This window comes from Heptranchias perlo, unplaced genomic scaffold (genome assembly GCF_035084215.1).
Source record: "Heptranchias perlo isolate sHepPer1 unplaced genomic scaffold, sHepPer1.hap1 HAP1_SCAFFOLD_731, whole genome shotgun sequence".
NCBI classification, from domain to species: Eukaryota; Metazoa; Chordata; class Chondrichthyes; order Hexanchiformes; family Hexanchidae; genus Heptranchias; species Heptranchias perlo.
In genome coordinates this window covers 1-55,720 of record NW_027139763.1, presented here as the reverse complement: position 1 = coordinate 55,720, position 55,720 = coordinate 1, and the positions used below count along the sequence as shown (strand labels likewise).

Genomic DNA, 55,720 nt, shown 5'->3' with positions numbered 1-55,720 from the left:
TTATATATATTTTAATAGATGTAAAGAAGTGCAGTGTGACAGTATAACAGTGCCACTGAGTGATAAGATATGGGCGTGTCCAAATGATTCCTCACACAATGAGGACAAGAGCTTCCTCAAAGTGGAGGAGGAAAGGAAGATGAGAGCTTTGGTCAGCTTTTCTCACTCTTGTGTAGCTCCCAGCAACGGGTTACCAAGCTGCATTGTGTAATCCTGGAACTAGGCCTGCACTCTGGAGGGAGAAATGGTCTTGGTGGGGGGGGGGGGGGAGGGGAGGAGGAGTTGTTTTAGGGGGGAAAGTAAATGAAAGAAATAAAAATTGGTGCTGTTCATCGGAGGAAATATATATCTTATTTAAATTGTAGAATATGAAAGGTGAAAGGAGCCCGTGGGCCAAAATAATGTCCATCCATGTGTAATGGGTGAACAATCTTGTAAAAGTTCCATGATTTCAGTCTAAAACAAAATTCTAAACCATTTTATTCTCTTCTTTTTAAATGTATTTGCTAAGCAGACGAAGAGAGGGGTCTCCTACTACGGCCAGCACTGCGCCTCCTTCCGCGCCGTGCCCGACCACTCGATCGCGGCCTTCCTCCGCAGGCCTGCGGCCTACTACCAGCCGGCCGACCGCCACGCCATGTACGCCCGCAACTCGCTGGTCTACGACCTGGGCGGCGACCCCAACCGGGACCCGGCGGACGAGGCCTACCTGCAGGCCTTCATCCTGGGCCTCGAGTCGGTCTTCTCCCTGGTTATGGTGGCCGAGCACTTTGACGAGTCTCTGGTCCTCCTCCGCCGGCTGCTGGCCTGGGACCTGGACGACGTGACCTACGTGCGGCTCAACGCGAGGAGCGAGGCCTCGCGGTCCCGGCTGGCCGGCGACCTCCCCGATCGGGCCCGGGGCTGGAACTGGCTGGACACCCGGCTCTACCGGCACTTTAATGCCACCCTGTGGAGGAAACTCCGGGGACTGGGCCTAGAGTGCGTGGAGCGGGAGCTGGGCCTCCTGCGACAGGCTAATCGCCGGCTGGCCCGTGCCTGCTTTGGCGGGGGAGCCGAGCCCCCGGCCCGACAGGCCTCGCAGATCGAGGACGCGGACCTGCGGCCCTGGCAGCCCAGCCGCCGGGTCAGTATCCTGGGTTACCAGCTGCCCCGCAACCTCTCGCTGCCCCCGCTGCTCGCCGCCTCCTGCCTGCGGCTCATCACCCCCGAGATCTCCTACTCCCGCCAGCTGCTCAGGAAAGCGGCGATGAGGGTCCGTGTCCGCGGCGGGACCAGGCCCACGACGTGGGGCCCGCGGCGGGCGGGTTACGGGGAGAGGAGCGAGGCCCCGCGCCCCCACAATAAGCAATCAATTAATCAATCAACTGTGACAATTAATTAACTGGCAATTAATCAACCAATTGACAATTAATTAACTGATAATTAACCAATTGACAATTAATTAACAGATCAATAATTAATTAACTGGCAATTAATCATTAATTGATAATGGATAATTAACTGACATTTAATTAACTGATCAATAATTAATTAACTGGCAATTAATTAACTGACAATTAATTAACCAGTTAACAATCAATTAATGGTTTGATAATTAATCAATTAATTAACTGAATTGATTAACCAATTGATAATTAACTGTTTGAAAATTGATCAATCCAAAAACCAATTGAACAATTAATTAACCAATTGTTAATTAATTGTTAATTAACCAATTGTTAATTAATCAACTGATCGATAATGAATCAATAAGCACAAACCAGGGGCGGGGCATTTCGAGGGGGTGTGCGTGGGATTTGCCCCCGACCCTGACACTCCCCACCCCCCTACTCTGGCAGTCTCCCCACCCCCGACCCCCTTGCCCCCTCCCCGTCCGTCTTTCCCCCCTCCCCGTCTGTCTCCCTCCCCCGTCCGTCTCCTCCCCCTTTCCCCGTCCGTCTCCCCCCCTCCCCCGTCCGTCTCCTCCCCCCTCCCCGTCCGTCTCCCCCCTTCCCCCGTCCGTCTCCCCCCCTTCCCCCGTCCGTCTCCTCCCCCTTCCCCCGTCCGTCTCCTCCCCCTCCCCCGGTCCGTCTCCCCCCCTTCCCCCGTCCGTCTCCTCCCCCTCCCCCGGTCCGTCTCCCCCCCTCCCCCGGTCCGTCTCCCCCCCCCTCCCCCGGTCCGTCTCCCCCCCCCCTCCCCCGGTCCGTCTCCCCCCCCCCTCCCCCGGTCCGTCTCCACCCCCTTCCCCCGTCCGACTCCCCCCCTCCCCCGTCCGTCTCCCCCCCTCCCCCGTCCGTCTCCCCCCTCCCCCGGTCCGTCTCCCCCCCTCCCCCGTCCGTCTCCCCCCTCCCCCGTCCGTCTCCCCCCCTCCCCCGGTCCGTCTCCCCCCCTTCCCCCGTCCGTCTCCTCCCCCTTCCCCCGTCCGTCTCCCCCCCTTCCCCCGTCCGTCTCCTCCCCCTTCCCCCGTCCGTCTCCTCCCCCTTTCCCCGTCCGTCCCCTCCCCCTTCCACCGTCCGTCTCCCCCTTCCCCCGTCCGTCTCCCCCTTCCCCCGTCCGTCTCCCCCCCTTCCCCCGTCCGTCTCCTCCCCCTTCCCCCGTCCGTCTCCTCCCCCTTTCCCCGTCCGTCTCCTCCCCCTTTCCCCGTCCGTCCCCTCCCCCTTCCCCCGTCCGTCTCCCCCCCTTCCCCCGTCCGTCTCCCCCCTTCCCCCGTCCGTCTCCCCCCCTTCCCCCGTCCGTCTCCCCCCCTTCCCCCGTCCGTCTCCCCCCTTCCCCCGTCCGTCTCCCCCCCTTCCCCGTCCGTCTCCCCCCCCTTCCCCCGTCCGTCTCCCCCCCTTCCCCCGTCCGTCTCCCCCCCTTCCCCCGTCCGTCTCCCCCCCTTCCCCGTCCGTCTCCCCCCCCTTCCCCCGTCCGTCTCCCCCCCTTCCCCTGTCCGTCTCCCCCCTCCCCCGGTCCGTCTCCCCCCTTCCCCCGTCCATCTCCCCCCCACATACCCCATTCCTGACTTTGCAGTTTTCCGCCGTGCGCCCCCACTTCAGGGGGGCATCGCTCGGCTTCTGTCGGCCATTGGGTGCCCCCCACCCCGGAGCGGAAGGGAATTGTTGGGGGGGAGAAGGGGGCGTCGGGGTGGTGGGGGGGGGGGGGGGAGAGAAGCGGGGGAGGGGAAATCGAGGTCAGAGATAACTTCAAATAAACTGAACTTGAAAAGTGGAATCAGTGCTGCACTTTAACCCCTCGCACAGCGACCCCTGCACAACCCCTCCCGGCCCACCGCACCCGGTCAGCTTTGGCACTGCCCGTTGGCAAAGGTGGCTGGAGAGCCCGCTGCCCCTTCTGGCTTCGCGCGCCCAGCCCCCAGGGGTCCGTGTTATTGGAGACTCGGGGGGTACGGTTAACCCGCTCGTGTCTGGAGACAGGGGACACGCAGAAAAGAAATGTCAGCGTGCATCGTAATGGCCCCCTTCCCCCCCCCCCCCCGCGAATGGTGGGATTGGGGGGGGGGGCTGCGGTGGGGGCGCAGGGGGAGAGGCCACGATAAAAAAAGAATTTGGAAGTATTTTGTACGGAGAAGTCAAACCGAGTGTGAGACTTTGTACCGAGGGCGACCGAGATAGGTCTGTTCGGCACTGGGGGCCCCCTCCCTCGCTCACTCCAGGTCTCCGGTACGCGGAAGTGAGGGGGGAGGGGAAATGTGATGCCCCCCCTAGCCGAATTGCCCCCCCCCCCCCCCCCTCTCTCGAAGGCACCGTCTCTTGCTGTGAGGGATTGTGCTCCAAGGGAGCCCTCCGCTCCCTCACCCACTCAGGGCGGAGGACTCGATTGTCGGTGCCTCCTCTTCTCTCCCCCACGCCCTCCCACCCCCCCCAAATCACCAGGGCTCCAAGGGTTAGATTATGAGGAGAGGTGACAGAAACCAGGCCTGGACTCCCTGGAATATAGAAGGTTAAGGGGGTGATTTGATTGAGGTTTTTAAGGATTGTGAGAGGATTTGATCGGGTCGATAGAGAGAAACTATTTCCCCTGGTGGGGGGAGTCCAGAACAAGGGGGCAGAACCTTAAAATTAGAGCCAGGCCGTTTGGGGGAGAGGTTTGGAATCATTTCTTCATGTAAAGGGTGGTAGAAGTGGGGAACTCCCTCCCACTGAAAGCAGTAGGTGCGAGCTCAATTAATAATTTTCAATCTGAGATCGATAGGTGTTTGTTAGCCGAGGGTATTAAGGGATATGGAGTCAAGGGGGGGGGGGTGGATGGAGTTCGGATACAGATTAGCCATGAACGGGGCTCGAGGGGCTGAATGGCCTCCTCCCGTTCCTAAGTCCAGGGGCTCTGAGCCTCCCCAAGCACCCTGCCGCCGTCCGACTGGCATCGGCCTAACTCAGCAGTGCCTGGGGGACGCGTTCGCGCCCAGCCGTGGCGCCGCCCCCCATGGTCAAATATCTGGCCCACCCTCAACGCTCGGTGGAGGCGGGGGAAAGGGTGGAGGCTAGAGGAGAGGGTGAGGTGATTAATTAAATGGGAAGACCGCACAATGTATTGTGGAGTGAGTCTGTGTATCGTATCACTGGAACTTAATAAAACAATCTCGTTCAGAACTTCTCTGGATCTTATTTCAGTCCTCAGCTATTGAGTTGTACCGGCCGTGATAAACTGCGGGTTACGGGTGGGGATTCAGGACTTGAGGTACCTACCAGGGTTCGGGTTCAAATCCAACCCCCCCTCCGCCCCGAGTATCAGCCCAACTCTGCTCTCTGAGTCAGAAGGTCGTGGGTTCGAGCCCCCACTCCAGAGACTCGAGCCCTATAATCCAGGCCGATACTCCCAGTGCCGGTACCGAGGGAGCGCTGCACTGTCGGAGGGTCGGTACCGAGGGAGCGCCGCACTGTCGGAGGGTCGGTACTGAGGGAGCGCCGCACTGTCGGAGGGTCGGTACCGAGGGAGCGCCGCACTGTCGGAGGGTCGGTACCGAGGGAGCGCCGCACTGTCGGAGGGTCGGTACCGAGGGAGCGCCGCACTGTCGGAGGGTCGGTACCGAGGGAGCGCCGCACTGTCGGAGGGTCGGTACCGAGGGAGCGCCGCACTGTCGGAGGGTCGGTACCGAGGGAGCGCCGCACTGTCGGAGGGTCGGTACCGAGGGAGCGCCGCACTGTCGGAGGGTCGGTACCGAGGGAGCGCCGCACTGTCGGAGGGTCGGTACCGAGGGAGCGCCGCACTGTCGGAGGGTCGGTACCGAGGGAGCGCCGCACTGTCGGAGGGTCGGTACCGAGGGAGCGCCGCACTGTCGGAGGGTCGGTACCGAGGGAGCGCCGCACTGTCGGAGGGTCGGTACCGAGGGAGCGCCGCACTGTCGGAGGGTCGGTACCGAGGGAGCGCCGCACTGTCGGAGGGTCGGTACCGAGGGAGCGCCGCACTGTCGGAGGTGCCGTCTTTCGGATGAGACGTTAAACCGAGGCCCCGTCTGCCCCTCTCAGGTGGATGTAAAAGATCCCACGGCCACTATTGGAAGAAGAGCAGGGGGAGTTCTCCCCGGTGTCCTGGGGCCAATATTTATCCCTCAACCAACATCACTAAAAAACAGATGATCTGATCATTATCACATTGCTGGTCACCTGGCCCTATTAGCTCGCTCTTTTGCTCAGAGTCTGATAATCACTCCTGGGAAACGCTTTGGGACATTTCACTACGTTAAAGGCGCTATATGAATGCAAGCTGTTGCTAGTAAGGCTGCAATAGAAAGAACAAACTCCCATTTCCATCAGGCCTTTCGTGGCCTCAGGTCGTCTCAAAGCCCTTTACAGCCAATCAAGCAGGGCCTGTAGATTTGATCGAGGCCCTTTGACATCACCGCCATTGGAGCTGGCTTCATTCTCAGGGACGGTTGCCCCGAGGAGCAGATCGAAGGGGTAAGGCAGAGCAGAGAGTCAGAGAGGGGTTAAATCGGCTCACTCTACAGGTCATGGATAACCTTTACTTCCAAGCGCAGATGGGTTAGCATCGATTTCTACCAGTGAGACACCTCCCCTCCACCGACTGAAAAGCTTTCATGATCTCTCTAGCAGTCGAAGCTGGAAGTGTTTCACACCGAGTTCTAAGCACAGAAAAGGCGGTCGATAACAGGTCAGTTGTCTGGCTGTCTGAGTCAGGCTGTGTCAACAACAACAACCTGCATTTATATAGCGCCTTTAATGTAAAACGTCCCAGGGAGCTTCACAAGAGCGTAAATCAGACAGAAATTTGACACCGAGCCACGTCAGGAGATATTAGGACAGGTGACCAAAAGCTTGGTCAAAGAGGTCGGTTTTAAGGAGCGTCTTAAAAGGAGGAGAGAGAGGCGGAGAGGTTTAGGGAGGGAATTCCAGAGCTTAGGGCCCAGGCAGCTGAAGGCACGGCCGCCAATGGTGGAGCGATGGAAATCAGGGATGGGCAAGAGGCCAGAATCGGAGGAGCGCAGAGATCTCGGAGGGTAGTAGGGGCTGGAGGAGGTTACAGAGATAGGGAGGGGGGCGAGGGGCCATGGAGGGATTTGAACACGAGGATGAGAATTTAAAAATCGAGGCGTTGCCAGAGCTGTAATAGCTTCTTGAGAGATGAAATAGGAACGTGCTCGCCCGATGGGAATCTTCACACTGAGTAAAACGGAGCATCTTAATTCTGTTTGTTAATGGCATCCATAATAAACCCAGCCGCCTTCTTCATCTTCCTATGTTTCGCTGGACTTTTCTTTGAAGTGTGGACACGGGAGGTAGGGCAGGAAACACGCTCTTGATGTGACAACCGTGCAATATGTTGGTGGACCTCCCGTGGCCTTGCTCTCGGTGAGGCGGAGGATTTGATGCTTTCCGCCAAATGGCCGCGAACGCTAAATACCAGAAGCAGATATTGTCTGCAGCCTTCTAATTGACCCGGGGGTGGGGGGAGGAGTCCAGAACAAGGTGGGGGGGGGCATAACCTTAAAATTAGAGCCAGGCCGTTCAGGGGTGATGTCAGGAAGCACTTCTTCACACAAAGGGGAGTGGGAATCTGGAGCTGTTGAGGTCAATTGGAAATTTCAAAACTGAGATTGATGGATTTTTGTTGGGTGAGGGGGATTAAGGGTCACGGAACCAAGGCGGGTAAATGGAGTTAAGATACAGATCAGCCATGATCTGATTGAATGGCGGAACAGGCTCGAGTGGCCCCCCCTCCTGTTCCTACGACCACTGTTTGAACTCACCCAGTGTTTACTTAACAGCAATTAGACTCTGCGGCCTTAGCAGAATGCACAGCTGCACTGGGTGTGGTATAGTGTTCCTAATCCTGTAAAATAGCCCATCCTCAGACTTATATCAACACAGTGTGACGGGGAAAGGAATTAATTGTGACACTTACAGAACCATAGGATGGTTACGGCACAGAAGGAGACCATTCGGCCCATCGAGCCCGTGCCGGCTCTTTGTAAGAGCGATCCAGTTAGTCCACTTAGAAGGGGCCGTGCCCTGTACACATGACTTTTAAGGTGGGAGAGAGAGAGGGACATCAAGGGATTCTGGTGAGCTTCTCGTGACATCAGTAAGAGATGTACCGATATTGCAAGCAGGCAGCTGGTTCGGAGCTCGTCTGACGTCAAACAGGCTGCGAGACGGGGTTTGCAGAGGCTGTTCTCTTAAACCTTAATAAAGCTATGCCTCTATCACTCAGTCTTGGATTATAAATTAACTTGACGTTAAGTTGGACGATGGTTGATTTATTTAACCGCTGAACAGAATTGCCTCCGATAGTTGGCAGTGAATAAATCAACCCTGGACTCTTGACACCATCTGTGACATAACCAGATGTAACAGTCAGGGGGGGAGGGATTATCGTTCGTATTCCCCTTTTCGAATTTTGACTGTGCAACTTAAATTCCCGACTCGGGCTGGGAAAAATAAAGCAGGAAAGGAAATCTCGGGAAACCGACCGAACACGGAGGCAGGGCAAAGGGAGACGCCTTTTCTCGGAGGCCGGTCCTTCCTATTATGGGTTGGCAGCTGCCAAGGAGGGGAGTCGGTGTGCCTTTAAGGGGAAAACTGGTCTCTGCCGAGACTAGACCCTCCCCTCTTTGCGAATCAAAGGGCTTGTTTAAAGTCGAGCTGCTCTGCGATGTATCGAACACATACACACACACACAGACACAGACACAGACAGACACAGGCAGACGAGCCAGCTCCCGCAGACTAGAAGCCGATCGCTCCGTGAGTGGGGGGAAACAGCGCTGACCATTCGCCCCCCTCCTCTCCCCCTGCCATCTCCCTCACCCCCCCAACCAAAAATAAATCGTTCAGGGGACGAGATTACCACAAACTAATGAACCACCTCGAAGAAACAGGAGGTTCTGCAGCGGTTGCTTTGATAAGATGTTCCTGAGACCACAGGGTCACATCGCAAGGATGGGTCGCAAGAGGCTGGAAGCGGACAAGCGTAGGCGAGCTGGGTTCGAGGGGCAGCTCTGCTGCGTGTCGGGAGCAATGCTGACTGCCGTGTGGGTCCTCAAACTGGCGACCAGAGACGGTAAGCCTAACCTTCAAATTATCTCCGAGTTTCGGACAGCGGCTCGCGTTTATACAGCGCGCGTAACGTCCCCAGGGCGCCTCGCAGGAGCGTAAATCAGACAAAAGTCCGAGACCGAGCCACGTAAGGAGATATTAGGACAGGTGACCAAAAGCTCGGTCAAAGAGGTGCGTTTTAAGGAGCGTCTTAAAGGAGGAGAGAGAGAGGCGGAGAGGTTTAGGGAGGGAATTCCAGAGCTGAAGGCACGGCCGCCAATGGTGGAGCGATGGAAATCGGGGACGGGCAAGAGGCCGGAATTGGAGGAGCGCAGAGATCTCGGGGGGTTGGAGGGGCTGGAGGAGGTTACAGAGATAGGGAGGTGTGGGGGGGTGGTGCGAGGGGCCACCGGGGGATTTGAACACGAGGATGAGAATTTTAAAGTTGAGGCGTTCCTAGACTGGGAGCCGATGTAGGTTCAGTGTAGACAACGGAAGGGGCTGATCAGCTACAGATCAATACAAAAAAGAAATATTTTCACTGACCCGTATTTCTCTTCAGAATATATCCCTCCTCCTGACACCCACTGCCCTCCGATACCTCACCGTGTGCTCCCAGAGAGGCAGCGTTGGCAGGGCATTCAACCAGGGGCAGCATCGCCGTCGAGCCTGAACCGGCCCTCACCCGACGTCCACATGCACTTTGCAGCAGGGGGTCACTGGACAGTGTTCAGGACCCCGTAACCCAGGGGCACACGGGCTGAGATCAGCAAACCCTACACTGTCCCGTTAAACACTCCCAGGGCAGGTACAGGGTTAGATACAGAGTAAAGCTCCCTCTACACTGTCCCGTTAAACACTCCCAGGGCAGGTACAGGGTTAGATACAGAGTAAAGCTCCCTCTACACTGTCCCGTTAAACACTCCCAGGGCAGGTACAGGGTTAGATACAGAGTAAAGCTCCCTCTACACTGTCCCGTTAAACACTCCCAGGGCAGGTACAGGGTTAGATACAGAGTAAAGCTCCCTCTACACTGTCCCGTTAAACACTCCCAGGGCAGGTACAGGGTTAGATACAGAGTAAAGCTCCCTCTACACCGTCCCATCAAACACTCCCAGGGGCAGGTACAGGGTTAGATACAGAGTAAAGCTCCCTCTACACTGTCCCGTCCAACACTCCCAGGGCAGGTACAGGGTTAGATACGGAGTAAAGCTCCCTCTACACTGTCCCGTCAAACACTCCCAGGGCAGGTACAGGGTTAGATACAGAGTAAAGCTCCCTCTACACTGTCCCATCAAACACTCCCAGGGCAGGTACAGGGTTAGATACAGAGTAAAGCTCCCTCCACACTGTCCCGTCCAACACTCCCAGGGCAGGTACAGGGTTAGATACGGAGTAAAGCTCCCTCTACACTGTCCCGTCAAACACTCCCAGGGCAGGTACAGGGTTAGATACAGAGTAAAGCTCCCTCTACACTGTCCCATCAAACACTCCCAGGGCAGGTACAGGGTTAGATACAGAGTAAAGCTCCCTCTACACTGTCCCATCAAACACTCCCAGGGCAGGTACAGGGTTAGATACAGAGTAAAGCTCCCTCTACACTGTCCCATCAAACACTCCCAGGGCAGGTACAGGGTTAGATACAGAGTAAAGCTCCCTCTACACTGTCCCATCAAACACTCCCAGGGCAGGTACAGGGTTAGATACAGAGTAAAGCTCCCTCTACACTGTCCCATCAAACACTCCCAGGGCAGGTACAGGGTTAGATACAGAGTAAAGCTCCCTCTACACTGTTCCATCAAACACTCCCAGGGCAGGTACAGGGTTAGATACAGAGTAAAGCTCCCTCTACACTGTCCCATCAAACACTCCCGGGGCAGGTACAGCATGTTGAGTAGGTGGTGTAGACGCCTCCTCTCCCATTCCTGCACCTGGCAGATGGTTACCGAGTGGATTTGCTTGTGTCCAGCCAGCCGCTGAGGGGGTGACAGATCCATATTAAAGGGGAAAGCAGCAACAGGAGGAAGACATGCCGGGGATTGGAGTGGAGAGCAGATGGTGGTGTTTGAAAATATTGATTGCGGGCGGAGAGAGTTGGGAATCTTTTCACAACAAAACTTCACACGACAGAACTTAATGAGAGGAGCAAGCTGCTCGGGGGAGAGTGGAAATTCCCATCTTTAGTCCCTCGGGGACCCCCTTGGGGAATGGAACCGGGAGCTATAAAACGCTGGCTCTCTCCGTCATCCCACATTGTCCCAAAACACTCTCTCCCGAAGAGTGGGGACGTTAGCTTTCACCTTCGACTGGTTCTGGCGTTAGCCGCACTGAGTCGTCCAGACCAGGAAGGCGTTAGTTTCCCAGATTCTGGCCCACATCCCAGAATCGTCAGTCCTTGTTACACCCCGCCTGATTTTCTTACCTATGGACGTCTCAGGACGCTAAATAAATGCAGGTTGTTGTTGTATATCACTGTGCTGCCCCTGTAAACTTTCAAATGAATTTGAACTCTGTGTGCTTCCTTAAACCCCTGCGTGTTACTCCTGGGAGTGTTGAGGGGGAGGTTGCTGTGTGTGTGTGTGTGTGTGTGTCCTGGTCCTGCCCCCCCTCTAACTCAGTCTGTGGTCTATTGTGCTCCTTTTACAGGGTGTGGGGTATCCTGCCCTCACACGCAGGGAGAGGGAGGGGCCGAGGCCTGGGCTGGCCGTCGGTTGATGTCTCAGGAGAGCGGCAACTTCACAAGTTCAGGGAGGAACTGTACTTCACCAGGTGAGTGAGAGTTAAAGGGGGAAATAGGGGATTCTCCAGGCAGAAGGTGCTCGCTGCTCACAGGATCACCAGGGGGGCATGAGGGGGCAGGTTCGAATTCTAACTAGTTGTTTAAGGGCATGTCTCTAACCTTAACCCCTAACCTTAACCAAAAACACTAACCCTAACCACTAATGCTAACCCCTAACCTTAACCCCAACCTTAATCCATAACCTTAACCATACCCACTAACCATAACCACTAACCCTAACCACTAACCCTAACCTTAACCCCAACCTTAATCCATAACCTTAACCATATCTGCTAACCATAACCACTTACCCTAACCCCTAACCTTAACTCCTAAATGTAACCACTAACCTTAACCCCTAACCTAAACCAAAAACACTAACCCTAACCACTAACGCTAACCCCTAACCTTAATCCCTAACCTTAATCCCTAACCTTAACCACTAACCTTAACCATAACCACTAACCCTAACCGTAACCCCTAACCTTAACCACTAACCCTAACCACCAACCTTAACTCCTAATCTTAACCCCAACCTTAAGCCCTAACCTTAACCCAATCTTAACCCCTAGCCTTAAACTCTAACCTTAACCCTAATCTTAACCCCTAGCCTTAAACTCTAACCTTAACCCTAATCTTAACCCCTAACCTTAAACCCTAACCTTAACCACTAACCTTAACCACTAACCCTAACCACCAACGTTAACTCCTAATCTTAACCCCAACCTTAAGCCCTAACCGTAACCCAATCTTAACCCCTAGCCTTAAACTCTAACCTTAACCCTAATCTTAACCCCTAACCTTAAACCCTAACCTTAACCACTAACCCTAACACCCTAACCCTGACCCTGGTCCTGACCAATAGCTGCAGCCAGTGTTCTGCCCGGCTGAGACAACAATGGCGGCAGAGGTCTCCCAGCATCCTTAGAGAAACCCCGCCATAGTTTTAATGGAGGCCTTTCATGCCCCCGGTGGATTCTGGGACAGTTCCACCTCCATAATTACCTCTTGCATTTTGTCTCCCTCACCTTTGGCGAAAGGTTGGGATTTATTGGCACGTTGGAGAACAGGCAGTTGATCTTGAGATGGGGGTCTGGGGGTCTGGGTGGGAGATGGGAGTCTCCAGCCCATTGTGGGATTGTTAGTGGTGAATCAAGAGGCTAGTCCCTGGCATCGGAGAGACTGAGTTCTGAGTGACGGCTTTGGGCCTTTGACCACTGAATGGGGGCGACCGAGAGGAGCCCTGATAGAGGGCTGGAGATGGAGGATGGTGTGTGGGGGGGGAAGGGGCGTGAACTCCAAACTGAACCACGCGTAAAGGTCAAGGGAGGGTCGGGGGTCAGACTGGGGAAAGGCAGGGGGTTAAGGATGATGGTGGGTCATTGAGAGAGTGGTCGACACACGGAACGAGAGGGAGAGAGAAACCTGGAAACGTTTAAGGAACGGATGGTGTAACGGGCAGGGGAGGGGGTGGTAGGGACTGTCTGGGTGAATGAGCTGAGATTCATCAGCAGCAGCAACCACCTGCATTTATATAGCGCCTTGAACGTAGTAAAACGTCCCCAGGGCGCTTCACAGGAGCCTAAATCAGACTAAATTTGACACCGAGCCACATGAGGAGATATTAGGACAGGTGACCAAAAGCTTGGTCAAAGAGGGAGGTTTTTAAGGAGCGTCTTAAAGGAGGAGAGAGAGAGGCGGAGAGGTTTAGGGAGGGAATTCCAGAGCTTTGGGCCCAGGCAGCTGAAGGCACGGCCGTCAATGGTGGAGCGATGGAAATCGGGGATGGACAAGAGGCCAGAATTGGAGGAGCGCAGAGATCTCGGAGGGTTGTAGGGGCTGGAGGAGGTTACAGAGATAGGGAGAGGGGCGAGGGGCCACGGAGGGATTTGAAAACAAGGATGGAGAATTTTAAATTCGAGGCGTTCCCGGACCGGGAGCCGATGTAGGTCAGCGAGCGCAGGGGGCGATGGGTGAACGGGACTCGGGGGGAGTTAGGATACTGGGGTGGGGGTGGTGGGTAGCAGAGTTTTGGACGAGCCGGAGTTCACGCAGGGTGGGAGATGGGAGGCCGGGCAGGAGAGGATTGGAATAGTCGGAGTCTGGAGTTGACAAAAGAATGGGTGAGGGTTCCAGCAGCAGATGAGCTGAGGCGGGGCGGAGACGGATAGATCTTGTGGACGTCTGTCAGAGAGATCAGCAACAGACCACATCAAATTCTTCACAATATTCTTTCAGGACCAAACCAGTGCTCAACATTGTAGGTTAGGGATTAGGCCAGACTCTTGGGCAGCTGGAGGTCTCGCAAGAGTTAATATAATCAAAGGAGATTTTATTTTTGAATTCCTATTTCCAGTTAATCTTGTTATTTTTCTCTCTCAAAGTTATTTGAAAAGAGTTTCACAGTAATCTGTTTACAGACGGAGAGTGCCAGGAATCACAGCTTGGCCGGGCTTCGTCTGGATGTTAAATTGAGTAGGCCCGATGGACTGGCTTTAGCCTAACCGTTGCCGTGGCAACTCGAAAGCTGCGCATCACCTGACAGGCTCAACAAAGAAAAGAAAGAACCTGCATTTATATAGGGCCTTTCCCCACCTCAGAACGTCCCAAAGCGCCTTTTGAAGTTAGTCACTGTTGTAATGTAGGAAACGCAGCAGCCAATTTGCGCACAGCAAGATCCCACAAACAGCAATGTGATAAATGACCAGATCGTCTGTTTTGATCAATTTATCTTGTTTTAGAAAATGAAAACACATGATGGTTTCTCCCCCTCGGGTTAATCCTCCCAAATCATTTAATTTTCTGCACAAATTACAGAAAGTCGTGTTTTTAGCGTGAATCTATTCTCCTCCTCAGTATCGCCCTCCCCCTGCGAAGACACTGACTCTTGCTGGTGTACTGGTCTGATCAGAAAGAGAGAGAGACGGAGAGCGAGAGAGAGATGGAGAGAAGGAGAGAGAGAGAGAGAGACAGAGAGAGATGGAGAGAAGGAGAGAGAGAGAGAGAGACAGAGAGAGATGGAGAGAAGGAGAGAGAGAGAGACAGAGAGAGAGAGAGATGGAGAGAAGGAGAGAGAGAGACAGAGAGAGATGGAGAGAAGGAGAGAGAGAGAGACAGAGAGAGATGGAGATGGAGAGAAGGAGAGAGAGAGACAGAGAGAGATGGAGAGATGGAGAGAGAGAGAGACAGAGAGAGAGAGAGAGACAGAGAGAGATGGAGATGGAGAGAAAGAGAGACGGAGAGAGAGAGACAGAAAGAGATGGAGATGGAGAGAAAGAGAGACGGAGAGAGATGGAGAGAGAGAGAGACGGAGACAGAGAGCGAGAGAGAGATGGAGAGCGAGAGAGAGATGGAGAGACGGGGAGAGAGAGAGAGAGAGATAGAGAGAGAGAGCGGGATAAAGACAGATAGAGAGAGAGAGGGATAAAGAGAGAGAGCAAGAGAGACGGAGAGAGAGATAGAGAGAGAGAGAGAGATGGAGAGAGGGAGAGACGGAGACAGAGAGACGGAGAGAGAGAGAGAGAGAGACGGAGAGAGAGAGAGAGAGAGATGGAGAGAGAGAGAGAGAGAGACGGAGAGAGAGAGAGTTTTCCACAGCATCAGATTGGGTTGGAGTCGAAGCCAAGTGTAGGTGCAGTGTTGAAATGTTCTGTTTTTCCTGCCAGCCCCTTATGTTAATTCCCTCATTAAAACGCTCGACACCGAATCTGCTTAATTTACCCGCAGCTGTTGTAAAGTGAGATTGGCACGGTGGCGGTTCCCATGGAGACTGTTTCCGTGCAGATGGTGAGTGCGGAGGTTGAAAAGCCCACGCTCCATGTAGACGCTATGTGAAGCTGTGAGTGCTAACGCTCCCAGCTTGGAGCAGGGGAATCACCCGATTTACTTCGAAACACGGAGGAAGGGCCCGAAAGTTTGGTTCAAGCCAACACCGTTCACTGTCATCCTCCACAAGTTTATATCGCGAAACATTCTTCTGATCATCAATCTGCTCGGCACCCCCTCCAAGGCCAATCTACCCTTCCTGGGGTGCGGGGCCCAGGACTGAACCCAGTCTCTCCACATGGGGTCTGAGCAGAGCTTTATATAAACCGTAACATAACTTCCCCCCTCATTATATTCCAGCCCCCGGGATAAAGGCCAACGTCCCATTGGCCTGTTTGATTGCTCTTTGTATCTGTCCATTAGTTTTTAGGGGTTTCTGTACCTGGATCCCTAAATCTCTGCTGTTCCTAGTTTCTCATTGAGACAATACTCTGATCTGTCTTTCTCCAGTCCTCACACGTCCCCACGCTGAACTCCACCTGCCACAGTTTTGCCCACTCTCTGAATCTGTCCACGTCCCTTTGTAAATTCCTGCTCTCATCTACTGTGCCTCCTAACTTAGCGTCATCTGCAAACCTGGATGTGGAGCTCTCTACTCCTTCATCTGAGTCATTGATATACTTGGTGAAAAGCCGAGGCCTCAGTACTGAACTCTGGGGGACACCTCTTGCCATATTCCACCAATCAGAGTACATTCCAATTATCCCTACTCTCTGTCTCCTCCCTCCCAACCAACGGCCAACTCATATCACAAGGTTATCTCCAATTCCATGCGCTCTCATTTATGCTAATATCTTGCGTGGAACCTTATCAAATGCCTTCTGGACGTCCATATGGTCAATATCCGTAGGCACGCCCCCTATCCACCATGCTGATGACCTCCTCAAAAAATTCAACTAGATTGGTCAGACATGGCCCAGCCTTCCCAGATCCATGGTGACTCCCTTTGATCAGCTTATTCTTGTCCAAATGCTCAGTCACTCTACCCCTGATGATAGATTCCAGTAACTTCCCTACAACTGGCGGGTCTGTTGTTTCCTGGTTTCTCCCTCTCCCTCCTTTCTTAAATAATGGAGTGATGTTTGCAATTTTCCAAACCAAAGGCACAATTCCTGAATTGAGGGAGAGTTGGAAAGTCATGACTGACTCATCTGCAATTCCCTCACATGTTTCTCTTAATACCCCGGGGAGGAAACCATCAGACCCTGGAGATTTGTCTATCTTAAGTCCCGTTATTTTCTCCATTACCATTTTTGCTTTCTTATATTAAATCCACTAAATTCCTCCCCTTGACTTATTTCTAGGTTCCCTTCTGCTGATATTTTGTCCTGTTTACTGTGAAAACCTATGCAGAGTACTCATTTAACAAGTCTGCCATTTCCTTATTATCCATTATAGTCTTTAATGGGGCCCACACTCCCCTTCACCGCTCTCTTTCTCTGAATATATTTATTAAAAACTTTTGCTGTTAGCTTTGAAATCTCCCTCTGCTGCTTTTACCAGTCTGTTGGATTTCTAATTTTCCTTGTATTTGTGTGAGCCTTCTCTTTTGGCTTAATACTGTCTCTTACCTCGTTTGTCGGCCAAGGTTCCTTAACTACACAAGTGGGGCCCTTTGCCTTTTAAGAGCACGCACTGGTTTTTGCACCAGACCTGAATGCTCCTCTGAATACTTGCCTATTGTCGGTCTCCAGCTTTACACCATTAACAGCTCAGCCCAGCTTACTGAAGTCAATTTATTTCTCATTCCCCTCAGAGTTTTGCCTGACTTAAATTTAAAACCTTGGTTTCGTGAACCGTCCCTTCTGTCTCTCACTACTTTGGTGTGGGGACTGGAGTCACATATAGGCCCAGACCGGTTAAGGTTTCCTTCCCTAAAGGACATTCGTGAACCAATTGGGTGCTTTTTTTTTTAACGACAAAACGGTCACTTCGACTGAGAGCAGCTTTTTAATTCCCAGATTTGTTTGAAACCGAATTCAAAATTGGCCATGGTGGGATATGAACTCACGTTCTCTGGATTTCCAGTCTAGTAATGTAAACACTGCACCGCTGTACCCCCACAGGGTGAACCAGCGCCTTCAGGGGAGGAGGGAAGTATAATGCCGGTCCCCGCAGCTACTTGATGTGTTTTCATTTAAGACGACAGATCGAAGAGAATCTGTACAATATCAGGCGAGGGTGTTTTTTTGCCCTGTTGTTGATTCCTGGCCAAAGCATCGAGTTTGTGCTGAGATGTAAGGCACAGTTCAGCTTTACCGAGGGATCAGGACTCCTTTAATCTCTAAAGAAATGAAGAAATTTTGGAAATTATCCACCCAGCTGCCCATTTAATCAGGAGCTTGGAGATTGAACTCGATCAAGGGCAGCACTGGCCTGAGCACACACACAACAGTCTGTTGTCTTGGGGTGATACTCAGCATGGAGTCTGTGTATATTTGTGTCTGTGAGTGTATACGTGTGTGTCTGTGAGTGTATATGTGTGTGTCTGTGTGTATATGTGTGCCTGTGTGTGTATATATGTGTGTATATGTGTGCCTGTATGTGTTTATATGTGTGTATATGGGTGCCTGTGTACATATGTGTGTAAATGTGTGCTTGTGTGTATATGTATGTCAGTGTGTGTATATGTGTGCCTGTGTGTGTATATGTGTGTCTGTGTTTGTGTATGGGTGTGTATGTGTGTGCCAGTGTGTGTATGTGTGTATATGTGTGACTGTGTTTGTGTATATGTGTGTCTGTGTTTGTGTATGGGTGTGTATGTGTGTGTATATGTGTGTCTGTGTGTGTATATGGGTGTGTAAGTGTGTGTCTTTGTGTGTATATGGGTGTGTATATGTGTGTGTATATGGGTGTCTATGTGTGACTGTGTGTGTATATGGGTGTGTAAGTGTGTGTCTGTGTGTGTATATGGGTGTGTCTGTGTGTGTATATATGGGTGCCTGTGTGTGTATATGTGTGTCTGTGTTTGTGTATATGTATGTATCTGTGTGTGTATATGGGTGTGTAAGTGTGTGTCTGTGTGTGTATATGGGTGTGTAAGTGTGTGTCTGTGTGTGTATATGGGTGTGTCTGTGTGTGTATATGGGTGTGTCTGTGTGTGTATATGGGTGTGTAAGTGTGTGTCTGTGTGTGTATATGGGTGTGTCTGTGTGTGTATATGGGTGTGTAAGTGTGTGTCTGTGTGTATATATGGGTGTGTAAGTGTGTGTCTGTGTGTGTATATGGGTGTGTCTGTGTGCGTGTTGGGTTTGGAGGGGATTGGACTCGGCGCTGCCGCCTCACGCAGTCAAATAGCCCCCAGGCCCTCCCCGCCCAGGCTCACCCGTGGACAGCAGCCACTTCCAGGCGATGGGGCGGCGGAGGGCAGGGGGCCTGCGGGAACCCCTGGGCCAGTCGGCAACCTTTGTCGGGGGGAACGGAGGGGGAAATGGAGGGGGAAAGACCGAGCCCCTGGTTTGCGAGCCAGCCTCGCGGCCGTGGACCCGGTGGCGCCGCGAAGGTCAACGCACTCGGCGTGGCGCGTGCCAGCGACGGGCAGGGACCGCGCAGGCGGAGACGCCCCTGGGGAGCTGTCAGAATGTTCCGGATCAATATGGCAGCGCGGCCCGGACGAGGAGCAGCTGGTTTCTGTTGGTCTCGCGCCCCCGATTAATTCCAGTGCCCAAAGATAAACTGCTTCACACGGAAGCAGCATCTCTGGAACATTCTGCCCGCCCCCGGCTGCCGTTTGAAGCTTCATTGACTCGTCTCTGTGTCAGTTTAACCCTTAGACTGTCGGCAGGTCCAGGGATAATCCAGCTTTTAGCACCTCTCCCGCTCCCTGTGGGTCCCACCTGTACCCACCTGTGCCCACCTGTGCCCACCTGTACCCACCTGTGCCCACCTGTGCCCACCTGCACCCACCCGTGCCCACCTGTGCCCACCTGCACCCACCCATGCCCACCCGTGCCCACCTGCACCCACCCGTGCCCACCTGCGCCCACCTGCACCCACCCGTGCCCACCTGCACCCACCTGTGCCCACCTGCACCCACCCGTGCCCACCTGCACCCACCCGTGCCCATCTGTGCCCACCTGCACCCACCCGTGCCCACCTGCGCCCACCTGCACCCACCTGCGCCCATCTGTACCCACCTGCGCCCACCTGTACCCACCTGCCAGGAAACCCCCTCACCTCCCCGCTAGCTATATATCATGCCCTCCGTTCCGCCCTCATGTTGATTTAAATAGAGACTTTTGCGTATCTCAACCCCATTGAAAGAAAGGACTCCCATTTCTACCGGGCCTTTCACCACCTCAGGACGTCTCAAAGCGTTTTACAGACAATGAAGTACTTTTTTTTTGAAGTGTGGTCACTGTTGTAATGTAGGAAACGCCAATTTGCGCACAGCAAGATCCCACAAACAGCAATGAACTGATAATCTAGTTTTAAGTGATGTTGGTTGAAGGAGAACTCCCCCTGCTCTTCTTCCAATAGTGGCCGTGGGATCTTTTACATCCACCTGAGAGGGGCAGACGGGGCCTCGGTTTAACGTCTCATCCGAAAGACGGCACCTCTGACAGTGCGGCGCTCCCTCAGTACTGACCCTCCGACAGTGCGGCGCTCCCTCAGTACTGACCCTCCGACAGTGCGGCGCTCCCTCAGTACTGACCCTCCGACAGTGCGGCGCTCCCTCAGTACTGACCCTCCGACAGTGCGGCGCTCCCTCAGTACTGACCCTCCGACAGTGCGGCGCTCCCTCAGTACTGACCCTCCGACAGTGCAGCGCTCCCTCAGTACTGACCCTCCGACAGTGCGGCGCTCCCTCAGTACTGGCACTGGGGAGTGTCGGTCTGGATTATGGGGCTCAAGTCTCTGGAGTGGGGGCTCGAACCCACAACCTTCTGACTCAGGGGGGAGAGAGAGAGACTGAGCCACCGCTGACACTGTGTATCACGTGTGTTTGAGTCCACTGCAATCAGTGTAATTCAGGACTTGTGGGGATGGGGTGGAGGGTGCAGAGGCGGGGGGGGTGGGGGATGGCGGGTCAGAATCTGGAACCTTCCTTAATTTAGCACCTCTCAGTACAAGATGCAATTGCCCAGGTCCCAGTCCCGGTCTGTGTCAGTGATCGGTGACACCTGCTCGATGTTAGGTTAGAGCAGGATGTGATGCACCCCAGTGCCGAACAGCTTGCTGACACTCACTATTACGTGCCCCAGTGAGAGTCAGTACCTTCAGGACAGGAGGGGACCTGTACCCCAGGGAGAGTCGGCACCTTCAGGAGAGGAGGGGACCTGTACCCCAGTGAGAGTCAGTACCTTCAGGAGAGGAGGGGACCTGTACCCCAGGGAGAGTCCACAATGGGTGAGATTATACCCAAGACTGTTTGCCTTTTATTTTTAATAGGTGTTTGAAGTTCTCACTCGGGGAGGCTGATTCTAAGCTCCTGCTGAGGATGAACAAGTAACATCGACTGTCCCTCTGTTCGACATCACCAAGCTGTCAGTCTGACACTGAGTGATGAGCCTCTCACCACACCAACACCAAGGGGGAATCCAGCACAGTCCCTGAAGATTCATGGGCCTTTCCAGTGCCCGGCCGAGAGTGGGACCTGGATGAGTTCCAGTGCAGTCTGATTGTTTTACAGGATGCCCAGCCTGTCCCTCATGGAATCGGTTTGGGAGCAGGGGCGGGATGGCTGAGTCTCAGCACCAATTAAACTCTGTCATCAGTCTCATTCAGAGGAGCTGCTGGTCAGGCTGATGTGGGAACTGGGAACGGTCACAGTGGGGCACTCGTCTGAGGTCAGACTTCAGGCACATTGTTAGGACAGTGTAGAGGGAGCTTTACTCTGTATCTAACCCTGTACCTGCCCTGGGAGTGTTTGATGGGACAGTGTAGAGGGAGCTTTACTCTGTATCTAACCCTGTACCTGCCCTGGGAGTGTTTGATGGGACAGTGTAGAGGGAGCTTTACTCTGTATCTAACCCTGTACCTGCCCTGGGAGTGTTTGATGGGACAGTGTAGAGGGAGCTTTACTCTGTATCTAACCCTGTACCTGCCCTGGGAGTGTTTGATGGGACAGTGTAGAGGGAGCTTTACTCTGTATCTAACCCTGTACCTGCCCTGGAAGTGTTTGATGGGACAGTGTAGAGGGAGCTTTACTCTGTATCGAACCCGCTCTGTACCTGCCCTGGGAGTGTTTGATGGGACAGTGTAGAGGGAGCTTTACTCTGTATCTAACCCTGTACCTGCCCTGGGAGTGATTGATGGGACAGTGTAGAGGGAGCTTTACTCTGTATCTAACCCGTGCTATACCTGCCCTGGGAGTGTTTGTAACTCCCTCTTATGGAGTTCCAGTCCTGATCCCCATGTGAGCTCTGTCCTTACTCCGGAAATGGGGAAATCCTGCCTTTCCCACCTGTTAAATTTATTGTCACAAATTTCTGTGTCAAAATTTTTTAGAAAACACTAAGGGGGAAATCAGCCAGGGTTCCCACTCCCGGATTAGGTTCCAGTGACTCCCGCTGGAAAACGTGTATGTGGACACTGAATAAAGGTGGGATCGGGATCGCTGTGCTGCCTTACACAGTTGAATATCCCGCCGACACTCAAGTGAAACAGTGGAGGGGTGGGGGGGCCGAAGTACTGGAGGGCAGCCAGTGCGATCCGTAACCCCCAGCGAGTGTCGAGGGAGGGGAAAGGGAAATGATGTGAATCAGAAGCTTGAAAGGAGAGATATTCAACCGGGAGGAAGTGACGTCAGCAGACAGGCGGAATACCGCTGCTGAATCTGCCCGGTTGTTCCCACACGGGCTTTGGGGGGGCGGGGGGAGAGTGGTGGGGGGAGGGCAGGGGCTGCGATTTGATTTAACCCCCCCCCCCATCCAGCTCCCCTCTGCCGATGCTCCCTCCTCCCCTCGCTCTTTGTGCTGAGCTGGGAAATATTGCCGCTTCAGAGCTTGCCGGTCTGTCAGACGGGAAAGTCCCACTCTGATATTTAAGAAAGAGGGAGAGGGAAGCAACAATAAAAAAAAGGGGCCCCCTTATTTGGCGAGCAGTGGGAAACCACAGCGAGGAGAGAGACATATCCAAATAAGGCCTGTGAGGCCTGCACTCGAACCCAGAGCTCAGCCCTGATGCTGTTCCAATTTTCGGGCCTCCTCGACAGTCCGGGTCCTCGCCTCAAGGAAAAGCCAGCACATTATCTTGCCCCCTTTTGTTTCCCTCTCCCCCCTCCGTGAAGGCTCTAACTCTGGTGTACTGTACCCCGGTGAGAGTCAGCACCTTCGGGGGAGCAGGGAGGGAGGGTGGGTGGGGGGTTTGTCGTGTAGAAGGGGGAAGCAGCCCGGGCCCCGATATCCTCAGGTTCTTTCTCCTCCGTGTCTTCCCCCCGCCTCCCCACTCCCTCCGCCCCTGATATTGGGGAATTGTACCCTGTCCGCGATAGAAAGTACAAAATCCTCTTCCTCTGAATAAACTGAGCTCCTGATCAGACCCTGAAACGATTTATTTTCCCTTGTTTCAATTTTCTCTGCCCTTTGAAGGAAACTACTCTTTCGGAAGGCTCAGGGTACAAACCCTCGCTCCAGACGGTCCCGGGGAGTGGAGACCGGAGCTCCAGACAGTCCCGGGGAGCGGAGACCGACCTCCAGACGGTCCTGGGAGCGGAGACCGACCTCCAGACGGTCCTGGGAGTGGAGACCGACCTCCAGACGGTCCCGGGGAGCGGAGTCGGAGCTCCAGACGTTCCCGGGGAGCGGAGACTGGAGCTCCAGACGTTCCCGAGGAACGGAGACCGGAGCTCCAGACGTTCCCGAGGAACGGAGACTGGAGCTCCAGACGGTCCCGGGGAGCGGAGACCATAGCTCCAGACGGTCCTGGGAGCGGAGACCAGAGCTCCAGACAGTCCCAGGGAGTGGAGTCGGAGCTCCAGACAGTCCTGGAGACTGGAGCTCCAGACAATCCGGGGAGTGGAGACCGGAGCTCCAGACAGTCCCGGGGAGCGGAGACCGACCTCCAGACGGTCCTGGGAGCGGAGACCAGAGCTCCAGACAGTCCCGGGGAGCGGAGACCGGAGCTCCAGACAGTCCCGGGGAGCGGAGACCGACCTCCAGACAGTCCCGGGGAGTGGAGTCGGAGCTCCAGACAGTCCTGGAGACTGGAGCTCCAGACGGTCCCGGGGAGCGGAGTCGGAGCTCCAGACAGTCCTGGAGACTGGAGCTCCAGACGGTCCCGGGGAGCGGAGTCGGAGCTCCAGACGGTCCCGGGGAGTGGAGACCGGAGCTCCAGACAGTCCCGGGAAGCGGAGGCCGGAGCTCCAGACAGTCCCGGGGAGCGGAGACCGACCTCCAGACAGTCCCGGGGAGTGGAGTCGGAGCTCCAGACAGTCCTGGAGACTGGAGCTCCAGACGGTCCCGGGGAGCGGAGTCGGAGCTCCAGACAGTCCTGGAGACTGGAGCTCCAGACGTTCCCGGGGAGCGGAGACCGGAGCTCCAGACGGTCCCGGGGAGAGGAGTTGGAGCTCCAGACGATCCGGGGAGCGGAGACCGGAGCTCCAGACAGTCCCGGGGAGCGGAGTCGGAGCTCCAGACGGTCCCGGGGAGCGGAGTCGGAGCTCCAGACGGTCCCGGGGAGAGGAGTCGGAGCTCCAGACGGTCCCGGGGAGAGGAGTCGGAGCTCCAGACGGTCCCGGGGAGCGGAGTCGGAGCTCCAGACGGTCCCGGGGAGCGGAGTCGGAGCTCCAGACGGTCCCGGGGAGAGGAGTCGGAGCTCCAGACGGTCCCGGGGAGAGGAGTTGGAGCTCCAGACGATCCGGGGAGCGGAGACCGGAGCTCCAGACAGTCCCGGGGAGCGGAGTCGGAGCTCCAGACGGTCCCGGGGAGCGGAGTCGGAGCTCCAGACGGTCCCGGGGAGCGGAGTCGGAGCTCCAGACGGTCCCGGGGAGCGGAGTCGGAGCTCCAGACGGTCCCAGGGAGCGGAGACCGGAGCTCCAGACGATCCGGGGAGCGGAGACCGGAGCTTCGGCCCTAAGTTGACATCGAGCGGGATTCCCATGTGCGACGTGTGAGCGACTCCCTCTCATCGTATGGACTGAGCGAGCCCATAAAACCAGCTTCCCAGGTAAGAGCATAAAGATACAAAAACAATAAGCACGCCACCCTGTCAGACTGTTAACCAGTCTGTGAATCCTCCCGCTATTCACACAAGAGAACAGCAGAAAGACAGGAAACAGTTTAAAATTTGTCATTTCGGGGGGGGCGGTGCATTTTTTTACTCTGTGACCTGGAACGAGAATCAGACGGACCGTCCGGGGGCCAAGTTGAAAGTGACCCCACCGCCCATCCCCCCGTCCCCCGCGTGACGTCTCGAAGTGTGACAGCTCGGACGTGACAGGCTCAATCCGGTCAAAATATTTATCCGTAGGCAAGCAAAGTCGGAAAACTTCGGACAAGCTCACGGGTGGACTGAACACTTTCTCAACCATTCGATGATCCTTCGTGATGCTAGACAGGCGCGAGCCAAGAGCTTGATTCCTTTACAGGCTGTTGACGGAGTCTATCGTTTAAATTCTGCATCAATATTTACACGAGCAAAGAATCTGCAATCAAAACAATGTCCGCCTTTTCTTCTCCCCCCATTCGCTGGGAGAGAATGAGATGAAGTGCCTTTTCGACATGTTTGTACCAGATCCCTGCCTCGCTGACACACGCAAGATTCGCTCTGACTAATTCGGAAAACTCTGAGGGGAACCATCTGCAGATATTCCCTGAGTTACTGCATCAATTCACTCTCCTCGCTCCGCAATTGGCGGCCGTGCCTTCAGCTGCCTGGGCCCTAAGCTCTGGAATTCCCTCCCTAAACCTCTCCGCCTCTCTCTCCTCCTTTAAGACGCTCCTTAAAACCTCCCTCTTTGACCAAGCTTTTGGTCACCTGTCCTAATATCTCCTCATGTGGCTCGGTGTCTGATTTTGTCTGATTTACGATCCTGTGAAACGCCCTGGGACGTTTAATTACTTAAAGGTGCTACATAAATGCAGGATGTTGCTGCTGAAAACCAGACTCCAGAGTGTTTGATGGGACAGTGGAGAGGGAGCTTTACTCTGTATCTAACCCGTGCTGTACCTGCCCTGGGAGTGTTTGATGGGACAGTGGAGAGGGAGCTTTACTCTGTATCTAACCCGTGCTGTACCTGCCCTGGGAGTGTCTGATGGGACAGTGTAGAGGGAGCTTTACTCTGTATCTAACCCGTGCTGTACCTGCCCTGGGAGTGTTTGATGGGACGGTGTAGAGGGGGCTTTACTCTGTATCTAACCCTGTACCTGCCCTGGGAGTGTTTGATGGGACAGTGTAGAGGGAGCTTTACTCTGTATCTAACCCTGTACCTGCCCTGGGAGTGTTTGATGGGACAGTGTAGAGGGAGCTTTACTCTGTATCTAACCCTGTACCTGCCCTGGGAGTGTTTGATGGGACAGTGTAGAGGGAGCTTTACTCTGTATCTAACCCGTGCTGTACCTGCCCTGGGAGTGTTTGACGGGACAGTGTAGAGGGAGCTTTACTCTGTATCTAACCCTGTACCTGCCCTGGGAGTGTTTGATGGGACAGTGTAGAGGGAGCTTTACTCTGTATCTAACCCTGACTTGGTGCTAACCCTGGATGTGTTAAGCAGCTTGTCTATCTGTAGCTGAGATCTGAAGACTGCAGGATATGAGTCCAGTGTGTGCAATCCTGAGAGTCGATTAAAGATTAGGAGACATTTTCTTTTCCTGGAGAAGGTCCAGAATATGTCATTGGAGCTCAAAACCCAGGATGTACTTTAACCCTTTGTGGGCTGTAGAGTGGTCGAGGTACAGAGTGACCCGCAGGAGAGTGGCACGGTCGATCGAGTCTGTCCACGGGTACAAACTCCCCCTTTCATTGGCACTGATCATTTGGGACTAATTGGATAGCTCTTTCAAAGGGCCGGCACAGGATCGACGGGCCGAATGGCCGCCTTCCGTCCTGTAAGATTCTGTGATTTAATTTGGCTTTTTCAATCCAACCACCCAAGGCATTTTCTGCCAGTGGTAACGGAGCAGGAGAAAAGCAAACTCCTCCCCCTCCCTACACACGCCTCGTCCTCACCCCCCACCCTCAAACCCGACCCCCGCACCACCTCCCCCCTCAAACTCAACCCCCCACCACCTCCTCACACATAAAGATTGGATACAGGGGTGAGGAGGTACCTGAGGGCCATCTGTGCCCCAGGGACCCGTACCCCAGTGAGAGTCAGTGTGTGTGGGACCCGTACCCCAGTGAGAGTCAGTGTGTGTGGGACCCGTACCCCAGTGAGAGTCAGTGTGTGTGGGACCCGTACCCCAGTGAGAGTCGGTGTGTGTGGGACCCGTACCCCAGTGAGAGTCGGTGTGTGTGGGACCCGTACCCCAGTGAGAGTCAGTGTGTGTGGGACCCGTACCCCAGTGAGAGTCAGTGTGTGTGGGACCCATACCCCAGTGAGAGTCAGTGTGTGTGGGACCCGTACCCCAGTGAGAGTCAGTGTGTGTGGGACCAGTACCCCAGTGAGAGTCAGTGTGTGTGGGACCCGTCCCCCAGTGAGAGTCAGTGTGTGTGGGACCCGTCCCCCAGTGAGAGTCAGTGTGTGTGGGACCCGTACCCCAGTGAGAGTCAGTGTGTGTGGGACCCGTACCCCAGTGAGAGTCAGTGTGTGTGGGACCCGTACCCCAGTGAGAGTCAGTGTGTGTGGGACACGTCCCCCAGTGAGAGTCAGTGTGTGTGGGACCCGTATCCCAGTGAGAGTCGGTGTGTGTGGGACCCGTACCCCAGTGAGTCAGTGTCCGTGGGACCCGTACCCCAGTGAGAGTCAGTGTCTGTGTGACCCGTACCCCAGTGAGAGTCAGTGTGTGTGGGACCCGTACCCCAGTGAGAGTCAGTGTGTGTGGGACCCGTACCCCAGTGAGAGTCAGTGTCCGTGGGACCCGTACCCCAGTGAGAGTCAGTGTGTGTGGGACCCGTACCCCAGTGAGAGTCAGTGTGTGTGGGACCCGTACCCCAGTGAGAGTCAGTGTGTGTGGGACCCGTACCCCAGTGAGAGTCAGTGTGTGTGGGACCCGTACCCCAGTGAGAGTCGGTGTCTGTAGGACCCGTATCCCAGTGAGAGTCAGTGTGTGTGGGACCCGTACCCCAGTGAGAGTCAGTGTGTGTGGGACCCGTACCCCAGTGAGAGTCGGTGTCTGTCGGACCCGTATCCCAGTGAGAGTCGTGGGACCCGTACCCCAGTGAGAGTCAGTGTGTGTGGGACCCGTACCCCAGTGAGAGTCAGTGTCCGTGGGACCCGTACCCCAGTGAGAGTCAGTGTCCGTGGGACCCGTACCCCAGTGAGAGTCAGTGTCCGTGGGACCTGTACCCCAGTGAGAGTCAGTGTCCGTGGGACCCATACCCCAGTGAGAGTCAGTGTGTGTGGGACCCGTACCCCAGTGAGAGTCAGTGTGTGTGGGACCCGTCCCCCAGTGAGAGTCAGTGTGTGTGGGACCCGTACCCCAGTGAGAGTCAGTGTGTGTGGGACCAGTACCCCAGTGAGAGTCAGTGTGTGGGACCCGTCCCCCAGTGAGAGTCAGTGTGTGTGGGACCCGTACCCCAGTGAGAGTCGGTGTGTGTGGGACCCGTACCCCAGTGAGAGTCAGTGTGTGTGGGACCCGTACCCCAGTGAGAGTCAGTGTGTGTGGGACCTGTACCCCAGTGAGAGTCAGTGTGTGTGGGACCCGTACCCCAGTGAGAGTCAGTGTGTGTGGGACACGTCCCCCAGTGAGAGTCAGTGTGTGTGGGACCCGTATCCCAGTGAGAGTCGGTGTGTGTGGGACCCGTACCCCAGTGAGAGTCAGTGTGTGTGGGACCCGTACCCCAGTGAGAGTCAGTGTCCGTGGGACCCGTACCCCAGTGAGAGTCAGTGTCTGTGTGACCCGTACCCCAGTGAGAGTCAGTGTGTGTGGGACCCGTACCCCAGTGAGAGTCAGTGTGTGTGGGACCCGTACCCCAGTGAGAGTCGGTGTCTGTAGGACCCGTATCCCAGTGAGAGTCAGTGTGTGTGGGACCCGTACCCCAGTGAGAGTCAGTGTGTGTGGGACCCGTACCCCAGTGAGAGTCGGTGTCTGTAGGACCCGTATCCCAGTGAGAGTCGGTGTGTGTGGGACCCGTACCCCAGTGAGAGTCAGTGTGTGTGGGACCCGTACCCCAGTGAGAGTCAGTGTCCGTGGGACCCGTACCCCAGTGAGAGTCAGTGTCCGTGGGACCTGTACCCCAGTGAGAGTCAGTGTCCGTGGGACCTGTACCCCAGTGAGAGTCAGTGTCCGTGGGACCCGTACCCCAGTGAGAGTCAGTGTGTGTGGGACCCGTACCCCAGTGAGAGTCAGTGTGTGTGGGACCCGTCCCCCAGTGAGAGTCAGTGTGTGTGGGACCCGTACCCCAGTGAGAGTCAGTGTGTGTGGGACCCGTACCCCAGTGAGAGTCGGTGTCTGTGGGACCCGTACCCCAGTGAGAGTCAGTGTGTGTGGGACCCATACCCCAGTGAGAGTCAGTGTGTGTGGGACCCGTACCCCAGTGAGAGTCAGTGTCTGTGGGACCCGTACCCCAGTGAGAGTCGGTGTCTGTGGGACCCGTACCCCAGTGAGAGTCAGTGTGTGTGGGACCCGTACCCCAGTGAGAGTCAGTGTGTGTGGGACCCGTACCCCAGTGAGAGTCAGTGTCTGTGGGACCCGTACCCCAGTGAGAGTCGGTGTCTGTGGGACCCGTACCCCAGTGAAAGTCAGTGTCTGTGGGACCCGTACCCCAGTGAGAGTCGGTGTCTGTGGGACCCGTACCCCAGTGAGAGTCAGTGTGTGTGGGACCCGTACCCCAGTGAGAGTCAGTGTGTGTGGGACCCGTACCCCAGTGAGAGTCAGTGTGTGTGGGACTCGTACCCCAGTGAGAGTCAGTGTGTGTGGGACCCGTACCCCAGTGAGAGTCAGTGTGTGTGGGACCCGTACCCCAGTGAGAGTCAGTGTCTGTGGGACCCGTACCCCAGTGAGAGTCGGTGTCTGTGGGACCCGTACCCCAGTGAGAGTCAGTGTGTGTGGGACCCGTCCCCCAGTGAGAGTCGGTGTGTGTGGGACCCGTCCCCCAGTGAGAGTCAGTGTGTGTGGGACCCGTACCCCAGTGAGAGTCAGTGTGTGTGTGGGACCCGTACCCCAGTGAGAGTCAGTGTGTGTGGGACCCGTCCCCCAGTGAGAGTCAGTGTGTGTGGGACCCGTACCCCAGTGAGAGTCAGTGTGTGTGGGACCCGTACCCCAGTGAGAGTCGGTGTGTGTGGGACCCATACCCCAGTGAGAGTCGGTGTGTGTGGGACCCGTACCCCAGTGAGAGTCAGTGTGTGTGGGACCCGTACCCCAGTGAGAGTCAGTGTGTGTGGGACCCGTACCCCAGTGAGAGTCAGTGTGTGTGGGGAAGAGGAGGGAGATAGCTCTCAGAAGGAAGCTGGAGAGAGCGCGGGGATTGTGCAGCTGAGTAGAATGCAGTGAAAGCAATAATGTGGGAGAAAGGTTTCAGTCTCTCATGGGAGTTGAGTTGTTTTTAGAAAGCCTTAGAAACCAGGCCAAAGAGCACTTTTATTTTAAGAAGGGAATCTGGCTGACCGAGGGCTCCAGGCGAGTCAGCAAACAAAACAAGTTTCCTTTTTTAAACAATCCCTTTAAAAATATTTCACTCTCCATTTGCTCGTGGAAAACCCTTTCGATCCCAACACACACTGACTCTCACTGGGGTACGGGTCCCACACACACAGACTCTCACTGGGGTACGGGTCCCACACACACTGACTCTCACTGGGGGACGGGTCCCACACACATTGACTCTCACTGGGGTATGGGTCCCACACACACTGACTCTCACTGGGGTACGGGTCCCACACACACTGACTCTCACTGGGGTACGGGTCCCACACACACTGACTCTCACTGGGGTACGGGTCTCACACACACTGACTCTCACTGGGGTACGGGTCCCACACACACTGACTCTCACTGGGGTACGGGTCCCACACACACTGACTCTCACTGGGGTACGGGTCCCACACACACTGACTCTCACTGGGGTACGGGTCTCACACACACTGACTCTCACTGGGGTACGGGTCCCACACACACTGACTCTCACTGGGGTACGGGTCCCACACACACTGACTCTCACTGGGGGACGGGTCCCACACACACTGACTCTCACTGGGGTACGGGTCCCACACACACTGACTCTCACTGGGGTACGGGTCCCACACACACTGACTCTCACTGGGGGACGGGTCCCACACACACTGACTCTCACTGGGGTACGGGTCCCACACACACCGACTCTCACTGGGGTACGGGTCCCACACACACTGACTCTCACTGGGGTACGGGTCCCACACACACTGACTCTCACTGGGGGACGGGTCCCACACACACCGACTCTCACTGGGGTACGGGTCCCACACACACTGACTCTCACTGGGGTACGGGTCCCACACACACTGACTCTCACTGGGGGACGGGTCCCACACACACTGACTCTCACTGGGGGACGGGTCCCACACACACTGACTCTCACTGGGGGACGGGTCCCACACACACTGACTCTCACTGGGGGACGGGTCCCACACACACTGACTCTCACTGGGGGACGGGTCCCACACACACCAACTCTCACTGGGGTACGGGTCCCACACACACTGACTCTCACTGGGGTACGGGTCCCACAGGCACTGACTCTCACTGGGGTACGGGTCCCACAGACACCGACTCTCACTGGGGTACGGGTCCCACACACACCGACTCTCACTGGGGTACGGGTCCCACAGACACTGACTCTCACTGGGGGACGGGTCCCACACACACTGACCCTCACTGGGGTACGGGTCCCACACACACTGACTCTCACTGGGGTACGGGTCCCACACACACAGACTCTCACTGGGGTACGGGTCCCACAGGCACTGACTCTCACTGGGGTACGGGTCCCACAGACACCGACTCTCACTGGGGTACGGGTCCCACACACACCGACTCTCACTGGGGTACGGGTCCCACAGACACTGACTCTCACTGGGGGACGGGTCCCACACACACTGACCCTCACTGGGGTACGGGTCCCACACACACTGACTCTCACTGGGGTACGGGTCCCACACACACCGACTCTCACTGGGGTACGGGTCCCACACACACTGACCCTCACTGGGGTACGGGTCCCACACACACTGACTCTCACTGGGGTACGGGTCCCACACACACCGACTCTCACTGGGGTACGGGTCCCACACACACTGACTCTCACTGGGGTACGGGTCCCACAGGCACTGACTCTCACTGGGGTACGGGTCCCACACACACTGACTCTCACTGGGGTACGGGTCCCACACACACCGACTCTCACTGGGGTACGGGTCCCACACACACCGACTCTCACTGGGGTACGGGTCCCAACTGACCCCCAGCATCAACAGCTTTTTGGGGGGAGAGAGTTCCAGATTCCCACTCCCCTTTGTGTGAAGAAGTGCTTCCTGACATAACCCCTGAACGGCCTGGCTCTAATTTTAAGGTTCTGCCCCCTTGTTCTGGACTCCCCCCACCAGAGGAAATAGTTTCTCTCTATCGACCCGATCAAATCCTTTAATCATCTTAAACCCCTCGATTAGATCACCCCTTAATCTTCTGGACTCGAGGGAATACAAGCCCAGTCTGTACAGCCCCTGTCTGTATTATAGAGAATAGCAGCCCCTGTGTGTATTATAGAGAATAGCAGCCCCTGTGCATATTGTAGAGAATAGCAGCCCCTGTGAATATTATAGAGAATAGCAGCCTCTGTGTATATTATAGAGAATAGCAGCCCCTGTGTATCTTATAGAGAATAGCAGCCCCCGTGTATATTATAGTGAATAGCAGCCCCTGTGAATATTATAGAGAATAGCAGCCCCTGTGCATATTGTAGAGAATAGCAGCCCCTGTGAATATTATAGAGAATAGCAGCCTCTGTGTATATTATAGAGAATAGCAGCCCCTGTGTGTATTATAGAGAATAGCAGCCTCTGTGTATATTATAGAGAATAGCAGCCCCTGTGTGTATTATAGAGAATAGCAGCCCCCGTGTATATTATAGGGAGTAGCAGCCCCTGTGCATATTGTAGAGAATAGCAGCCCCTGTGTATATTATAGAGAATAGCAGCCCCTGTGCATATTGTAGAGAATAGCAGCCCCTGTGTATATTATAGGGAATAGCAGCCCCTGTGCATATTGTAGAGAATAGCAGCCCCTGTGTATATTATAGGGAGCAGCAGCCCCTGTGTATATTATAGGGAGTAGCAGCCCCTGTGAATATTATAGGGAGTAGCAGCCCCTGTGTATATTATAGGGAGTAGCAGCCCCTGTGTATATTATAGGGAGTAGCAGCCCCTGTGAATATTGTAGGGAGTAGCAGCCCCTGTGAATATTATAGGGAGTAGCAGCCCCTGTATATTATAGGGAGTAGCAGCCCCTGTATATTATCGGGAGTAGCAGTCCCTGTGTATATTATAGGGAGTAGCAGCCCCTGTATATTATCGGGAGTTGCAGTCCCTGTGTATATTATAGGGAGTAGCAGCCCCTGTATATTATCGGGAGTTGCAGTCCCTGTGTATATTATAGGGAGTAGCAGCCCCTGTGTATATTATAGAGAATAGCAGCCCCTGTGTATATTATAGCGAGTAGCAGCCCCTGTGTATATTATAGGGAGTAGCAGCCCCTGTGTATATTATAGCGAGTAGCAGCCCCTGTATATTATAGAGAATAGCAGCCCCTGTGTATATTATAGCGAGTAGCAGCCCCTGTATATTATAGGGAGTAGCAGCCCCTGTGTATATTATAGCGAGTAGCAGCCCCTGTATATTATAGGGAGTAGCAGCCCCTGTGTATATTATAGCGAGTAGCAGCCCCTGTATATTATAGGGAGTAGCAGCCCCTGTGTATATTATAGCGAGTAGCAGCCCCTGTATATTATAGAGAATAGCAGCCCCTGTGTATATTATAGTGAGTAGCAGCCCCTGTGTATATTATAGTGAGTAGCAGCCCCTGTGTATATTATAGTGAGTAGCAGCCCCTGTGTATATTATAGGGAGTAGCAGCCCCTGTGTATATAATAGGGAGTAGCAGCCCCTGTGTATATTATAGGGAGTAGCAGCCCCTGTGTATATTATAGGGAGTAGCAGCCCCTGTGTATATAATAGGGAGTAGCAGCCCCTGTGTATATTATAGGGAGTAGCAGCCCCTGTGTATATTATAGGGAGTAGCAGCCCCTGTGTATATTATAGTGAGTAGCAGCCCCTGTGTATATAATAGGGAGTAGCAGCCCCTGTGTATATTATAGGGAGTAGCAGCCCCTGTGTATATTATAGTGAGTAGCAGCCCCTGTGTATATTATAGGGAGTAGCAGCCCCTGTGTATATTATAGAGAATAGCAGCCCCTGTGTATATTATAGGGAGTAGCAGCCCCTGTGTATATTGTAGGGAGTAGCAGCCCCTGTGTATATTATAGGGAGTAGCAGCCCCTGTGTATATTGTAGGGAGTAGCAGCCCCTGTGTATATTATAGGGAGTAGCAGCCCCTGTGTATATTATAGAGAATAGCAGCCCCTGTGTATATTATAGTGAGTAGCAGCCCCTGTGTATATTATAGGGAGTAGCAGCCCCTGTGTATATTATAGGGAGTAGCAGCCCCTGTGTATATTATAGAGAGTAGCAGCCCCTGTGTATATTATAGGGAGTAGCAGCCCCTGTGTATATTATAGAGAATAGCAGCCCCTGTGTATATTATAGTGAGTAGCAGCCCCTGTGTATATTATAGGGAGTAGCAGCCCCTGTGTATATTATAGTGAGTAGCAGCCCCTGTGTATATTATAGGGAGTAGCAGCCCCTGTGTATATTATAGGGAGTAGCAGCCCCTGTGTATATTATAGAGAATAGCAGCCCCTGTGTATATTATAGGGAGTAGCAGCCCCTGTGTATATTATAGAGAATAGCAGCCCCTGTGTATATTATAGTGAGTAGCAGCCCCTGTGTATATTATAGGGAGTAGCAGCCCCTGTGTATATTATAGGGAGTAGCAGCCCCTGTGTATATTATAGTGAGTAGCAGCCCCTGTGTATATTATAGTGAGTAGCAGCCCCTGTGTATATTATAGGGAGTAGCAGCCCCTGTGTATATAATAGGGAGTAGCAGCCCCTGTGTATATTATAGGGAGTAGCAGCCCCTGTGTATATTATAGAGAATAGCAGCCCCTGTGTATATTATAGGGAGTAGCAGCCCCTGTGTATATTATAGGGAGTAGCAGCCCCTGTGTATATTATAGGGAGTAGCAGCCCCTGTGTATATTATAGGGAGTAGCAGCCCCTGTGTATATTATAGGGAGTAGCAGACTGAGCATACTTACATTAACTGCCTGTTCCATCCCGTTTGTTTTAAGGGATCCACGAATTTCCCGACGACATCTTCTCCAGGGAGGAACGGCAAAGAGGGGCCCTGTTACTACACGTCATCTGTGTAAGGAGGCGTGTTCGTGTGTCTGTAGTATGTTACGTGTGTTACGTGCCCTCCTCTTCCCTCCTCCCCTGAACGCCCATCCCCGAGCCGGATGCGTTGGAAGTCAGCTGGAACGTGAAATGAGTTTTCCCGTCTCGACCCACGGGCTAACTGGTTTATCACTCACTCTGGGGATGTGGGGCTCGCTGGTAAGGCCCGGCATTTATTGGCCACCCATATAGGGCGGTGGCGGGCCGCCTTCTGCAGAGCTACGGGGTAAGAGCAGGGGGAGTGGGACTTGGAGAGGGGGCAGAGGAGATTTACCAGAACGGTCCCAGGGATGAGGGACTTCAGTTATGTGGAGAGACTGGAGAAGCTGGGATTGTTCTCCTTAGAGCAGAGAAGGTTAAGGGGAGATTTAATCGAGGGGTTCAAAATCATGAGGGGGTTTGATCGAGTAAATAAGGAGAGACTGTTTCCAGTGGCAGGAGGGTCGGTAACCAGAGGACACAGATTTAAGATAATTGGTGAAAGAACCAGAGGGGGAGATGAGGAGAATGTTTTTTTACACAGCGAGTTGTGATGATCTGGAATTCACTGCCTGAAAGGGCGGTGGGAGCAGATTCAATAATAACTTTCAAAAGGGAATTGGAGAAATACTTGAAGGGGAAAAATTTACAGGGGTTAAGGGGGAAAGAGCAGGGGGGAGTGGGATTGATGGGATAGATCTTTCAAAGAGCCGGCACAGGCATGATGGGCCGAATGGCCTCCCTCGGTGCTGTACCGTTCAATGTCTGGCAGATCTCTGAATGATTTGAGTTCCATTGGCTTTACTCGTTGATGTTAAAACTTCCTTCTCTTGTTCCCGAAGGCGATGTACATGTTTTACGCTCTGGCCATCGTGTGTGACGACTATTTTGTCCCCTCCCTGGAGAAGATCTGTGAGGTGAGTGTGACACTCGGGGAGTCCGGTCAGCCGAGGTTCACTACGACGGCCCTGCTGTGCCGGGCTAGCTTGGGCACAGTGCACAATGTGGGACCACCCCACGTGCCAACACTACAGTGTGGTGCAGCCCGTCAGACCATCTTAGACCCACAGGGGGAGCAAGTGGCGGAGGTACCACCTTGACTGGGTAAACTTAGAGTTGGGGATACCAACTCTCCAGGATAATCTGCTGTACCTGCCCTGGGAGTGTTTGATGGGACAGTGTAGAGGGAGCTTTACTCTGTATCTAACCCGTGCTGTACCTGCCCTGGGAGTGTTTGATGGGACAGTGTAGAGGGAGCTTTACTCTGTATCTAACCCTGTACCTGCCCTGGGAGTGTTTGATGGGACAGTGTAGAGGGAGCTTTACTCTGTATCTAACCCTGTACCTGCCCTGGGAGTGTTTGATGGGACAGTGTAGAGGGAGATTTACTCTGTATCTAACCCTGTACCTGCCCTGGGAGTGTTTGATGGGACAGTGTAGAGGGAGCTTTACTCTGTATCTAACCCTGTACCTGCCCTGGGAGTGTTTGATGGGACAGTGTAGAGGGAGCTTTACTCTGTATCTAACCCTGTACCTGCCCTGGGAGTGTTTGATGGGACAGTGTAGAGGGAGCTTTACTCTGTATCTAACCCTGTACCTGCCCTGGGAGTGTTTGATGGGACAGTGTAGAGGGAGCTTTACTCTGTATCTAACCCTGTACCTGCCCTGGGAGTGTTTGATGGGACAGTGTAGAGGGAGCTTTACTCTGTATCTAACCCTGTACCTGCCCTGGGAGTGTTTGATGGGACAGTGTAGAGGGAGCTTTACTCTGTATCTAACCCTGTACCTGCCCTGGGAGTGTTTGATGGGACAGTGTAGAGGGAGCTTTACTCTGTATCTAACCCGTGCTGTACCTGCCCTGGGAGTGTTTGATGGGACAGTGTAGAGGGAGCTTTACTCTGTATCTAACCCTGTACCTGCCCTGGGAGTGTTTGATGGGACAGTGTCGAGGGAGCTTTACTCTGTATCTAACCCTGTACCTGCCCTGGGAGTGATTGATGGGACAGTGTAGAGGGAGCTTTACTCTGTATCTAACCCTGTACCTGCCCTGGGAGTGATTGATGGGACAGTGTAGAGGGAGCTTTACTCTGTATCTAACCCTGTACCTGCCCTGGGAGTGTTTGATGGGACAGTGTAGAGGGAGCTTTACTCTGTATCTAACTCTGTACCTGACCCTGGGACTGTTTGATGGGACAGTGTAGAGGGAGCTTTACTCTGTATCTAACCGTGTACCTGCCCTGGGACTGTTTGATGGGACAGTGTAGAGGGAGCTTTACTCTGTATCTAACTCTGTACCTGACCCTGGGACTGTTTGATGGGACAGTGTAGAGGGAGCTTTACTCTGTATCTAACTCTGTACCTGACCCTGGGACTGTTTGATGGGACAGTGTAGAGGGAGCTTTACTCTGTATCTAACCCGTGCTGTACCTGCCCTGGGAGTGTTTGACGGGACAGTGTAGAGGGAGCTTTACTCTGTATCTAACCCTGTACCTGCCCTGGGAGTGTTTGACGGGACAGTGTAGAGGGAGCTTTACTCTGTATCTAACCCTGTACCTGCCCTGGGAGTGTTTGACGGGACAGTGTAGAGGGAGCTTTACTCTGTATCTAACCCTGTACCTGCCCTGGGAGTGTTTGATGGGACAGTGTAGAGGGAGCTTTACTCTGTATCTAACCCTGTACCTGCCCTGGGAGTGTTTGATGGGACAGTGTAGAGGGAGCTTTACTCTGTATCTAACCCTGTACCTGACCCTGGGAGTGTTTGATGGGACAGTGTAGAGGGAGCTTTACTCTGTATCTAACCCTGTACCTGACCCTGGGAGTGTTTGATGGGACAGTGTAGAGGGAGCTTTACTCTGTATCTAACCCTGTACCTGCCCTGGGAGTGTTTGATGGGACAGTGTAGAGGGAGCTTTACTCTGTATCTAACCCTGTACCTGCCCTGGGAGTGTTTGACGGGACAGTGTAGAGGGAGCTTTACTCTGTATCTAACCCTGGGAGTGTTTGACGGGGACACTGGGTGCTTGAAAATGGAGCTTATTTCATTCCCCACCACTGAAATCCCAAATTTTGACGAGCACCATGATTTTTTTCAATGGCAAATTAGAGCCAAGACTTCCTCGCTGGGAGGGGACCAGGATTTGTTGGGTCTAATGGTGTTGGTGCCTTTGGAGTCAAGCCGAGTGGAACAGACCGCACTCCGCCACAGATGTCCGCTGAAGACCCTTTCAGGTGGCGTGACACAGTTTTTGCGGGGATTCTGTCACCGCAGGCTCCTGATTAGAGTTGGGCGTTTTAATCAAAGGCTCGTGCCAGTAATTAATGTTGGCGCTCAGAATTCGACATCAATTCGCAGGACAGCAAAGCTCGAGGCTGCGTCCACGAGTTCCCTGCTGGTGATGAAAGGTTTCCGGGCGATCCCCGCTCTAACATTCTGACTGCTTCTGCCTCCTCTCTCCGCAGCATTTACACCTCAGCGAGGACGTGGCTGGTGCCACCTTCATGGCCGCTGGCAGTTCAGCCCCCGAGTTGTTCACCTCTCTGATCGGTACGTTCCCCCACCCCCCCCCCCCCTACTCCCCTCGTCTTAGTGTTGGGGTTTAACCCCGGGGCCTCAGCGTAGGCCGGGAACGGAGCCTGGGATTTTCCTGATCTGTGCCCTGGGGGGGGGGGTGGGGGGGCGGCCTCGGTACCGCAGCCAGAGGGAGGGGGTCTAACCGTCAGTTGGAGGGTTGACGATAGTGTGTTGGGGGGAGTGGGGAGGAAGGGGGGGGGCGAGGAGCAGACTCCAGGTTTTAATCGTCTTTCTTTTCCCTGAACGGCAGGGGTTTTTATCGCCAAGAGTGATGTGGGAGTGGGGACCATTGTGGGCTCGGCCGTGTTCAACATCCTCTGTATCATTGGCCTGTGCGGCCTGTTCGCTGGACATGTAAGTGAAGCCTTCGGTGAACCATCTCCCCCCCCCTCCCCCTCCCCCCCCTCCCCCTCCCCCTCCTCTCCCCCTCCCCCTCCCCCCCTCCCCCTCCCCCCCTCCTCTCCCCCTCCCCCCCCCTCCTCCCCCCTCCTCCCCCACTCCCCCTCCCTCCTCTCCCCCTCCCCCCCTCCCCTCCCCTCCCCCCCCTCCTCCCCCCCTCCTCCCCCCCTCCCCCTCCTCTCCCCCTCCCCCTCCCCCCCTCCCCTCCTCTCCCCCTCCCCTCCCTCCTCCCCCCCCCACTCCCCCTCCCTCCTCTCCCCCTCCCCCCCTCCCCTCCCCTCCCCCCCCTCCTCCCCCCCTCCTCCCCCCCCTCCCCCTCCCCTCCCCCTCCCCCTCCCCCCCCTCCCCTCCCCTCCCCCCTCCCCCTCCTCCCCCCCCCTCTCCTCTCCTCCCCTCCCCCTCCCCCCTCCCCCCTCCTCTCCCCCCCCTCTCCCCCCGCTCCTCCCCCCCCTCCCCTCCCCCCCTCCCTCTCCCCCTCCCCCCCCCTCCCCCCCCTCCCTCTCCCCCTCCCCCCACCCCTCCCTCTCCCCCTCCCACCCCTCCCCCTCCCCCTCCCGATGGTGCTGACTCTCCCCCCCGGGGGACGGGCCCCACAGGCACCGACCTCACCTGTGAGCCCCCAGGCACTCCGTGTCGACTGTGAGGGGCATCACAGCCAAGCCCAATCCCGTCCTCGCCCTGCACACGCACGAACGTGTACACACTTGCTCGCGCATGCTCGCACTCGCTGCTGACACGCTCTCGCACATGTTCACACTCGCTCAGACTCACACTCACATGCTCACTCACACACACACTCTCACAGTCTCACTCTCTCACACTCACTCTCACTCTCTCACACTCACACTCACTCTCACACTCAGTCACACACACTTTCTCACTCACTCGCTCTCACACTCTCTCTCACTCTCACTCTCTCACAAAGTCTCTCACACTCACTCTCACACTCTCACACTCACTCTCACACTCTCACACTCTCACTCTCTCACAAAGTCTCTCACACTCACTCTCTCACTCTCACACTCACTCTCTCACTCTCTCACTCTCACACTCACTCACTCACTCACTCTCTCACTCAGACTCACAGGCCGGGGATCGAGCCTGGGCCTTTCCTGCTGTGTGTGGGACTCAGCCCCCCTGCCAGGTGGAGCACTGATCCAGAGCCCCTGGGGTGCCCTGTTTACCTGGTATGTTATGCCTGTCGGGCCTTGCCTGTGGTATTGCGAGGCTCTGTGTGCGATGGAGTCCATTTCGTCAGGTCCCACCCTCCCCTGGTGCTGTACCTGAGTGGGGGCTGAGAGTGGGGGGTCCTGGAATTATTCACTGACCGTCTCTCGTTCTCTTCCCCCCCCAAGGAGGTGCCTCTCACTTGCTGGTCCTTGTTCCGAGACTCCGTGTCCTACATAATGTCAGTGCTCGTTCTCATTCTGGTAAGTTCCTGTACCCTCTGTCGAGGGGCCTAGTCTGTCGAGGGGCCTGGGGATCGGGCTTAGTCTGTCGAGGGGCCCGGGGATCGGGCTTAGTCTGTCGAGGGGCCTGGGGATCGGGCTTAGACTGTCGAGGGGCCTGGGGATCGGGCCTAGTCTGTCGAGGGGCCCGGGGATCGGGCTTAGTCTGTCGAGGGGCCTGGGGATTGGGCCTAGTCTGTCGAGGGGCCTGGGGATCGGGCCTAGTCTGTCGAGGGGCCTGGGGATCGGGCCTAGTCTGTCGAGGGGCCTGGGGATCAGGCCTAGTCTGTCGAGGGGCCTGGATTTTGGGCCTAGTCTGTTGAGGGGCCTGGATTTTGGGCCTAGTCTGTTGAGGGGCCTGGATTTTGGGCCTGGTCGGTCGAGGGGCCTGGGGATTGGGCCTAGTCTGTCGAGGGGCCTGGGGATTGGGCCTAGTCTGTCGAGGGGCCTGGGGATCGGGCCTAGTCTGTCGAGGGGCCTGGGGATCGGGCCTAGTCTGTCGAGGGGCCTGAGGCTCAGGCTTAGACTGTCGAGGGGCCTGGGGATCGGGCTTAGTCTGTCGAGGGGCCTGGGGATTGGGCCTAGTCTGTCGAGGGGCCTGGGGATCGGGCCTAGTCTGTCGAGGGGCCTGGGGATCGGGCTTAGTCTGTCGAGGGGCCTGGGGATCGGGCCTAGTCTGTCGAGGGGCCTGGGGATCGGGCCTAGTCTGTCGAGGGGCCTGGGGATCGGGCTTAGTCTGTCGAGGGGCCTGGGGATCGGGCCTAGTCTGTCGAGGGGCCTGGGGATCGGGCCTAGTCTGTCGAGGGGCCTGAGGCTCAGGCTTAGACTGTCGAGGGGCCTGGGGATCGGGCCTAGTCTGTCGAGGGGCCTGGGGATCGGGCCTAGTCTGTCGAGGGGCCTGAGGCTCAGGCTTAGACTGTCGAGGGGCCTGGGGATCGGGCTTAGACTGTCGAGGGGCCTGGGGATCGGGCTTAGACTGTCGAGGGGCCTGGGGATCGGGCTTAGTCTGTCGAGGGGCCTGGGGATCGGGCTTAGACTGTCGAGGGGCCTGGGGATCGGGCCTAGTCTGTCGAGGGGCCTGGGGATCGGGCTTAGACTGTCAAGGGGCCTGGGGATCGGGCTTAGACTGTCGAGGGGCCTGGGGATCGGGCCTAGTCTGTCGAGGGGCCTGGGGATCGGGCTTAGACTGTCGAGGGGCCTGGGGATCGGGCTTAGACTGTCGAGGGGCCTGGGGATCGGGCCTAGTCTGTCGAGGGGCCTGGGGATCGGGCTTAGACTGTCGAGGGGTCCGGGGATCGGGCCTAGTCTGTCGAGGGGCCTGGGGATCGGGCTTAGACTGTCGAGGGGCCTGGGGATCGGGCTTAGACTGTCGAGGGGCCTGGGGATCGGGCTTAGACTGTCGAGGGGCCTGGGGATCGGGCTTAGACTGTCGAGGGGCCTGGGGATCGGGCCTAGTCTGTCGAGGGGCCTGGGGATCGGGCCTAGTCTGTCGAGGGGCCTGAGGCTCAGGCTTAGACTGTCGAGGGGCCTGGGGATCGGGCCGAGTCTGTCGAGGGGCCTGGGGATCGGGCCTAGTCTGTCGAGGGGCCTGGGGATCGGGCCTAGTCTGTCGAGGGGCCTGAGGCTCAGGCTTAGTCTGTCGAGGGGCCTGAGGCTCAGGCTTAGACTGTCGAGGGGCCTGGGGATCGGGCTTAGACTGTCGAGGGGCCTGGAGATCGGGCCTAGTCTGTCGAGGGGCCTGGGGATCGGGCCTAGTCTGTCGAGGGGCCTGGGGATCGGGCCGAGTCTGTCGAGGGGCCTGGGGATCGGGCTTAGACTGTCGAGGGGCCTGGGGATCGGGCCTAGTCTGTCGAGGGGCCTGGGGATCGGGCCTAGTCTGTCGAGGGGCCTGAGGCTCAGGCTTAGACTGTCGAGGGGCCTGGGGATCGGGCTTAGACTGTCGAGGGGCCTGGAGATCGGGCCTAGTCTGTCGAGGGGCCTGGGGATCGGGCCTAGTCTGTCGAGGGGCCTGGGGATCGGGCCGAGTCTGTCGAGGGGCCTGGGGATCGGGCCTAGTCTGTCGAGGGGCCTGGGGATCGGGCTTAGTCTGTCGAGGGGCCTGGGGATCGGGCTTAGTCTGTCGAGGGGCCTGGGGATCGGGCTTAGACTGTCGAGGGGCCTGGGGATCGGGCCTAGTCTGTCGAGGGGCCTGGGGATCGGGCCGAGTCTGTCGAGGGGCCTGGGGATCGGGCCTAGTCTGTCGAGGGGCCTGGGGATCGGGCCGAGTCTGTCGAGGGGCCTGGGGATCGGGCCTAGTCTGTCGAGGGGCCTGGGGATCGGGCCTAGTCTGTCGAGGGGCCTGGGGATCGGGCCTAGTCTGTCGAGGGGCCTGGGGATCGGGCTTAGACTGTCGAGGGGCCTGGGGATCGGGCCTAGTCTGTCGAGGGGCCTGGGGATCGGGCTTAGACTGTCGAGGAGCCTGGGGATCGGGCTTAGACTGTCGAGGAGCCTGGGGATCGGGCCTAGTCTGTAGAGGGGCCTGGGGATCGGGCCGAGTCTGTCGAGGGGCCTGGGGACACCCAGTGAATGGGGACTGGGTTTAATTGAGGGTTAAGGAGTATTAAGAGTGTGTGGTCTTTAACTCTCTGTCCACTGCTCCCTTTCAGGTTATTCATGATGAAAAGGTCTTTTGGTGAGTGTCTCGATTTCACTCTTTATCTGCCCTTTCACTCAGTAAATACTTTTGGGGTTGAAAACGTAGACAGAGCAGTGATGATTTTATGGATGAACTCTCCCAGCGACGAGCGTCGCCCAGCGGGAGAGCAGATCAGAGACCCTTACTCTGAGTCAGAAGGTCGTGGGTTCGAGCCCCCACTCCAGAGACTCGAGCCCCATAATCCAGGCTGACACTCCCCAGTGTTAGTACTGAGGGAGCGCCGCACTGTCGGAGGGTCAGTACTGAGGGAGCGCCGCACTGTCGGAGGGTCAGTACTGAGGGAGCGCCGCACTGTCGGAGGGTCAGTACTGAGGGAGCGCCGCACTGTCGGAGTGTCGGTACTGAGGGAGCGCCGCACTGTCGGAGGGTCAGTACTGAGGGAGCGCCGCACTGTCGGAGGGTCAGTACTGAGGGAGCGCCGCACTGTCGGAGGGTCAGTACTGAGGGAGCGCCGCACTGTCGGAGGGTCTGTACTGAGGGAGCGCCGCACTGTCGGAGGGTCAGTACTGAGGGAGCGCCGCACTGTCGGAGGGTCAGTACTGAGGGAGCGCCGCACTGTCGGAGGGTCAGTACTGAGGGAGTGCTGCACTGTCGGAGGGTCAGTACTGAGGGAGCGCCGCACTGTCGGAGGGTCAGTACTGAGGGAGCGCTGCACTGTCGGAGGGTCAGTACTGAGGGAGTACTGCACTGTCGGAGGGTCAGTACTGAGGGAGTACTGCACTGTCGGAGGGTCAGTACTGAGGGAGCGCCGCACTGTCGGAGGGTCAGTACTGAGGGAGTGCTGCACTGTCGGAGGGTCAGTACTGAGGGAGCGCTGCACTGTCGGAGGGTCAGTACTGAGGGAGTACTGCACTGTCGGAGGGTCAGTACTGAGGGAGCGCCGCACTGTCGGAGGGTCAGTACTGAGGGAGTGCTGCACTGTCGGAGGGTCAGTACTGGGGGAGCGCTGCACTGTCGGAGGGTCAGTACTGAGGGAGTGCTGCACTGTCGGAGGGTCAGTACTGAGGGAGTGCTGCACTGTCGGAGGGTCAGTACTGAGGGAGTGCCGCACTGTCGGAGGGTCAGTACTGAGGGAGTGCTGCACTGTCGGAGGGTCAGTACTGAGGGAGTGCCGCACTGTCGGAGGTGCCGTCTTTTGGATGAGACGTTAAACCGAGGCCCCGTCTGCCCCTCTCGGGTGGATGTAAAAGATCCCACGGCCACTATTGGAAGAAGAGCAGGGGGAGTTCTCCCCGGTGTCCTGGGGCCAATATTTATCCCTCAACCAACATCACTCAAAAAACAGATGATCTGATCATTATCACATTGCTGTTTGTGGGATCTTGCTATGCGCAAATTGGCTGCTGCGTTTCCTACATTACAACAGTGACTGCACTTCAAAAAAAAAAGTACTTCACTGTCTGTGAAGTGCTTTGGGACGTCCCGAGGTGGTGAAAGGCCCTGGAGAAATGGGGAGTTTATTATCGGAGGGGTGAACTCTGTTTGTGTTGGATTGACGATCTGATTATTGTTTGATCCTTGTGTTGTCAGGTGGGAGGGCCTGCTCCTCGTCATGATGTACGCGCTTTACATAATCGTGATGAAGTAAGTGGCAGTGAGCTCTGCTTTCTGATATGTTGATTTCTGGATTATTCCTCGAGCTGCCTCGCACACTGTCGCCAGCAGAGGGCACAATTCCATTGGGTCCACAGCACGGAAACAGGCCGTTCGGCCCATCTGGTCTATCCCGGTGTTTATGCTCCACACGAGCCCCCTCCCTCCCTACTCCATCTCCCCCTCCCTCCCTACTCCATCTCCCCCTCCCTCCCTACTCCATCTCCCCCTCCCTCTCTCCCCACTCCATCTCACCCTATCCCCATATCCTTCTATTCCTTTCTCCCTCATGTGTTTATCCAGCTTCCCCTTAAATCCATCTACACTATTCACCTCAACCACTCCATGTGGGAGTGAGTTCCACATTCTCACCACTCTCTGGGTAAAGAAGTTTCTCCTGAATTCCCGATTGGATTTATTAGTGACTGTCTTATATTTATGGCCCCCTAGTTCTGGCCTCCCCCACAAGTGGAAACATCTTCTCTAAGTTTACCCTATCGAACCCTTAATTATTTTAAAGACCTCGATCAGGTCACCCCTCAGTCTTCTCTTTTCTAGAGAAATGAGTCCCAGCCTGTTCAGACTTTCCTGATCATTATAACCTCTCAGTTCTGGTATCATCCTGGTAAATCTTTTTTTGCACCTTCTCCAGTGCCTCGATATCCATTTTATAATATGGAGACCAGAACTGTACACAGTAACTCCCAGTGTGGTCTGACCGAGGTATATGGAGACCAGAACTGTGCACAGTAACTCCCAGTGTGGTCTAACCAAGGTATATGGAGACCAGGACTGTACACAGTAACTCCCAGTGTGGTCTAACCGAGGTATATGGAGACCAGGACTGTACACAGTAACTCCCAGTGTGGTCTAACCGAGGTATATGGAGACCAGAACTGTGCACAGTAACTCCCAGTGTGGTCTAACCGAGGTATATGGAGACCAGGACTGTACACAGAGTAACTCCCAGTGTGGTCTAACCAAGGTATATGGAGACCAGGACTGTACACAGTAACTCCCAGTGTGGTCTAACCGAGGTATATGGAGACCAGGACTGTACACAGTAACTCCCAGTGTGGTCTAACCAAAGTTCAATGTAAGTTTAACATAACTTCTCTGTTTGAATTTCAATTCACCACATTCGCCTCAGAAACGGCCACCCAATGTTTTGGAGACCTGATTTCGATAAAAAGGATTCTTTAAATCGTTAAAACTTCCTTGGTACGAAGATCAGACTCTTTCTGAATAATCGGAGATCAAGACTTCACTGGCAATTCCTTACACCAAGAAAAAAAAATAGGCTTTTGACTAAATGTCTGACATTGAGAGAGGTCTCCCTCAGCCACTGTAGGAAGAAGAGCAGGGGGAGTTCTCCCCGGTGTCCTGGGGCCAATATTTATCCCTCAACCAACATCATTAAAACAGATGATCTGATCATTATCACATTGCTGTTTGTGGGATCTTGCTGTGCGCAAATTGGCTGCTGCGTTTCCTACATTACAACAGTGACCACACTTCAAAAAAAGTATTTATTGTCTGTAAAGCGGTTTGGGCCGTCCCGAGGATGTGAAAGGCCCGGTAGAAATGGGAGTTCTCTCTTCATTTTCAGGTACAATACAAAAATGCGCAATTACTTTGAGGGGCTCAGGGGTGGTGACCCAGCGAGCCTGGCCAATGGGGGACCGAGCGCACAGCAGGACGCGGAGACTGACCAGAGCTATTCGGCCACAGTTGTCATTGTGCAGAAAGGTAATCGCGTGTTAATGGGACATCAAGGTGAGGCGTCTTAGTGACCCCTTATCCACATCAGGCAACCAGTGCTGTACCTGCCCTGGGAGTGTTTGATGGGACAGTGTAGAGGGAGCTTTACTCTGTATCTAACCCTGTACCTGCCCTGGGAGTGTTTGATGGGACAGTGTAGAGGGAGCTTTACTCTGCATCTAACCCTGTACCTGCCCTGGGAGTGTTTGATGGGACAGTGCAGAGGGAGCTTTACTCTGTATCTAACCCTGTACCTGTCCTGGGAGTGTTTGATGGGACAGTGTAGAGGGAGCTTTATTCTGTATCTAACCCTGTACCTGCCCTGGGAGTGTTTGATGGGACAGTGTAGAGGGAGCTTTACTCTGTATCTAACCCGTGCTGTACCTGCCCTGGGAGTGTTTGATGGGACAGTGTAGAGGGAGCTTTACTCTGCATCTAACCCTGTACCTGACCCTGGGAGTGTTTGATGGGACAGTGTAGAGGGAGCTTTACTCTGTATCTAACCCTGTACCTGCCCTGGGAGTGTTTGATGGAACAGTGTAGAGGGAGCTTTACTCTGTATCTAACCCTGTACCTGCCCTGGGAGTGTTTGGTGGGACAGTGTGGAGGGAGCTTTACTCTGTATCTAACCCTGTACCTGCCCCGGGAGTGTTTGATGGGACAGTGTAGAGGGAGCTTTACTCTGTATCTATCCCTGTACCTGCCCTGGGAGTGTTTGACGGGACAGTGTAGAGGGAGCTTTACTCTGTATCTATCCCTGTACCTGCCCTGGGAGTGTTTGACGGGACAGTGTAGAGGGAGCTTTACTCTGTATCTAACCCTGTACCTGCCCTGGGAGTGTTTGATGGGACAGTGTAGAGGGAGCTTTACTCTGTATCTATCCCTGTACCTGCCCTGGGAGTGTTTGACGGGACAGTGTAGAGGGAGCTTTACTCTGTATCTAACCCTGTACCTGCCCTGGGAGTGATTGATGGGACAGTGTAGAGGGAGCTTTACTCTGTATCTAACCCTGTACCTGCCCTGGGAGTGATTGATGGGACAGTGTAGAGGGAGCTTTACTCTGTATCTAACCCTGTACCTGCCCTGGGAGTGTTTGATGGGACAGTGTAGAGGGAGCTTTACTCTGTATCTAACCCTGTACCTGCCCTGGGAGTGTTTGATGGGACAGTGTAGAGGGAGCTTTACTCTGCATCTAACCCTGTACCTGACCCTGGGAGTGTTTGATGGGACAGTGTAGAGGGAGCTTTACTCTGTATCTAACCCTGTACCTGCCCTGGGAGTGTTTGATGGGACAGTGTAGAGGGAGCTTTACTCTGTATCTAACCCTGTACCTGCCCTGGGAGTGTTTGATGGGACAGTGTAGAGGGAGCTTTACTCTGTATCTAACCCTGTACCTGCCCTGGGAGTGTTTGATGGGACAGTGTAGAGGGAGCTTTACTCTGTATCTAACCCTGTACCTGCCCTGGGAGTGTTTGACGGGACAGTGTAGAGGGAGAGGAACTCTTGGGCCACAGGGCCTGTCCTGCTAGGCCCCAGGCTCTCGGACTCCCGGTTTCTAGGCCCTTGTGTTTGCTGCTTTCTGTGCTGATAGCTTGTGTTTTCTGCTCCCGGTGACAGGCCACGGATCGCAGGAGCCCACGGTGCTGATGGTGGACGAGCTGCTCTGTGCCTCCCCCCATAAACTCACCTTCCCCGAAGCCAGCCTGCGGATAATGATCACCCGGCACTTCGGGCCCAGGACCAGGCTCAGCATGGCCAGCCGCATGCTCATCAACGAGGTAGGACACCCGGCCCGGGGCAATCTGTGGGACTGACCCCCTCCCCGAACACACACACAGAGCAGGAAAGGCCCAGGCTCCATCCCCGGCCTAGTGGTCGATCATCTGATCTCAGCCTGGCCTCGAAATTGGCCTCAGCACCCCTGGGTTGGTTCGGTGGGGAGGGGAAAGGAGGGGGTTAATCAGCCAGCCCCTTCCTGCTCCTGGTGACTGCTGCGTTTGTGGGGCCGTCGGGAATCGACGGGATCAGGCTTGGCCGTGATGCCGCCACAGTTGAATAGCCCGCCGCCGCTCACTAACTGGGCTGAGGGATGAAAAAACGGGCAATTATTGGGCGAGGTGTTTGTCGGAGTGGTTGGGGGGGGCTGGTGCTGTAGCCGGCGGGAGCTCCACTCCCCAGCGAGAGTCAGCGCCATCGCCGGGGAGGGTGGGGGGTTACGGGGAGCAGAGAATCCGAACTCTTCCTTTAAACCCTCCCCCTTCCTCTCTTCCCCCCCCCAACAGAGGCAGCGTTTGCTTCGCAGCAAAACGGAAAACGCGGAGCCGGAAGTTTCCGTGGCCATCCCGGAGAAGCGGGCGGTGGAGAACGGGGGCGAGGCCCGGCAGAGTCGACCGGGAAAGGCATCGCGGGCCGATGAATCGGCAACGGGAAACCAGAGGGAGGACAAAGAGGTGGAGAGGAAGGAGAGGGGGGAGCGGGGGAATGACGGACCGCTCGTCCCATTCAAAATACCAGGTAACGGGGCGGGAATTTGGGATCTGATGGGCTCAGAATTGGGATCCTTCCCTTTATTAGCCGAGAATGTAAGAGCAGGGAGGTTATGCTGGAACTGTATAAAACACTAGTTAGGCCACAGCTTGAGCACTGTGTACAGTTCTGGTCACCACATTACAGGAAAGATGTGATTGCACTAGAGAGGGTACAGAGGAGATTTACGAGGATGTTGCCTGGGCTGGAGAATTTTAGCTATGAGGAAAGATTGGATAGGCTGGGGGTGTTTTCCTGAGAACAGAGGAGGCTGAGGGGAGATTTAATTGAGGTGTATAAAATTATGAGGGGCCGAGAGAGAGAGTGGAGAGGGAGGACCTATTTCCCTTAGCAGAGAGATCAATAACCAGGGGGCATAGATTTAATGTGATTGGTAGAAGGATTAGAGGGGAAATGGGGAATTTTTTTCCCCCCAGAGGGTGGTGGGGGTCTGGAACTCACTGCCCGAGAGGGTGGGAGAGGCAGAAACCCTCAACTCATTTATAAAAGTACCTGGACGTGCACCTGAAGAGCCGTGACCTGCAGGGCTACGGACCAAGAGCTGGAAAGTGGGATCGGGCTGGGCTGCTCGTTTCTCGGCCGGCACGGACACGATGGGCCGAACGGCCTCCTTCTGTGCCGTAACTTTCTCTGATTCTATGAATTTTTGCCAGGCTACAGGGAATGCGAATCACACTGGGCCAACCCTGAACCCAAATTTTTAGTCTCGAGTGTCGGCCATGGCACAGTCTCTCTGTCTCGCCTCTGAGTCAGAAGGTCGTGGGTTCGAGCCCCCACTCCAGAGACTCGAGCCCCACAATCCAGGCCCACACTCCCCGGTGCCAGTACTGAGGGAGCGCCGCACTGTCGGAGGGTCAGTACTGAGGGAGCGCCGCACTGTCGGAGGGTCAGTACCGAGGGAGCGCCGCACTGTCGGAGGGTCAGTACTGAGGGAGCGCCGCACTGTCGGAGGGTCAGTACCGAGGGAGCGCCGCACTGTCGGAGGGTCAGTACTGAGGGAGCGCCGCACTGTCGGAGGGTCAGTACTGAGGGAGCGCCGCACTGTCGGAGGGTCAGTACTGAGGGAGCGCCGCACTGTCGGAGGGTCAGTACTGAGGGAGCGCCGCACTGTCGGAGGGTCAGTACTGAGGGAGCGCCGCACTGTCGGAGGGTCAGTACTGAGGGAGCGCCGCACTGTCGGAGGGTCAGTACTGAGGGAGCGCCGCACTGTCGGAGGGTCGGTACTGAGGGAGCGCCGCACTGTCGGAGGGTCGGTACTGAGGGAGCGCTGCACCGTCGGAGGGTCAGTACTGAGGGAGCGCCGCACTGTCGGAGGGTCAGTACTGAGGGAGCGCCGCACTGTCGGAGGGTCAGTACTGAGGGAGCGCCGCACTGTCGGAGGGTCAGTACTGAGGGAGCGCCGCACTGTCGGAGGGTCAGTACTGAGGGAGCGCCGCACTGTGGGAGGGTCAGCACTGAGGGAGCGCCGCACTGTCGGAGGGTCGGTACTGAGGGAGCGCCGCACTGTCGGAGGGCCAGTACTGAGGGAGTGCCGCACTGTCGGAGGGTCAGTACTGAGGGAGCGCCGCACTGTCGGAGGGTCGGTACTGAGGGAGCGCCGCACTGTCGGAGGGTCGGTACTGAGGGAGGGTCCACTGTCGGAGGGTCAGTACTGAGGGAGCGCCGCACTGTCGGAGGGTCAGTACTGAGGGAGCGCCGCACTGTCGGAGGGTCAGTACTGAGGGAGCGCCGCGCTGTGGGTGAGATCAGGAAAGTACGTTTTTTTATGAACAAATGCCGACTGTGCCACGTTGGGGACAGAATGACCAAACCCCAATGTCTTGTTGCCCACAGTATGAGATTGCCTCCTGACCTCTGCCCCTTTCCCTTTGACCTATAGATGAAAGGTGCGATGTGATTAAGTGGCTCATTTCTTGGCCCCTGGGCACCCTCCTGTACTACACTGTGCCCAACTGTGTCCAGCCGCGCTGGGAGAAGTGGTTCATGGCAACTTTCATCTTCTCCACCCTCTGGATTGGCCTCTTCTCCTATATTATGGTCTGGATGGTAAGGCTGGGCTAATATTCGAACGGCACACTGTCCTCGCGAGGTGTGATCTCCCTGTGACCACCGAGCCCCTTGCCCGAATGTTGAAGGTGGAGAAGGGAAGTGTTTTCAACGAGGCAGCGTCGGGTGTTCAGGGCAAAGGGAGTGATAAATACTCCAGCTTCCTGTTAAATCATCTCTCCAGGTTTCAAGGTACACGGGGGTGTGTCACTGTGCCTATACTGACCAGGAACTGTAGAGAGAGTGTGGAGGGAGCTTTACTCTGTATCTAACCCTGTACCTGCCCTGGGAGTGTTTGACGGGACAGTGTAGAGGGAGCTTTACTCTGTATCTAACCCTGTACCTGCCCTGGGAGTGTTTGACGGGACAGTGTAGAGGGAGCTTTACTCTGTATCTAACCCTGTACCTGCCCTGGGAGTGTTTGATGGGACAGTGTAGAGGGAGCTTTACTCTGTATCTAACCCTGTACCTGACCCTGGGAGTGTTTGATGGGACAGTGTGGAGGGAGCTTTACTCTGTATCTAACCCTGTACCTGCCCTGGGAGTGTTTGATGGGACAGTGTAGAGGGAGCTTTACTCTGTATCTAACCCGTGCTGTACCTGCCCTGGGAGTGTTTGATGAGACAGTGTAGAGGGAGCTTTACTCTGTATCTAACCCGTGCTGTACCTGCCCTGGGAGTGTTTGATGAGACAGTGTAGAGGGAGCTTTACTCTGTATCTAACCCGTGCTGTACCTGCCCTGGGAGTGTTTGATGGGACAGTGTAGAGGGAGCTTTACTCTGTATCTAACCCTGTACCTGACCCTGGGAGTGTTTGATGGGACAGTGTAGAGGGAGCTTTACTCTGTATCTAACCCTGTACCTGCCCTGGGAGTGTTTGATGGGACAGTGTAGAGGGAGCTTTACTCTGTATCTAACCCTGTACCTGCCCTGGGAGTGTTTCGATATTTGACCTATCCTTCACTGTTCCCTAGGTAACAATAATTGGCTACTCCCTGGAAATTCCCGATGTTATTATGGGAATTACGTTCTTGGCGGCAGGCACCAGTGTTCCCGACTGCATGGCAAGTCTGATTGTGGCACGACAGGGTAAGTAGTGAGGGGTAAAGAGGTGAACGTCCAGGGAAAGGACCATGGTCCATAATGGCAGTTCCTCACCAGGGTTGGATGAGTTAAGAGAGGCCAAGCTTGTTGTAGAATTCTCCGCTCCATCACCGAGACCCCCGACTTCCACCTCCGTATCCCCGCCCGTCTCCGCCCCCGACCTCAGCCCATCTGCTGCTGAAACCCTCATCTGTGCCTTTGTTACCTCCAGACTCGACTATTCCAATCCTCTCCTGGCCGGCCGTCCATCTCCCACCCTCCGTAAACTTCAGCTCGTCCAAAACTCTGCCCCCTCCCCCATCATCCTAACTCCCCCCGAGTCCCGTTCACCCATCACCCCCTCTGCTCGCTGACCTACATTGGCTCCCGGTCCGGGAACGCCTCGATTTTAAAATTCTCCATCCTCATGTTCCAACCCCTCTATCCTCGCTCCCCTCCCTATCTCTGTAACCTCCTCCAGCCCTACAACCCTCCGAGATCTCTGCGCTCCTCCAATTCTGGCCTCTTGCCCATCACCCGATTCCCATCGCTCCACCATTGGCGGCTGTGCCTTCAGCTGCCTGGGCCCTAAGCTCTGGAATTCCCTCCCTAAACCTCTCCCCCTCTCTCTCCTCCTTTAAGAGGCTCCTTAAAACCCAGACGGACAAGAGAGAAACCTTTAGAGCATCTTACTTGACCCAGGTAGAGTTGATAAGGTTCTGATGGATGAGGAGCTTGCAGCGGGAGGATAAGGGAAGATTGACAGGATTTCACGGGCATCCTGCCCAGCGGTGTGAGAGAGGGGGTTAGAGGGACCTCCCCGATACAGGAGTGTGAGAGAGGGGTTAGAGGGACCTCCCCAGATACAGGAGTGTGAGAGAGGGGTTAGAGGGACCTCCCCAGATACAGGAGTGTGAGAGAGGGGGTTAGAGGGACCTCCCCAGATACAGGAGTGTGAGAGAGGGGGGTTAGAGGGACCTCCCCAGATACAGGAGTGTGAGAGAGGGGTTAGAGGGACCTCCCCAGATACAGGAGTGTGAGAGAGAGGGGTTAGAGGGACCTCCCCAGATACAGGAGTGAGGGAGAGGGGTTAGAGGGACCTCCCCAGATACAGGAGTGTGAGAGAGGGATTAGAGGGACCTCCCCAGATACAGGAGTGTGAGAGAGAGGGGTTAGAGGGACCTCCCCAGATACAGGAGTGTGTGAGAGAGGGGGTTAGAGGGACCTCCCCAGATACAGGAGTGTGAGAGAGAGGTTAGAGGGACCTCCCCAGATACAGGAGTGTGAGAGAGGGATTAGAGGGACCTCCCCAGATACAGGAGTGTGAGAGAGAGGGGTTAGAGGGACCTCCCCAGATACAGGAGTGTGTGAGAGAGGGGTTAGAGGGACCTCCCCAGATACAGGAGTGTGAGAGAGGGGGGGTTAGAGGGACCTCTCCAGATACAGGAGTGTGAGAGAGGGGGGTTAGAGGGACCTCCCCAGATACAGGAGTGTGAGAGAGGGGGTTAGAGGGACCTCCCCAGATACGGGAGTGTGAGAGAGGGGGTTAGAGGGACCTCCCCAGATACGGGAGTGTGAGAGAGGGGGTTAGAGGGACCTCCCCAGATACGGGAGTGTAAGAGAGGGGGGTTAGAGGGACCTCCCCAGATACAGGGGTGTGAGAGAGGGGGTTAGAGGGACCTCCCCAGATACAGGAGTGTGAGAGAGAGGGGGTTAGAGGGGCCTCCCCAGATACAGGAGTGTGAGAGAGGGGGTTAGAGGGACCTCCCCAGATACAGGAGTGTGAGAGAGGGGGTTAGAGGGACCTCCCCAGATACAGGAGTGTGAGAGAGAGGGGGTTAGAGGGACCTCCCCAGATACAGGAGTGTGTGAGAGGGGGGTAGAGGGACCTCCCCAGATACAGGAGTGTGAGAGAGGGGGGGGGGTAGAGGGACCTCCCCAGATACAGGAGTGTGAGAGAGGGGTTAGAGGGACCTCCCCAGAGACAGGAGTGTGAGAGAGAGGGGTTAGAGGGACCTCCCCAGATACAGGAGTGTGTGAGAGGGGGGGGTAGAGGGACCTCGCCAGATACGGGAGTGTGTGAGAGAGGGATTAGAGGGACCTCCCCAGATACAGGAGTGTGAGAGAGAGGGGGTTAGAGGGACCTCCCCAGATACAGGAGTGTGAGAGAGGGGTTAGAGGGACCTCCCCAGATACAGGAGTGTGAGAGAGGGGGTTAGAGGGACCTCCCCAGATACAGGAGTGTGTGAGAGAGGGTTAGAGGGACCTCCCCAGATACAGGAGTGTAAGAGAGGGGGTTAGAGGGACCTCCCCAGATACAGGAGTGTGTGAGAGAGGGGGGTATAGGGACCTCCCCAGATACAGGAGTGTGAGAGAGAGGGTTAGAGGGACCTCCCCAGATACAGGAGTGTGAGAGAGGGGGGTTAGAGGGACCTCCCCAGATACAGAAGTGTGAGAGAGGGGGTTAGAGGGACCTCCCCAGATACAGGAGTGTGAGAGAGGGGGTTAGAGGGACCTCCCCAGATACAGGAGTGTGAGAGAGGGGGTTAGAGGGACCTCCCCAGATACAGAAGTGTGAGAGAGGGGGTTAGAGGGACCTCCCCAGATACAGGAGTGTGAGAGAGAGGGGGTTAGAGGGACCTCCCCAGATACAGGAGTGTGAGAGAGAGGGGTTAGAGGGACCTCCCCAGATACGGGAGTGTAAGAGAGGGGGTTAGAGGGACCTCCCCAGATACAGGAGTGTGAGAGAGGGGGGTATAGGGACCTCCCCAGATACAGGAGTGTGAGAGAGAGGGGGTTAGAGGGACCTCCCCAGATACAGGAGTGTGAGAGAGGGGGTTAGAGGGACCTCCCCAGATACGGGAGTGTAAGAGAGGGGGTTAGAGGGACCTCCCCAGATACAGGATTGTGAGAGAGGGGGGTATAGGGACCTCCCCAGATACAGGAGTGTGAGAGAGAGGGGGTTAGAGGGACCTCCCCAGATACGGGAGTGTAAGAGAGGGGGTTAGAGGGACCTCCCCAGATACAGAAGTGTGAGAGAGGGGGTTAGAGGGACCTCCCCAGATACAGGAGTGTGAGAGAGGGGGTTAGAGGGACCTCCCCAGATACAGGAGTGTGAGAGAGGGGGGTATAGGGACCTCCCCAGATACAGGAGTGTGAGAGAGGGGGGTTAGAGGGACCTCCCCAGATACAGGAGTGTGAGAGAGGGGGGTATAGGGACCTCCCCAGATACAGAAGTGTGAGAGAGGGGGTTAGAGGGACCTCCCCAGATACGGGAGTGTGAGAGAGGGGGTTAGAGGGACCTCCCCAGTTACAGGAGTGTGGGAGAGGGGGTTAGAGGGACCTCCCCAGATACAGGAGTGTGAGAGAGAGGGGGTTAGAGGGACCTCCCCAGATACAGGAGTGTGAGAGAGGGGGTTAGAGGGACCTCCCCAGATACAGGAGTGTGAGGGAGGGGTTAGAGGGACCTCCCCAGATACAGGAGTGTGAGAGAGGGGTTGGAGGAACCTCCCCTGATACAGGCCTGTGAGAGAGGGGGGTTAGAGGGACCTCCCCAGATACAGGAGCAGGATTGGAATCTTGATGAGAATAGGCCCGTGTGTGTCTGGAGACGAGGCCTCGCTGTGTTGTGTGAACCATGCGTGGCCGCACTAGACTAACCCGGTCGAATATCCGCTGCTTTGCAGGTATGGGTGACATGGCCGTCTCCAATTCCATTGGGAGCAATGTGTTTGATATTCTGGTGGGGCTGGGAGCTCCCTGGATGCTGAAGACCCTGGCCATGACGTACGGGTCAACGGTGAGTAGTGGAACAGCATAACGAGGTGATGGGGTGGGTCCTGAGCCTCAGCCCCGATCCTCCATCCGTCCTGGGGTGAAGAGGACGGCCGCCAGCCAGATGGGCGCTCCCACGCCAGGCCTCTTGCTCCCA

General features: G+C 55.6%; 2 protein-coding genes across 2 annotated transcripts in view; both read left to right on the top strand.

The window, feature by feature from the left end:
• LOC137319105 (galactose-3-O-sulfotransferase 3-like) overlaps positions 1–1,384 on the top strand; it is a 2,712-nt gene extending 1,328 nt beyond the window's left edge. The window contains exon 3 of the mRNA XM_067981469.1: positions 515–1,384. Coding sequence (XP_067837570.1) covers positions 515–1,384 — 870 coding nt within the window. The remainder of the gene's footprint in view (positions 1–514) is intronic.
• Positions 1,385–11,162: 9,778 nt separating this feature from the next.
• Positions 11,163–55,588, top strand: LOC137319106 (sodium/potassium/calcium exchanger 3-like; the record flags this gene model as incomplete). The annotated part of the gene is made up of 14 exons (XM_067981470.1): positions 11,163–11,246; positions 34,563–34,639; positions 35,490–35,564; positions 38,107–38,191; positions 38,469–38,572; positions 39,973–40,047; positions 42,711–42,736; positions 44,291–44,344; positions 45,963–46,102; positions 47,732–47,892; positions 48,397–48,628; positions 50,541–50,707; positions 51,681–51,795; positions 55,476–55,588. Coding segments are annotated over exons 1-14 (1,479 nt in total), but the record flags the coding sequence as incomplete, so codon positions are not given.
• Between the last annotated feature and the right edge of the window lie 132 nt (positions 55,589–55,720).